Here is a 72,089-nt window from a genome sequence, read left to right on the forward strand (position 1 = left end):
TACTCAAAGGGAGAGAAAACGTGAGTCTTTAAAAAGAAGAGTAATAGTACTAATATAGTAAAGACACACGAACATATACATATGAATGACTCATTGGACAACTAGTGAAATATTTCACATAGAAGAAACGATTGTTAAAACACATACAAAATACATTCAACAAGATAAGTACCAAAGCCACTAAAATAGTTCAATTTCCTTAGTGCAAATGAAAAAAACATACATCATAAACATTTAAAGAATAGTCTTACAATATTTATGACATACACGTGAAAGTGTGTTGGCTCAACGAGCTTCAAAATTAATGAAAAGTTCCAAGATAGATCAATACAGTGAACACCAATAGCTCCAATAATGGAGCATGAGAGCAACCACTATTGATCAGTGGTTGTCATTAATGTCAACCCAAGCAGCACCAGGGGCTACCCTGATCTAGAAAGGGCATTTTGACTTGAAAACTCATATTATTTTGTGTCAAAGATCTTCTTGATGGATTCTACTCATTGAGATGTTTCCATTAATATATGGTACACCTCCTAGTTCTTCACGATTTGAGAGTTAGGGCTGAAAACCTATGGGGTTGTGGCATGGCACTCATAATTGATTGTGGTTATTGTATAGTAAATAATTAATAATATATTTTTTTCTCCTCAATCCCTCCAACTTTCACTTTTTGAGGACACTCTCAACTCAAGGCATTCATATAAATAATGACCCTCATATCTTCCTCTTGTAGGTATTTTGTCGCTTCAAACATGTCATCGTGGAATTTTTGATATAATGTTTTTTCTGCAAAGGTTCAGAAGTTGAAATTAAAATCAATTTGAGTTGAAATCATGATGAACCTCGTGACTAAATTTTAGATCTTGGTTCGCAATATTTTTTGGAGATATGATCTGAGGAAGTTAGGGTTTTTGCAGGCTCTCGAATTCCATGTCAAAGAGGTGATGTTGGGAAAATCATCATAACTTTCTCTTTGAGCATTGGATTCAAATTTCATAAATAGTCACAAAAATAAGACGAACTGTAACTTACTGAGTAGATTTTTCATGACCAAAGGTCCCAACAATGACATGTGGCACATCATACAAGTTCGCTCTACTGAACTAGACTATAATCAGGTCACCACGGGAGATTGGGCATAACGCTTTCCCGAAGAATCCAATCTTGATCTGACCTATTGGGTTGCAAAGAGGACTCAAATTGCTACCACATGATGAAATTTCAAACCCTGGAGATCCTACATGAAATAGACACAATAGATTCAATATTGAGCTCCTAGAAGGCAAGAAAAAACATGCATTAAAGGATCACTATTGTAAGGACCACACATCAACAATAAAAGGTAAGTCTCCTACAACAAGGTATGTATGATTAAGTGTTTACATTTTAATTTTGAGTATTATCTCTGACATATGTTTTTGCACGACAATGTAAGTATATACAAGGTCTCGGTTATATCTTTATGTCTCTATATGTCACAGTTAGTTTTGGTACCACATTCCTGATGTCTTATTCTTGATACTACACCTTTAATGCTACACCAAGTCTGCTAAATCTATATGATGTTGTAAGTTCATGTTAATTTTCTTTTCATAGTTGATAGAATTGTCTCTGTTGTTGTACTTAGAACTTGGTTCATCACAAATCTAGGGTATGTCATCAATTTGTATTGTATATATCTTTAGGTCAGTTTTGGATATAGTCTTGCATAGATTCCAGGCCTATATCAAGAGTGGGATTCTTTTTCTACCGCTGCAACAAGTCAACAACAAAAGTGACAAGAACATTTAAGGTACACATTGTAATTTGTATTTGTATTTATTCATTATTATCCACTTACATGTGTTTTGCAGACAGAGGTAAGTTGAAGGGTATTTTGTTCTTCCTTTTGAGATTGGGTTTCTCTAGGAAAATTTTCATGCAAGTAGAAGAAGATTCAAGTACAGCATCAAGCGAGCATTCAAGAGCTGAAGTATCAAATCAAATGAAGCATTGCAACAAGACATCCTTTAAAGACATGACAACCATCCGTATATTGTGAAGAAGTGTCAAGGCCAAGATTCATCATTGCAAAGTTGTAAAAGAGTCATTTGTAAAAGTGTCATCATTGGAAGAGTCATTATTGTAAAAGAATCAGTCTGCTTAGAGTCGAAAAGGCATTGTTGGGAGGTATAGGAGTCTTTGTTGGGATGATGTCACGGTTGGGTTGCAAGTCATAGTGTGATTAGGTGTTGGGTCAAAATCATTGTAATCATATTGTATCATGGATCATTGTCCTTGGTATGGGAATCCACACTCTTGTCTCATTTCAATCATGATAGGGTGGCAGGGAGGTGCTAGGTAGGTGCTAGGTAGGTGCATGAAGTCGCCTACAGGTTGGAGCCTGTGAACACTTCAACGTGGTAGGTTGGTCTAGGGTGTTGGGGCATACATTCAGTTGATTACTGAAGAAACCAAGAAATTGGGGTGTCCTTCCATTGGGAGCTGGAGAAGAATGCTTTTCTAGAATTTTGGGAAGTTGTTGCTTTCATTTCAGTTGTTATTAGAAAAGAGTTCGATGGTTTTTGACCCAGAGGGGGTTTTCCACCTAAAATTTTTGTGCCTCCTGTGTTCTTTTATTTATTGTTATTATTGCATAAACATTAATAATAATTGAATATTAGCTAATTCTCTGAAAATATTTAAAAGTGCTAATTGCTAAGGAATACTGATTCACCCTCCCCTCAGTATTTTCCAACAATTGGTTTCAGATCTTGGTTCCTTCAATAGCAGTCTAACAACTGGAAGGATATCATGGAGTATACTAAGAATAGAGTATCTTTGTTCAATGGAAATAAATATGCACTTTGGAGTGGAAGAATGCAGGTTCATTTTCTGGTGCAAGGATACGAAGTATGGGAAATCATTGACAAAGGCTTCACACAGACCCAGGGTGAACAAGGTAAGAAAGATATGGTATATGATGCAAAGGCTAAAGATCTTATTATCAATGGGCTTATCGAATATGTTTATAAAGTTAAGGTATTGAGTTTCAAAACTGCTAAAAAGGTATGGGCCGCTTGAAAATATATATGTAGGTGACTCAAAGGTGAAAGAAGGAAAACTTTCAAATTTTCAGGGCAAAATTTGAGCAACTCAAAATGAGGGAAGATGAAGATATTGTTGCATACTTTCAGCGTGTTGATGAAACAAAAAATACATTGGAAGGTTTGGGAGAACCTGTTGAAACGAAATTATTGTCCGAAAGATCCTCAAAAAATTTCCAGCAAGATTTAACCCTAAGGTATCTGTCTTGGAAGATAGATCGAATTTGACCAATTTTAGCATAGATGAATTGCATGGAATTCTTATGGCATATGAAATGAGGATTGAAGAAGTGGATGGCACATCTCACTTAGAAACAAAATTTTCTGAATCCAAGAAGAATATTAAGGACAAGCAGACTACGAAAGAAAAAACCTGCAATTGTAAGGATGAGGAAAAGGAAGAAGATGAAGAAGAATTCTTAGATAAAGAGTTTTCCTATTTCTCGCGGAAAATGAGAACAAGTATGAGAAAATTTAAAGGTATACTTCCATTAATATGTTCTGGTTGTGGTGAGATTGGGCATTTTACAACCAAATGTCCTCAAAAAATGAGGTTGTTACGAAAGAAAATAAAAGTCCTAGGAAGTTTAACAAGAAAGGCAAGAAGAAATGGTTTAAGAAAAGTTTCTTCTCCAAATAATATAGCTCCTCATCCGAAGAAGACAGTGATAATGAAGAAGAATTCAATGGAAGAGTGTTGTTTATGGCCAAGCACAATAAGCAAGAGGCACCTGACGAAGAAGGAGATGAAGAAGAAGAAATGACTGAGGTTGAATTTCAAAATGAAGTGAATGGGGTTATCAAAGAGCTCAAGGTTGACAAGAAGCACGTCAACACTCTAGAAGACGAATTAAAGACATAAAGGGAATAGGTCCTAAAACTTAAAATCAAGGTTGAAGAATACAAATGAATTGAAGAATCGCTTAGGAAAGAATTAAATGAAAGCAACAAGGAAAGAGAAGCATTGGAAGCTGAAATCATTTCTTTACGAAAGGAAGTAAAAAATGGAAAAACTCTTCAAAACTACGCCAACAACTCAAAGAGTTTGGATGAACTCATTAGCAACCAGTGATCATGTAGCGACAACATTGGTCTTGGTTACAAAGAAAAATTTGAAAAGGAATCAATTCCTTCTATGACAACTAAAGAATATGGATATGAAAAATCTACCAAGCAGGTAGATCTCCCAGCTAGATCGAGAGATCAAGGCTCACAGGAAGAACCTTGGAAGACAATTCCTCAAAGAAGATTTCCTCCCAAGTATCGACCTATCTTTTATGGTCATTGTTATTCATGTGGAAGGTTTGGACATAGAGCTTCATAATGTCTTATGTATGTTTGGAATGAATATAATTCTAGGAGATCTCTCAGAAATGAATATTCTAGAACTCAGCAGAATATCAACAGATTCAATCATTTGAGAGATGATGTCCAATGTTACAAATGTAACAATTACTTGACCAAAGATTGTAGACTTGCAAGTTATTCAAAGGAATTCTTGCAAATTCAAAATGAAAAAGTATGGAAAAGGAAGACTGAAAGGTGTGCTCTTGCTCTCAAGGCTCAAAGCAACATAAACATATGGTATGTTAATAGTGGTTGCTCAATGCATATGACTGGAGATAGAAATAACTTCATATCCTTAAAAGAAAATAAGGATGGAACAGTGTCTTTTGGAAATGACGAGTCTTCAAACACCATAGGGCAAGTACGGTCACTCTTGGAAGCAAGGATGCATTAGCAAAGGATGTGTTTCTGGTTGAAAATATGAATCACAATTTGCTCAGTGTTGGATAGATGTGCAATCAAGGACACACGATTTTTTTCAACTCGAAGAAATGTGAAATCAGGAAAGGCAAGTTTGGTAAAATTGTGGCTGCAACAAGCAGAGCTCCAAATGACATATATATTTTGGATGAGACACCTAAAGGGTGTTTCTTGGCAAAAGAAGACGAGAGCCAGCTATGGCACAAATGAATGGGAAATATAAATTTTGACAATTTGGCTAAGATCAGCAAAAAGGAAGTTGTTAGAGAAATGCCGAAAATCTCAAAACCTACCAATACGATATGTGAATCTTGTTGGCACGGAAAACAGAAAAAAGTCGAGTTCAAAAGAAACGAACATTTTGTGTCACGTCCATTGGAATTAATACATACTGATCTATGTGTTCCTATGAGAATAAAAGGTTTAGACAGTGAATTATACTTTATTTTAATGATAGATGATTACACCAAAATGACAACCGTCAGTTTTCTGAAGAAAAAGTCTGAGGTATTTGAATGTTTCAAAATGTACAAGGAATTGGTCGAAAATGAAACTGATTTAAAGACCAAATGTCTAATATCAGATAATGGTGGAGAATTCATGTCCAAATCATTTCAGCAATACTATGATGAACATGGAATAAAAAGGCAATTCTTAGTAGCCGAAACACCACAATATAATGGAGTAGCTAAAATAAAAAACAGAACCGTATAGGAAATGGCTAGAACCATGTTAAAAGACTCAAACTTAGATGATAAATTATGGGTTCAAGAAATTTATACTACCGTATTCATTATAAACAAAGGCATGCTTAGGAACAATTGTAACATGACTCCATACGAACTATGGAAAGGAAGACCAGCTAACGTCAAATACTTCCAAATATTTGGAAGTAAATGATACATCAAAAGAGAAGACCAAAAATTGGGCAACTTTGATTCCCGTGTTGACAAAGGTATTTTCATTGGTTATTCATGCAAAATAAAGGCTTATAGATGCTACAATCTAAGGCAAAAACAAATAGTTGAAAGTATAAATGTTACTTTTGACGAAGACTATGTTCTAGAGGATAACAATGAGATCGTATCTTCAAGAAAATATGAGGGGCTTGAGGTAGAATCTATGAAGGATGAAGAAGAAGCTCCAGAATAATACAAATCAAATAAGGAAACGCCAGTCAACCAAGAAGAAATAAGAAATGATCAGCATGATGTACAAGAAGTTTCTCCAAAGGTTCAAAATAATGGTATCAAAAGAATCATCCGTCAAATCAGATCATCGGCAACATAAATGAAGGAATTGGAACCAAAAGAAGTTGACAGCTTCGTTCATCACAACAAGTCCATCTTGCCCTTTTAGTGACTTTTGAGCCTAGGAATTTTGAGGAAGCTAGTAAAAATGAACACTGGGAAGTAGCTATGAATGAAGAACTGGATCAAATTGAGAGGAACGACACTTGGGAATTGGTTCCATGACTAAACGATAAAAATGTTATTGTAACTAAATGGGTCTTCAGAAACAAATTGAATGAGGACAGACTTGTTACCAAGAATAAAGCAAGATTAGTCTACAAAGGATATGCACAAGTTGAAGGAATCGACTTTAAAGAAATATTTGCTCCCTTTGCCAAAATGAAAGCTATCAGGATTTTTCTCGCTTATGCATGCTCGAGAAAAATCAAGGTCTACCAAATGGATGTTAAGTCAGCCTTTCCAAATGGTAAATTGGAAGAAGAAGTTTACATTGAATAACCCAAAGTTTTTCTGCTCACTGACAAAGAAACCTACGTTTGCAGATTAAATAAGGCACTATATGGTCTCAAGAAAGATCCTAGGGCTTGGTATGATCATATTGATAGGTATCTACATTAGCAGGGATTCAAGAAAGGAAGCACTGATAGCAATCTCTATGTGAAAATGGATCAAGTTAACCTAACGATTATTGAGGTATATGTGGATGATATAATCTTTGTAAGCAATGATGACAGATTAAGTAAAGACTTTACAAGTGAGTTTGAAATGTTTATGCTTGGCAAGTTGACATACTTTTTGGGGCTTCATATTTCTTAGTAGGATAAAGGAATATTCATATATCAAACCAAGTACATCAAGGAAATGCTCAAAAAATTCTAGATGGAAGATTGTAAGCCAATCCTTAACCCCATGATAACAGGTTGCAAGTTAAGCTTAGAATATTCAGCAAAGGATGTGGACCAAAGGTTGTATAGATCCATGATTAGTAGTCTCCTATATGTGACAACCTCCCAACCTGATGTGATGCAAGCAGTTGGACAAGTAGCAAGATTCCAAGCAGCACCAAAAGAATCTCATATTATTGCCATCAAAAGAATTCTTTGATATCTTAAGGGCACATCAAAATATGGTCTATGGTATCCCAAAGGAAATGATCTGGTTATCCAAGATTATACAGATGCAAATCAAGATAGTGTTGATGACCATAAGAGTACCAGTGGAGCAACATTCTATCTAGGTGGTTGTCTTATTTCATGGTTAAGTAAAAAGCAGTCTTTAATCTCGTTATCCAAAACAAAAGTAGAATATATCATGGAAGTAGCTTGTTCTACACAAGTTCTCTGGATGAAGCAAACTTTTCAAGATCTTCAAGTCAAGTTTTATGAGCCTATTCCCATCTTTTGCGATAACACCAACGCCATTAGTATCTCCAAGAATCCTGTGATGCATTTCAAAACGAAGCACATTCTGATTAAATATTATTTCGTTAGAGAGAAGGTTGCCAAAAGGAATATCAATCTTGAATATGTTGGCACAAAGGAACAAATTGTTGACATATTTACCAAACCATTACCTTGTGAAGCATTTGAGTATCTTTGCCAAAAGCTTTGGATTCTCCCATTTTTCATTAGACTCTATCTCTTATCTACTCGAGTAGAAAGGGGGAGTGGAGGTTTGTACAGATCCGAAGGATGGCTATTTATCAGGGGGAGTTACACTTTGCCATTGATGACAAAGGGGGAGAGAAGGCAATAGGAAGAGGTGTCATGATCACATGGGGAGTAATTGTGTTTCCATCAATGCCAAAGGGGGATATTGTCGATCAGTGGTTGTCATTGATGTCAACCCAAGTAGCACCAGGGGCTACCCTGATCTTGGAAGGGAAGTTTGACTTGATAAATCATATTATTTATGTCAAATGTCTTCTCGATGGATTCTACTCGTTGAGATGTTTCCGTTGATATACGGTATGCCTCCCAGTTCTTCACGGTTTGAGAGTTATTTGCATTTGAAGTTAGTAACCTGAGTTAGTGGGCTAAAACCCTATGAGGTTGTGGCATGGCACTCATAATTGGTTGCGGTAATTGAATAGTAAATAATTAATAATATTTTTTTACTCCTAAAATCCCTCCAACTTTCACTTGTTGAGGACCCTCTCAACTCAAGACATTCATATCAATAATGACAATCATATCTTCCTCTTGTAGGGATTTTGTGGCTTCAAATAGGTCATCATGGAATTTTCTCTATAAGCTTTGTTTTGTGAAGCTTAAAAAGCTGACATTAAAACCCATTTGATCCAACATCTTTCTGAACCTCATGACTAAATTTCAGATCTTGGTTCACTATATTTTCAGAGATATGATCTGAGGAAGTTCGGCTCTTTTCAGGCTCCCAAATTCCATGTCCAACATATGACATTGGGAAAATCGTCATAACTTTCTCTCTGAGCATTGGATTCCAATTTCCTAAATAGTCACAGAAAGAGAACAGACTGTAGTTTATTGAGTAGAATTTTCAGGGCCGAAGGTCGCAACAGTGACACGTGGCACATCGTGCACATTCATTCTATGGAACCAGGCTATAATCTAGTCATTGTGGGAGATTGGGCATAACTCTTTCCCGAAGAACCAAATATTGATTAGACCTATGGGGTTGCAACGAGAACTCATAGGGCTACCACATGACGAAATTTTAAACCTTGGAGATCCTAAATGACATAGATACAACATATTCAATATCGAGCTCCTAGAAGGCAAGAAAAATCATGCATTCAAGGATAATTGTCGTAAGGACCACACATCAACAGTCCAGGGTAAGTCTCCTATAGAAAGGTATGTATGATTAAGTGTTTACATTTGAATTTTGAGTATCATCTTTGACATATGTTTTTGCACGAAAATGTAAGTATATACAGTATCTCGATTATATCTCTATGTCTCTATAAGTCACAGTTAGTTTTGATACCACATTTCAGATGTCCTATTCTTGATACTACACATTCGATGCTACACCAAGTCTGCTAAATCTATATGATGTTGTAAGTTCATGTTACTTGTCTTGTCACAGTTGATAGAATGGTCTTTGTTGTTGTACTTAGAACTTGGTTCATCACAAGCCTAGGGTATGTCATCAGTTTCTATTGTATATATCTTTAGGTCAGTTTTGGATATAGTATTGCATAGATTCCAGGCCTATATCAAGAGTGGGATTCTTTGTCTACCGCTGCAACAAGTCAAAAACAAAAGTGACAAGAACATTTAAGGTATCCCTTAGATAGTTCCCAACATAAGACAAGGTTCCTACAAACCATGAGTCCTAAAGAAGCTCATCTAAGGCCCTCCAATCCTACCTAGGGAAAAAGGAACCAGAGGTTTGACCAAAGGTACTAGCCATGGCCAACCAAACACAAGGTCTATGACATCCAATATAATGCCCTACATCATTTTTAAAAGGATTTAACCTGATACTTTGGGCTTACAATGGTCATGAATGCATTGTAACATTATATGTATACCACTATTGACATGAGGGGTAACAACTATCTCCAATTGTGGAACACGTGCTCTACCTGAGAGGGTGTGAGAATCCAAAAAATCTTCCACTTATCACCTTTTTAGTATAGTTTGAAGGTTTCCCATTCATAGGAAGGGGTAGCTTTTCACCATTTAAATGTCCAATGTAGAATGAATTTTCACCTACAATATCAACAATATTTTAAGGACCTAACCATAAAATTTCCAATTTACCATGATTACATGGTTTGTTTCCATTTTTGTTCCATAAAAGTACTGTCTTCGATTTGGAAATTTCACTTGTGAGCCTTTTTTTCAAACTTCTTCTTCATCATCTCCTAGCTCTTGAAAAAATGATCAAAATGTTTTCTCTAGTTCTCATCCAATGCAATTAGCTATGAAAATTTTCCTTACATGGCATTAAAAGTAGTAAAATAATGTTGCAAAATATGATATAAGGGAAGTTTTAAATCAATAGGGAACATCACTTCCACTTCTTACACCAAATCAAATTAACTTTTTTCCAATGAAATCCTTCTTAGTAATTCTATCAACCCACAAATCATACTTAATTTGACTATCCCATTTTTGTTTTTGTTCTTGTTGACTTATATTTTTATTGGTAGACTTGTATAAACCATTTTCTTAGGTTAGTAATTAGGATAATAGGATAAAAAAATGTCATATTCAAAGAATAAATATAATATCCATGTGGAGATAAATGTGTTTCCATTGTTTGTTGTGATTTTGGAAGGAACTCGAAGAGTGATGACCTTATCTTCCTAAAATTTTACCACAATTGTTAAAGAATGTAACTAGTGTCAGTCTTCATAATTGTATTTGAGTCATAATGTAATTGTCAAAAATAAATAAAAAGGAAATTTTGTTATTTTTGGCATGGGTTTCATGCTTATTATAGGTCAATCATCCATTGTAGGTTCCTAGGATTATTCATTTTCATTATTATTACATTCTAGACTTGTCTTTGGATGTTTGTGTCAAGAAAGAAAAAATTATTTTTATGTATATTCTCCTCCTCCACCAAGTCAACTTCCTAATCCTTCAAGTCGGCCTCAAGACAATTGACAAGTTGCCATCATAATGGAGTTTCGAACTACTATATATACAAGTTCATTCCGCCTATTGAAGGAGACATATAAGACACTCGATTTGCAATTAAGAAGAGGATATGAAGTCTGAAGTACTAGAAGAAGAGCCTATCTTATGGATAGAAGAAAAGGAACCAAGCAAAAAGTGTGTTCTGCAATCTATTGTATCTAGAAGAAGGTGTGAATTTCATTAATATAAGAGTAAAGAAAAATGAAGGAATGGAAATAAAATCAAGGATCAAAATATGTGTCTGCTTTGTCACATACACCACAAAATTGCAGGGTCGAAGATATATTGTGAGCTTCATAAGTTACGAAGCATATCGATATCTTTATTGAAGAATAAAATTGTGTTAACATGTGAAAGTGTTATGCAACCAGCTCACAAAATAAAATAAAAGATAGATCAATGACTTAAGAAATAGCCTCTTCGATGGGGAAACCTCCCTTACATTACATAAATGAACAATTATTGGATGATATAAATGAAAATATCTCCTTGGTATATATAGGAGTCTAAGGGGTCACAATATAATCAGAGCCTAGATAACAATAATAATGTAAGGGCACAAAAATAAAAATATGGGGGCTACATGGGCAAAACAATAAAAATAGGGGGATAGACTAAAAACAACAATAAGGGGATTGCACTATTATTATAGGGGCCTAACATGCCCTTCTCCTTCAAAAAAAGTGTTGTCCTTAACGCTTGAGTAGTTATGGATGCTTATGTATAAAAGTATCATCCTCTCATGTGGAATATTTAGAGGGTAAGTTCTTCCACCTAATGAGATACTCTAAAATTGAGATACCTTGTGGTACGTTTAAAAATATTGAGTTCCCTCCTAAGGGGGAGGTGTGAAATTCACAAATAATCTTCTGTTTTAGTTGGGAATTCTTACATAGATATAAGAGATATTTGTATCATAATGAATTTGTTTCTAGATAAATGTAGGAGATAAATTGGGATCTTGTTGTAACTTTTGAATGAGTTTCCACACCTCTTCATCATTACTCATTCATCCCTTGCTTCAATTATCCAATCAGGTTGGATAATAGAAATGGCATAGAGCAATGCTTCCATATCCTCGTCCTTTCTTCAGAGTGCATTTGCAATAGAATTTTTCTTCTCTTTTTTGTATATGATTTCAAAGTCATAACCCAACACCTTTGTGACCCATTTTTTTTGCTCTTCTAAAAATAATCTTTGTTCCAAAAATTATTTAGAACTATTGTGATATTTTTTTACCTTGAAGTGTCTCCCTATTAGGTAAGGTCGCCATTTCTTTAGTGCATGTAGTATTGCCAACATTTCCTTGTCATAAATATGTATGTGTAAATACTTTCCCTTGATTAGACAACTTTCAGAAGTAATAGGTCTTCCTTCTTGCATTAAAACACCACCAATTCCATTTTGTGAGGCATCACATCCCACAATAAAGGTTTTTTTGAAGTGTGGTGTAGCTAAGACCGGTGCTTGGCACAATGCCTCTTTAATATGTTCAAAGGCCTTAGTTTCCTATAGAGTCCAATAAAATGCATATTTCTTCAATAATGGTTTTATAGGCATTGTTATTCTCCCATAATTCTTAAAAAACCTGAGATAATACTTTGTCAACCCGAGAAATCCCCGAATATGCTTTAGGGTTGTGGGGATTTTCCATTCCTTAACACCAAAATGAGATATAATATGACCCAAATATTCCACCCCCTGTACTCCAAAGAATCATTTCAAAGTTTTTTCATATAATTGTTTCTCCTCCAATAGTTTGAGCACCCTGTCCAGATGTTGAACGTGATCTTTCCAAGACTTGTTGTAGATTAGTATATCATCAAAAAATACTAACACAAATTTTCTAAGGAAGAGTTTGAAAATGGAATTATCAAACCTTGAAATATGGAAGGTGCATTAGTAAAGCCAAAAGGCATGACCAAAAATTCATAATGACCTTCATGAGTTCTGAATGTTGTTTTCATAATGTCTTCAATCTTCATTCTAATTTGATGATATCTTGAATGAAGATCTAACTTGGTGAAGTAAATTGCCCCATGTAATTCATCCAACAATTCATCAATGACAGAAATGGGAAACTTATCTTTAATAGTGAGATTTTTAATCTCTCTATCATATGGACACATACGCCATGATCCATCCTTCTTGTGCACAAATATTGTTGGATCATGGAAATAGATTTGACTAGGTCAAATTATACCAGCCATTCGCATTTCTGCAACCATACGTTCAATTTCACTCTTTTGGGCATCGGGATATATGTAAGGCTTGATGTTTGGAGGAACACTTCCTGGAATCAAGTAGATAGCATGATCATAATCATGAATAGGTGGGAGGACTTTAGGAGTGTCAAATACCTTGGAATGATTTTCCAAGACAATTTAGATATCTAGAGAAATAGATCATTTAGATGTTTGAACCTCTAGTGAGCATAATTGTGCAATTACACCTAATTGTTCTTTCTTCAAAATCTTTGTCATGCCATTAGAGTTGATTATCTTCCCTGGTTTCCCTACAGTGCCCCTTAATTTAATTTCATTTCCTTCCCAAAATAAATTCAAGAAAATTTCTTGAAAATTAAAAGTTATGATCCCCAAATATTGTAACCATTGAACTCCTAGTACAACATCACCACCACCCATTGGAATGGAAAGAATTAGACCATTCAATACATATTCCCCCACGGTTAGCTTGCTATTATGACACTTTATAGATAAATTTATAGTTCCTCCATTTGAAACCATCACTTGACACTCTGGTGCTAGATATAGAAATAAATTCAGTTCCTTGGTTATCTTACAATGAATAAAATTATGGGTACTACCTGAATCAATCAACACTATTACATTTTCTTCTTGATATATCCTTCTATCTTGAGAGTTCTACGAGTGGTAATTCCCTCCAATGCATTGAAAGATATGATCGAATTCATTTCTTATTTTTCTTGGGTTCATTACTAGTGTATATACTCTTCTTTTTATGTTTCTTGGTCATTTTATTCCTCCTCTTCACAACTATGTAAAATAACATCTTCTCAACACACTTATGACCTTTAGTGTATTTTCTATTAGAACTGTAGCAAATACCTTTTTCTATTTTTTCCTCCAATTGTTTTTGTGTCAACCTTGTATGTTGTGGAAGGTTAAGAGAAACAACACTACCATATTTATAGTTGTGTATGGTAGACTTCCTTGTTTCCAAAATTTTGCTTTCAACTTTTCTTGTTTTCTTGAATACCTTCTCCAATGAATCAAGTTCCCAAAAGCGAACCTCATGTTTTATGTTGTACTTTAAAGTCCCTATGAAGACATCCATCCTATGCTCCTTGTGAAAATTCCTAAAGCAGAATCCCTACTGCAGCAATTGATGGTATTTCTCCTACTTGTTAGATTTACATGAACAAGTTATTTGCAGTTTCCTATGACAAATATTGAAATACATACATTGCAACCTTCACTTAATTAACTATTATGCAGAAGCAACAGACTGAGAAAGAAATAAAATACAACACAAATGACACTGTTATTTTTTGACAAATGTTCTTGAAAAATCCCAATGCAGGAAAATCGATGCAGAAGATCTGAGGGTTTATTATTATTAAGCAGTAGAAAATTCTGAATACATATATGAATACCTCATGGGTTATTCAGTTACAGAGAGAGAAATACTGGCTGAAATATTTGTGAGATTACCTCACACGATCACTGAGAAAAAACCCGGTTGATCTGGTCACTGGATGAGGTGCCTTAGGCAAGCCTTGCGCTTACTCTGCGCAGTCCTCACATAGTCCTTGTGTCAAGCCCTCTAGGAACTGTGCCACCCATCCAGCTAATCAATTTGTTACACGGATTCACTTCTCTCAGCCTCATTGTCTCACACCCTGACTCTCGGCTTCTAAAACTGACTCTGCTGCAAAATTTTGGAATCTCTCTCACCCTCTACACTGCTTCTGTGTGGCCCTACGTCATCCTCTCTATGAGAGTTTTTGGATCACTCTCTGCCTCTCTCTACTGATGATTCTCCGGCTGAAAAAATCTCTCTCTCTAGATGATATCCCTGCCCCTCAACTGCAAGAAATCTACTCAATCATAAGTTCCTCCTGAGAACTTCTCACTTTAGAAATTCGATCTCTTGATCTCTCTCTGTGCGTTTTCCAAATGACCCTCAAGCTTCCTTAAATAATCTTCTCATTGAGATTCAACGACCCAGATTAAAATCTAATCAATGGCTAATATCATTTTAGCTTGATCCTCATCTTCTTCTAGAAGTTACACCCACAATTAGATTAATACCCATTAATATTTTTAATTTCCTAAGTTTAGACTTAGGGTCCCATTAAAAAATATTAATTATTTTAATAAAATTGTTTTTGGGTGGAATTTCCCAAAACTCTTTATGGGTCTTTGGAATACATGTTCCCAAGCCTCCCTACAAAATTTGAGGCCTATATCACATCTAATTCTACCCCAAATCAAGACTCCCTCTTAGTGAGGAATGTGCTCTAGCAATATACATTGTTGCATACTGCTTTGACTCTGAAGCATCGTCCTCTGCGTTGTTGATGTCTGACATGCTATCCACCAACTACTATGTTGTTTCTGCAATTATACTACTACTGACACTGCCATTTTCAACACTTCATCCGTACTACAACTCCCTCTCAAGTGTTGCATTTGTGTTGTTGCTAGCACTGCCGCTGCACTGCAAACTATTGTTGCTACCCTATCAACAACAGAAAAACATCCAAAATTATTGAACTAACTATGTTCAGTATGATACCATGTGAATGTTGAAGCCTGGATTCTACTTGTCTCTGCACTGACCCTCTGAAACTATTGCATTGTTGATAACCTCTACTTTCTACCATTTGCACTGCTTCCAACTTTGCTTTGCGCTACTCAGACTCTGGATTTTTTCTTTTTTCTTTTAGAAGTGTTCTCAGAAGAAGGAGCACCTCCAAACTTGTTCTGTGAATTCTGAGTTGGGTTGGAAGGTGGAAAAATTTTGTGCAACAATTGCTTCTTAATTTTATGCTTAGAAACATGTCCCTTGCTCCTCGGATTGTAACGATCAATTGGCTTTTTGGGAGGAGCTTCACTTGTTCATCTTTGATAAGAACTGTGTTTATCAGTGTTGTATATGATTCTAAACATATTTACTGAATTTCCAGCACCCAAATTGTCTTCGTTTGCAACAAGTTTTCTTGTTTCTTCATTCTACTCAAGTTATTCATTTGTTAGTAGAGTATCAATTAGACTAGGCATTATACTGTTTATATTGTGGTTCCACTATGGGCATGTCTTTTACGAGTGTTTTTCTTGATGAAAGATGTTGAAATTATCCATGCCTAAGCTTTTGATATTGAAAATTGTGTTAGAAATATGAGCAGACTTGGTCAATTGTGAATTGTTATTTATTTTGAAGAATGATGGCTCAGAAAACTTTTTGCTAGTAGTGGATGCATCGCTTGACCATCTCTTCAATTATGATACTATGTTCGTGAGCAGCTTCAAATATTTGGTCAGCCTTCCATATTGAACGAGTCTTTGTCTTTATTTCTACTGGAATAAGCTTGGGTTTTCTTACCAACTTCTTTGGAGTCTTTGGTATCATCAACATCTACGATAAATCCAATAGATTGCAAATCCTTTTCAACTACAAGAGCTTCTATAAATTTTAAGGCCAATGTTTCCTTCACAACTCTTTAAACACAAATGGAAATGTTAGTGATGTCATCATGATGTTGCAAATCGACGGGGAACTTATTCAACAATCGCATGAATCTATTATTGAAACCTTAAAATTCTTTATTTATCCCCTAGTTTCAAATTCCCAAGTTCTTTCAACAATATGGCGGGAGTCTTATTATCAGCAAGTTTTTCAAGAAAAAACTTCTTAAACTCCCTCCAATTTCGGATTGAATTGGATGGAAGACTATGATACCATACAGACACTCTACCTTCTAAAGTGTACAAAAATAATCTGTAAGCAACATCGTCGAAACATACCTCAAGAATCTGGAAAGGCATGTAGAACTCATCTATATGGTCTTCATCTTTGGTCTTCTTATCTAGAGCGAACTTTGACAACAACCTTTCTAGATGTTTAGGCATTTTGTGAAGATTTTCCTAAAGAGTGAGTGGCCCTTGGGTCATCCAATCCAAATATACGTCAAACGTGTCTTCATGCTTGTCCTCCTCCTCTTCTTCTGAGTTTGAAGAAGCTTCTCCCTCATCGTTTGGATCTACGTTGTAATCAAGATGCTCTTCAAAAAAACTAAAAATCTTCTCCTTCACTATCTAGATTCTCCTTAATAGGTGGAAGTTCACCTCAATTTTGTGTAGGTTCAACCAACTCTTCAAGGGTTGCGATAACCAAATCTTCCACTGATGAAACCAGTAGGCCACTAAGAGTTACTTCTTCCTTTATAGGCTTATTAGGTAGAATCTTAGTGACAAGGAGAAAACTAAGAGCTCTCACAAACTGACGAGTGATGGATCATATAGTCCGGAGTCGATCTTAACAGTTTCTTTATTTTCAGGAGTAGTGGGAGTGGAAATGGAAATGTTTTTGTCTTGCACAGAAGTTTTTTGTTAGGATGTGGTGAGTTTTTAGCCATAGAAAGCTGGTTTCCCTCTTTCGAGTGCCTAAATGTTGATGGTTCCCTATACCTCCAACATACAACGAGGTCTCCCCGATGAAAAGTCCCAATTATAATTCGCACCATTTGGTCTAGGATCCCTTTCGGACATAAGGCCCTATAGCCATATATTCTTAGATATTTTCCTTGGCTACAATGGTCAACACAAGAGAGTAATGAATAGGTACTTACAGATTAACATGTGAGTATTCCTTATGGAATGTTCAGCTTCAGAACATATCAAGGTTATTCTACTCAAAGGGAGAGAAAATGTCAGCCTTTAAAAGAAGAGTAATATTACTAATATAGTAAAGACACGCGAACATATACATATGAATGACTCGTTGGACAACTAGTGAAATATTTCACATAGAAGAAATGATTGTTAAAACACATACAACATACATTCAACAAGATAAGTACCAAAGCCACTAAAATAGTTCAATTTCCTTAGTGCAGATGAAAAAAACATACATCATAAACATTCAAAGAATAGTCTTACAATATTTATGACATACACATGAAAGTGTGTTGGCTCAACGAGCTTCAAAATTAATCAAAATTTCCAAGATAGATCAATACAGTGAACACCAATAGCTCCAATAATGGATCATGAGAGCAACCACTATTGATCAGTGATTGTCATTGATGTCAACCCAAGCAGCACCAAGGGCTCCCACGTTCTAGAAAGGGAATTTTGACTTGAAAACTCATATTATTTTGTGTCAAATATTTTCTTGATGGATTCTACTCATCGATATGTTTCCATTGATATATGGTACACCTCCTAGTTCTTCACCATTTGAGAGTTAGGGCTAAAAACCTATGGGGTTGTGGCATGGCACTCATAATTGATTGTGGTTATTGAATAGTAAATAGTTAATAATATTTTTTTTTCTCCTAAATCCCTCCAACTTTCACTTTTTGAGGACACTCTCAACTCAAGGCATTCATATAAATAATGACCCTCATATCTTCCTCTTGTAGGTATTTTCTGGCTTCAAACAAGTCATCGTGGAATTTTTGATATAACGTTTTTTCTGCAAAGGTTTAGAAGTTGAAATTAAAATCAATTTGAGTTGAAATCATGATGAACCTCGTGACTAAATTTCAGATCTTGGTTCGCAATATTTTTTGGAGATATGATCTGAGGAAGTTAGGGTTTTTGCAGGCTCTCGAATTCCATGTCAAACAAGTGATGTTGGGAAAATCATCATAACTTTCTCTCTGAGAATTGGATTCAAATTTCATAAATAGTCATAGAAAGAGGACGAACTGTAACTTACTGAGTAGATTTTTCAGGACCTAAGGTCCCAACAATGACACGTGGCACACATACAACTTCGCTCTACTGAACTAGGCTATAATCAGGTCACCACGGGAGATTGGGCATAACGCTTTCCCGAAGAATCCAATCTTGATCTGACCTATTGGGTTGCAAACAGGACTCAAAGTGCTACCACATGACGAAATTTCAGGCCCTGGAGATCCTACATGAAATAGACACAATAGATTCAATATTGAGCTCCTAGAAGGCAAGAAAAAACATGCATTAAAGGATCACTGTTGTAAGGACCACACATCAACAATAAAAGGTAAGTCTCCTACAACAAGGTATGTATGCTTAAGTGTTTACATTTTAATTTCGAGTATTATCTCTGACATATGTTTTTGCACGACAATGTAAGTATATACAGGGTCTCGGTTATATCTCTATGTATCTATATGTCACAGTTAGTTTTGGTATCACATTTCTGTTGTCTTATTCTTGATACTACACATTTGATGCTACACCAAGTTTGCTAAATCTATATGATGTTGTAAGTTCATGTTAATTTTCTTTTCATAGTTGATAGAATGGTCTCTGTTGTTGCACTTAGAACTTGGTTCATCACAAGTCTAGGGTATGTCATCAATTTCTATTGTATATATCTTTAGGTCAGTTTTGGATATAGTCTTGCATAGATTCTAGGCCTATATCAAGAGTGGGGTTCTTTTTCTACCACTGCAACAAGTCAACAACAAAAGTGACAAGAACATTTAAGGTACACATTGTAATTTGTATTTGCATTTGTTCATTATTATGCACTTACATGTGTTTTGCAGGCAGAGGTAAGTTGAAGGGTATTTTGTTCTTCCTTTTGAGATTGGGTTTCGTTGGGAAAATTTTCATGCAAGTAGATGAAGATTCAAGGACGGCATCAAGCGAGCATTCAAGAGCTGAAGTATCAAATCAAAGGAAGCATTGCAACAAAACATCCTTTAAAGACATGACAACCATCCGTATATTGTGAAGAAGTGTCAAGGCCAAGAGTCATCATTGCAAAGTTGTAAAAGAGTCATTTGTAAAAGTGTCATCATTGGAAGAGTCATTATTGTAAAAGAATCAGTCTACTTAGAGTCGAAAAGGCATTGTTGGGAGGTATAGGAGTCTTTGTTGGGATGATGTCACGATTGGGTTGCAAGTCATAGTGTGATTAGGTGTTTGGTCAAAATCATTGTAAATCATATTGTATCATGGATCATTTTCCCTGGTATGGGAATCCACACTCTTGTCTCATTTCAATCATTATAGGGTGGCAGGGAGGTGCTAGGTAGGTGCATGAAGTCGCCTACAGGTTGGAGCCTGTGAACACTTCAGGGTGGTAGGTTGGTCTAGGGTGTTGGGGCATCCATTCAGTTGATTACTGAAGAAACCAGGGCATTGGGGTGTCCTTCCAGTGGGAGCTGGAGAAGAATGCTTTTCTAGAATTCTAGGAAGTTGTTGCTTTCATTTCAGTTGGGGCTAAAGATTAAAGAATTTATTAGAAAAGAGTTCGATGGTTTTTGACCCAGAGGGGGTTTTCCACCTAAAATTTTTGTGCCTCTTGTGTTCTTTTATTTATTGTTATTATTGCATAAACATTAATAATAATTGAATATTATCTAATTCTCTGAAAATATTTAAAAGTGCTAATTGCTAAGGAATACTGATTCACCCTCCCCTCAGTATTTTCGAACAATTGGTTTCAGATCTTGGTTCCTTCAATAACAGTCTAACAACTGGAAGGAGATCATGGAGTATACTAAGAATATAGTTCCTTTGTTCAATGGAAATAAATATGCACTTTGGAGTGGAAGAATGCAGGTTCATTTGCTGGTGCAAGGATACGAAGTATGGGAAATCATTGACAAAGGCTTCACATCGACCCAGGATGAACAAGGTAAGAAAAATATGGTATATGATGCAAAGGCTAAAGATCTTATTATCAATGGGCTTATCGAATCTATTTATAAAGTTAAGGTATTGAGTTGCAAAACTGCTAAAAAGGTATGGGCCAAGCTTGAAAATATATATGTAGGTGACTCAAAGGTGAAAGAAGGAAAACTTCAAATTTTCAGGGCAAAATTTGAGCAACTCAAAATGAGGGAAGATGAAAATATTGTTGCATACTTTCAGCGTGTTGATGAAACAAAAAATACATTGGAAGGTTTGGGAGAACCTGTTGAAACAAAAGTTATTGTCCGAAAGATCCTCAAAAAATTGCCAGCAAGATTTAACCCTAAGGTATCAGTCTTGGAAGATAGATCGAATTTGACCAATTTCAGCATAGATGAATTGCATGGAATTATTATGGCATATGAAATGAGGATTGAAGAAGTGGATGGCACATCTCACTTATAAACAAAATTTGTTGCATCCAAGAAGAATATTAAGGACAAGCAGACTCCGAAAGAAAAAACTTGCAATTGTAAGGATGAGGAAAAGGAAGAAGATGAAGAAGAATTCTCAGATAAAGAGTTTTCCTATTTCGCGCAGAAAATGAGAACAAGTATGAGAAAATTTAAAGGTATACTTCCATTAATATGTTTTGATTGTGGTGAGGTTGGGCATTTTGCAACCAAATGTCCTCAAAAAATGAGGTTGTTACGAAAGAAAATAAAAGTCCCAGGAAGTTTAACAAGAAAGGCAAGAAGAAATGGTTTAAGAAAAGTTTCTTCTCCAAATAAGATAGCTCCTCATCCGAAGAATACAGTGATAATGAAGAAGAATTCAATGGAAGAGTTGTTTATGGCCAAGCACAATAAGCAAGAGGCACCTGACGAAGAAGGAGACGAAGAAGAAGAAATGACTGAGGTTGAATTTCAAAATGAAGCGATTGGGGTTATCAAAGAGCTCAAGGCCGAAAAGAAGTACGTCAGAACTCTAGAAGACGAATTAAAGACAGAAAGGGAATAGGTCCTAAATCTTAAAATCAAGGTTGAATAATACAAATGAATTGAAGAATCGCTTAGGAAAGAATTAAAGGAAAGAAACAAGGAAAGAGAAGCATTGGAAGCTGAAATCATTTCTTTACGAAAGGAATTAAAAAATGGAAAAGCTCTTCAAAACTACGCCAACAACTCAAAGAGTTCGGACGAACTCATTAGCAACTAGTGATCATGTAGAAACAACATTGGTCTTGGTTAAAAAGAAAAATTCGAAAAGGAATCAATTCCTTCTATGACAACTAAAGAATATGGATATGAAAAATCTACCAAGTAGGTAGATCTCCTAGCTAGATCGAGAGATCAAGGCTCACAGGAAGAACCTTGGAAGACAATTCCTCAAAGAATATTTCCTCCCAGGTATCAACCTATATTTTATGGTCATTGTTATTCATGTGGAAGGTTTGGACATAGAGCTTCAGAATGTCTCATGTATGTTTGGAATGAATATAATTCTAGGAGATCTCTCAGAAATGGATATTCTAGAACTCAACAGAATATCAATAGATTCGATCATTTGAGAGATGATGTCCAATGTTACAAATGTAACAATTTTGGACACTTGACCAAAGATTGTAGACTTGCAAGTTCTTCAAAGGAATTCTTGCAAATTCAAAATGAAAAAGTATGGAAAAGGAAGACTGAAAGGTGTGCTCTCGCTCTCAAGGCTCAAAGCAACATAAACATATGGTATGTTAACAGTGGTTGCTCAATGCATATGACTAGAGATAGAAATAAGTTCATATCCTTAAAAGAAAATAAGGATGGAACAGTGTCTTTTGGAAATGACGGGTCTTCAAACATCATAGGGCAAGTACGGTCACTCTTGGAAGCAAGGATGCAATAGCAAAGGATGTGCTTCTGGATGAAAATATGAATCACAATCTTCTCAGTGTTGGATAGATGTGTGATCAAGGACACGCAATTTTATTCAACTCGAAGAAATGTCAAATCAAGAAAGGCAAGTTTGGTAAAATTGTGGCTGCAATAAGCAGAGCTCCAAATGACATATGTATTTTGGATGAGACACCTAAAGGGTGTTTCTTGGCAAAAGAAGATGAGAGCTAGCTATGGCACAAATGAATGGGACATATAAACTTTGACAATTTGGCTAAGATCAGAAAAAAGGAAGTTGTTAGAGAAATGCTGAAAATCTCCAAACCTACCAATACGATATGTGAATCTTGTCGACACGGAAAACAAAAAAAAAGTCGAGTTCAAAACAAAGGAACATTTTGTGTCACGTCCATTGGAATTAATACATACTGATCTATGTGTTCCTATGAGAATAAAAGGTTTATACAGTGAATTATACTTTATTTTAATGATAGATGATTACACTAGAATGACAACCGTCAGTTTTCTGAAGAAAAAGTCCGAGGTATTTGAATGTTTCAAAATGTACAAGGAATTGGTCGAAAATGAAACTAATTTGAAGATCAAATGTCTAATATTAGATAATGGTGGAGAATTCATGTCCAAATCATTTTAGCAATACTGTGATGAACGTGGAATAAAAAGGCAATTCTTAGTAGCTGAAACACCACAATAGAATGGAGTAGCTGAAATAAAAAACCGAACCGTATAGGAAATGGCTAGAACCATGTTAAAAGACTCAAACATAGATGATAAATTATGGGTTCAAGAAATTGATACTACCATATTCATTATAAACAAAGGCCTGCTTAGGAACAATTGTAACATGACTCCATATGGACTATGGAAAGGAAGACCAGCTAACGTCAATTACTTCCAAATATTTGGAAGTAAATGATACATCAAAAGAGAAGACCAAATATTGGGCAAGTTTGATTCCCGTGTTGACAAAGGTATTTTCATTGGTTATTCATGCAAAATAAAGGCTTATAGATGCTACAATCTAAGGCAAAAACAAATAGTTGAAAGTATAAATGTTACTTTTGACGAAGACTATGTTCTAGAGGATAACAATGAGATCATCTCTTCAAGAAAATATGAGGGGCTTGAGGTAGAATCTATGAAGGATGAAGAAGAAGCTCCAGAATAATACGAATCAAATAAGGAAACACCAGTCAAACAAGAAGAAATAAGAAATGATCAGCATGATGTACAAGAAGTTTCTCGAAAAGGTTAAAAATAATGGTATCAAAAGAATTATCCATCAAATTAGATCATCGGCAACATAAATGAAGGAATTGGAACCAGAAGAAGTTGACAGCTTCGTTCATCATAGCAAGCCCATCTTGCCCTTTTAGTGACTTTTGAACCTAGAAATTTTGAGGAAGCTAGTAAAAATGAACACTGGGTAGTAGCTATGAATCAAGAACTGGATCAAATTGAGAGGAACGACACTTGGGAATTGGTTCCATGACTAAAGGATAAAAATTTTATTGGAACTAAATGGGTCTTCAGAAACAAATTGAATGAGGATGGACATGTTACCAGGAATAAAGCAAGATTATTCTACAAAGGATATGCACAAGTTGAAGGAATCAACTTTAAAGAAACATTTGCTCCCGTTGCCAAAATGAAAGCTATCAGGATTTTTCTCGCTTATGCATGCTCGAGAAAAATCAAGGTCTACCAAATGGATGTTAAGTCAGCCTTTCTAAATGGTAAATTGGAAGAAGAAGTTTACATTGAATAACCCAAGTTTTTTTGCTCACTGACAAAGAAAACTACGTTTGCACATTAAATAAGGCACTATATGGTCTCAAGAAAGATCATAGGGCTTGTATGATCATATTGATAGGTATCTACATCAACATGGATTCAAGAAAGGAAGCACTAATAGCAATCTGTATGTGAAAGTGGATCAAGTTAACCTAACGATTATCGAGGTATATGTGGATGATATAATCTTTGGAAGCAATGATGACAGATTAAGTAAAGACTTTACAAGTGAGTTTGAAATGTCTATGCTTGGCAAGCTGACATAATTTTTGGGGCTTCATATTTCTTAGTAGGATAAAGGAATATTCATATATCAAACCAAGTACATCAAGGAAATGCTCAAAAAATTATAGATGGAAGATTGTAAGCCAATCCTTACCCCCATGATAACAGGTTGCAAGTTAAGCTTAGAATATTCAGCAAAGGATGTGGACCAAAGGTTGTATAGATCCATGATTGGTAGTCTCCTATATGTGACAACCTCCCGGCCTGATGTGATGCAGGCAGTTGGACAAGTAGCAAGATTCCAAGTAGCACCAAAAGAATCTCATATTATTGCCATCAAAAGAATTCTTTGATATCTTAAGGGCACATCAGAATATGGTCTATGGTATCCCAAAGGAAATGATCTGGTTATCCAAGATTATACAGATGCAGATCAAGATAGTGTTGATGACCGTAAGAGTACCAATGGAGCAACATTCTATCTAGGTGGTTGTCTTATTTCATGGTTAAGTAAAAAGCAATCTTTAATCTCGTTATCCACAACAGAAGTACAATATATCTTGGCAGTAGCTTGTTCTACACAAGTTCTCTGGATGAAGCAAACTTTGCAAGATCTTCAAGTCAAGTTTGATGAGCCTATTCCCATATTTTGTGATAACACCAGCGCCATTAGTATCTCCAAGAATCTTGTGATGCATTTCAAAACGAAGCACATTCCGATTAAATATTATTTCGTTAGAGAGAAGGTTGCCAAAAGGAATATCAAGCTTGAATATGTTGGCACAAAGGAAAAAATTGTTGACATATTTACCAAACCATTACCTTGTGAAGAATTTGAGTATCTTTGCCAAAAGCTTATGATTCTCCCAATTTTTCATTAGACTCTATCTCTTATCTACTCGAGTAGAAAGGGGGAGTGGAGGTTTGTACAGATCCGAAGGATGGCTTTTTATCAGGGGGAGTTACCCTTTGCCATTGATGACAAAGGGGGAGAGAAGGCAATAGGAAGAGGTGTCATGATCACATGGGGAGTACTTGTGTTTCCATCAATGCTAAAGGGGGAGATTGTTGATCAGTGGTTGTCATTGATGTCAACCCAAGTAGCACCAGGGGCTACCTTGATCTTGGAAGGGAAGTTTGACTTGATAAATCATATCATTTACGTCAAATGTCTTCTCGATTCAGTCTACTCGTTGAGATGTTTCCGTTGATATATGGTATGCCTCCCAGTTCTTCACGGTTTGAGAGTTATTTGCATTTGAAGTTAGTAACCCGAGTTAGTGGGCTAAAACCCTGTGAGGTTGTGGCATGGCACTCATAATGGGTTGCGGTAATTGAATAGTAAATAATTAATAATATTTTTTTACTCCTAAAATCCCTCAAACTTTCACTTGTTGAGGACCCTCTCAACTCAAGACATTCATATAAATAATGACAATCATATCTTCCTCTTGTAGGGATTTTGTGGCTTCAAATAGGTCATCTTGGAATTTTCGCTATAACCTTTGTTTTGTGAAGCTTCAGAAGCTGACATTAAAACCCATTTGATCCGACATCTTGCTAAACCTCATGACTAAATTTCAGATCTTGGTTCGCTATATTTTCAGAGATATGATCTGAGGAAGTTAGGCTCTTTTCATGCTCCCAAATTCCATGTCCAGCATATGAAATTGGGAAAATCGTCATAACTTTCTCTCTGAGCATTGGATTCCAATTTCCTAAATAGTCACAGAAAGAGAACAGATTTTAGTTTATTGAGTAGAATTTTCAGGGCCGAAGGTCGCAACAGTGACACGTGGCACATCGTGCACGTTCATTCTATGGAACCAGGCTATAATCTAGTCATCGTGGGAGATTGGGCATAACTCTTTCCCGAAGAACCAAATATTGATTAGACCTATGGGGTTGCAACGAGAACTCATAGGGCTACCACATGACGAAATTTCAAACCCTGGAGATCCTAAATGACATAGATACAACATATTCAATATCGAGCTCCTAGAAGGCAAGAAAAATCATGCATTCAAGGATCATTTCCGTAAGGACCACACATCAACAGTCAAGGGTAAGTCTCCTATAGAAAGGTATGTATGATTAAGTGTTTACATTTGAATTTTGAGTATCATCTTTGACATATGTTTTTGCACGACAATGTAAGTATATACAAGATCTCCATTATATCTTTATGTCTCTATATGTCACAGTTAGTTTCGATACCACATTTCAGATGTCCTATTCTTGATACTACACATTTGATGCTACACCAAGTCTGCTAAATCTATATGATGTTGTAAGTTCATGTTACTTGTCTTGTCACAGTTGATAAAATGGTCTTTGTTGTTGTACTTAGAACTTGGTCCATCACAAGTCTAGGGTATGTCTTCAGTTTCTATTGTATATATCTTTAGGTCAGTTTTGGATATATTATTGCAAGATTCCAGGCCTATATCAATAGTGGGATTCTTTGTCTACCGTTGCAACAAGTCAAAAACAAAAGTGACAAGAACATTTAAGGTATCCCTTAGATAGTTCCCAACATAATACAAGGTTCCTGCAAACCATGAGTCTTAAAGAAGCTCATCTAAGGCCCTCCAATCCTACCTAGGGCAAAAGGAACCAGAGGTTTGACCAAAGGTACTAGCCATGGCCAACCAAACACAAGGTCTATGACATCCAATATAATGCCCTACATCATCTTTAAAAGGATTCAACCTGACACTTTGGGCTTACAATGGTCATGAATGCATTGTAACATTGTATGTATACCACTATTGACATGAGGGGTAACAACTATCTCCAATTGTGGAACACGCGCTCTACCCGAGAGGGTGTGAGAATCTAAAAAATATTCCATTTATCACCTTTTTAGTATAGTTTGAAGGTTTCCCATTCATAGGAATGGGTAGCTTTTCACCATTTAAATGTCTAATATAGAATGAATTTTCACCTACAATATCAACAATATTTTAAGGACCTAACCATAAAATTTCAAATTTACCATGATTACATGGTTTGTTTCCATTTTTGTTCCATAAAAGTACTGTCTTCGATTTGGAAATCTCACTTGTGAGCCTTTTTTTCAAACTTCTTCTTCATCATCTCCTAGCTCTTGAAAAAATGATCAAAATGTTTTCTCTAGTTCTCATCCAATGCAATCAGTTATGAAAATTTTCCTTATATGGCATTAAAATTAGTAAAAGAATGTTGCAAAATATGATATAAAGGAAGTTTTAAATCAATAGGGAACATCACTTCCACTTATTACACCAAATCAAATTAACTTTTTTCCAATGAAATCCTTCTTAGTAATTCTATCAACCCACAAATCATACTTAATGTGACTATCCCATTTTTTTTTGTTCTTGTTGACTTATATTTTTATTGCTAGACTTGTATAAACCATTTTCTTAGGTTAGTAATTAGGATAATGGGATTAAAAAATGTCATATTCAAAGAAGAAATATAATATCCATGTGGAGATAAATGTGTTTCCATTGTCTGTTGTGATTTTGGAAGGAACTCGAAGAGTGATGACCTTATCGTCCTAAAATTTTACCACAATTGTTAAAGAATGTAACTAGTGTCGGTCTTCATAATTGTATTTGAGTCATAATGTAATTGTCAAAAATAAATAAAAAGGAAATTTTGTTATTTTTTGGCATGGGTTTCATGCTTATTATAGGTAAATCATCCATTGTAGGCTTCTAGGATTATTCATTTTCATTATTATTACATTCTAGACTTGTCTTTGGATGTTTGTGTCAAGAAAGAAAAAAAAAAAATTATGTATATTCTCCTCCTCCACCAAGTAAACTTCCTAATCCTTCAAGTCGGCCTCAAGACAATTGACAAGTTGGCATCATAATGGAGTTTTGAACTACTATATATACAAGTTAATTCCGCCTATTGAAGGATACATATAATACACTCGATCTGCAATTAAGAAGAGGATATGAAGTCTGAAGTACTAGAATAAGAGCCTATCTTATGGCTAGAAGAAAAGGAACCAAGCAAAAAGTGTGTTCTGCAATCTATTGTATCTAGAAGAAGGTGTGAATTTCATTAATATAAGAGTAAAGAAAAATGAAGGAATGGAAATAAAATCAAGGATCAAAATATGTGTCTGCTTTGTCATATACACCACAAAATTGTAAGGTCGAAGATATATTGTGAGCTTCATAAGTTACAAAGCAGATCGATATCTTTATTGAAGAATAAAATTGTGTTAACATGCGAAAGTGTTATGCAACCAGCTTACAAAATAAAAGAAAAGATAGATCAATGACTTGAGAAATAGCCTCTTCGATGGGGAAACCTCCCTTACATTACATAAATGAACAATTCTTGGATGATATAAATGAAAATATCTCCTTGGTATATATAGGAGTCTAAGGGGTCACAATATAATCAGAGCCTAGATAACAATAATAATGTAAGGGCACAAAAATAACAATATGGGGGCTACATGGGCACAACAATAAAAATAGGGGGATATACTAAAAACAACAATAAGGGGATTGCACTATTATTATAGGTGCCTAACATGCCCTTCTCCTTCAAAAAAAGTGTTGTCCTTAATGCTTAAGTAGTTATAGATGCTTATGTATAAAATTATCATCCTCTCATGTGGAATATTTAGAGGGTAAGTTATTCCACCTAATGAGATAATCTAAAATTGAGATACCTTGTGGTAAGTTTAAAAATATTGAGTTCCCTCCTAAGGGGGAGGTGTGCAATTCACAAATAATCTTCTGCTTTAGTTGGGAATGCTTACAGAGATATAAGATATATTTGTATCATAATGAATTTGTTTCTAGATAAATGTAGGAGATAAATTGGGATCTTGTTGTAACTTTTGAATGAGTTTCCACACCTCTTCATCATTACTCATTCATCCCTTACTTCAGTTATCCAATCAGGTTGGATAATAGAAATGGCATAGAGCAATGCTTCCATATCCTCGTCCTTTCTTCAAAGTGCATTTGCATCAACATTTTTCTTCTCTTTTTTGTATATGATTTCAAAGTCATAACCCAACACCTTTGTGACCCATTTTTGTTGCTCTTCTAAAAATAATCTTTGTTCCAAAAATTATTTAGAACTATTGTGATATTTTTTTACCTTGAAGTGTCTCCCCATTAGGTAAGGTCGCCATTTCTTTAGTGCATGTAGTATTGCCAACATTTCCTTGTCATAAATATGTATGTGTAAATACTTTCCCTTGATTAGACAACTTTCAGAAGTAATAGGTTTTCCTTCTTGCTTTAAAACACCACCAATTCCATTTTGTGAGGCATCACATCCCACAATAAATGTTTTTTCGAAGTGTGGTGTAGCTAAGATTGGTGCTTGGCACAATGCCTCTTTAATATGTTCAAAGGCCTTAGTTTCTTATACGGCCCAATAAAATGCATATTTCTTAAATAATGGTTTTATAGGCATTGTTATTCTCCCATAATTCTTAAAAAACCCGCGATAATACTTTGTCAACCTGAGAAATCCTCGAATATGCTTTAGGGTTGTGGGGATTTTCCATTCCTTAACACCAAAATGAGATATAATATGACCCAAATATTCCACCCCCTGTACTCCAAAGAAACATTTCAAAGTTTTTTCATATAATTGTTTCTCCTCCAATAGTTTGAGCACCGTGTCCAGATGTTGAACATGATCTTTCCAAGACTTGCTGTAGATTAGTATACCAAAAAATACTAACACAAATTTTCTAAGGAAGAGTTTGAAAATGGAATTATCAAACCTTGAAATATGGAAGGTGCATTAGTAAGGCCAAAAGGCATGAAAAAGAATTCATAATGACCTTCATGAGTTCTGAATGTTGTTTTCATAATGTCTTCAATCTTCATTCTAATTTGATGATATCTTGAATGAAGATCTAACTTGGTGAAGTAAATTGCTCCATGTAATTCATCCAACAATTCATCAATGACAGAAATGGGAAATCTATCTTTAATAGTGAGATTTTTAATCTCTCTATCATATGGACGCATACGCCATGATCCATCCTTCTTGTGCACCAATATTGTTGGATCATGGAAATAGATTTGACTAGGTCGAATTATACCAGCCATTAGCATTTCTGCAACCATATGTTCAATTTCACTCTTTTGGGCATCAGGATATCTGTAAGGCTTGATGTTTGGAGGAACACTTCCTGGAATCAAGTAAATAGCATGATCATAATCATGAATAGGTGGGAGGCCTTTAGGAATCTCAGATACCTTGGAATGATTGTCCAAGATGATTTAGATATCTAGAGAAATAGATAATTTAGATGTTTGAACCTCTAGTGAGCATAATTGTGCAATTACACCTAATTGTTCTTTCTTCAAAATATTTGTGCCCCTTAATTTAATTTCATTTCCTTCCCAAAATAAAATCAAGAAAATTTCTTGAAAATTAAAAGTTATGATCCCCAAATATTGTAACCATTGGACTCCTAGTACAACATCACCACCACCCATTGGAATGGAAAGAATTAGACCATTCAATACATATTCCCCCATAGTTAGCTTGCTATTATGACACTTTCTAGATAAATTTATAGTTCCTCCATTTGAAACCATCACTTGACACTCTAGTGCTAGATATAGAAATAAATTCAGTTCCTTGGTTATCTTACACTTAATAAAATTATGGGTACTACCTGAATCAATCAACAATATTACATTTTTCTTCTTGATATATCCTTCTATCTTGAGAGTTCGAGGAGTGGTAATTCCCTCCAATGCATTGCAAGATATGTTCGAATTCATTTCTTATTTTTCTTGGGTTCATTACTAGTGTATATACTCTTCTTTTTATGTTTCTTGGTCATTTTATTCCTGCTCTTCACAATCTATGTAAAATAACTTCTTCTCAACACACTTATGACCTTTAGTGTATTTTCTATTAGAATTGTAGCAAATCCATTTTTCTCTTTTTTCCTCCAATTGTTTTTGTGTCAACCTTGTATGTTGTGGAAGGTTAAGAGAAACAACACTACCATATTTATAGTTGTGTATGGTAGACTTCCTTGTTTCCAAAATGTTGCTTTCAACTTTTCTTGCTATCTTGAATACCTTCTCCAATGAATCAAGTTCCCAAAAGCAAACCTCATGTTTTATGTTGTACTTTAAAGTCCCTATGAAGACATCCATCCTATGCTCCTTGTGAAAATTCCTAAAGCGGAATCCCTACTGCAGCAACTGATGGTATTTCTCCTACTTGTTAGATTTGCATGAACAAGTTATTTGTAGTTTCCTATGACAAATATTAAAATACATACATTGCAACCTTCACTTAATTAAATATTATGCAGAAGCAAGAGACTGAGAAAGAAATAAAATACAACACAAATGACACTGTTATTTTTTGACAAATGTTCTTGAAAAAACCCATTGCAGGAAAACCGGTGGAACAGATCTGAGGGTTTATTATTATTAAGCAGTAGCAAATTCTGAATACATCTATGAATACCTCATGGTTTATTCAGTTATAGAGAGAGAAATACTGGCTGAAATATTTGTGAGATTGCCTCACACAATCACTGAGAAAAAACCCGATTGATCTAGTCACTGGATGAGGTGCCTTAGGCAGGCCTTGCGCTTCCTCTGTACAGTCCTCACATAGTCCTTGTGTCAACCCCTCTAGGCACTGTTCCACCCATCCAGTTGATCGATTTGTTACACGGAGTCAGTTCTCTCAGCCTCATTGTCTCACACCCTGACTCTCGGCTTCTAAAACTGACTCTGCTGCAAAAACTTTGGAATCTCTCTCACCCTCTGCACTACTTCTGTGTGGCCCTACGTCATCCTCTCTGTGAGATTTGTTGGATCACTCTCTGCCTCTCTCTGCTAATGATTCTCCGGCTGGGAAAATCTCTCTCTCTAGATGATATCCCTACCCCTCAACTGCAAGAAATCTACTCGATCATAAGTTCCTCCTGAGAAATTCTCACTTTAGAAATTTGATCTCTTGATCTCTCTCTGTGTGTTTTCCAAATGACCCTCAGGCTTCCTTAAATAATCTTCTCATTGACATTCAATAACCCAGATTAAAATCTAACCAATGGCTAATATCATTTTAGCTTGATCCTCATCTTCTTCTAGAAGTTACACCCACAATTAGATTAATACCCATTAATATTTTTAATTTCCTAAGTTTAGACTTAGTGTCCCATTAAAAAATATTAATAATTTTAATAAAAAAGAAATTGGGTGGAATTTCCCAAAACTCTTTATGGGTCTTTGGAATACATGTTCCCAAGCCTCCCTACAAAATTTGAGGCCTATAGCACATCTAATGCTACCCCAACTCAAGACTCCCTCTTAGTGAGGAATGTGCTCTAGCAATATACATTGTTGCATACTGCTTTGACTCTAAAGCATCATCCTCCGCGTTGTTGATGTCTGACATGCTATCCACCAACTACTATGTTGTTTCTACAATTATACTACTACTGACACTGCCACTGTCAACACTTCATTGTACTACAACTCCCTCTCAAGTGTTGCATTTGTGTTGTTACTAGCACTGCCACTGCACTGCAAACTATTGTTGCTACTCTATCAACAACGGAAAAACATCGAAAATTATTGAACTAATTGTGCTCAGTATTATACCACGTGAATTTTGAAGCCTGGATTCTACTAGTCTTTGCACTGACCCTCTGAAACTACTGCATTGTTGCTAACCTCTACTTTCTACCATTTGCACTGCTTCTAACTCTGCTTTGCGTTGCTCAGACTCTGGTGCTCCTAGCCACTGCCACTATCTCCCAGCCACTCCTCAACACCATCAAATACTAGTCCATCCTGCTACTTCTGATCTAGGCTCCCATAGCAAGGAAATGATCCTAGAGGTGGACTCCTCAAGGATCATGCCAATATGTAGCTCTTTCGAGCTACAGCTGCAAATCATCCCACCTCCCTCCTAAAGGTATCTTAGTTTTCATGGTGAACTCCTCCTCTTCAGTCTTCACAAGCGCAACCTTTGAATCGTACTTCTCATCCTTTTCCTTCTTCTTGAGAGGACACTCAATAGCATAGTGACCCATCTCACTACACTTGAAACACTTAATCTTTGAGACGTCCTTCTTACATATTTGCTACTCCTTTTGTCCCTTCGATGCAAGCGTTGCATCATCCTCCTCCTCCTTAGGCTTCAACGCACTATTGTTGCTTCCATCAAGTTTAACCTTGACTAAGTCTCTCCTCAGCTCCTCTTGTTTTAGAGCTACCCACATCTCATCCCTATTCGGCAAATTTTCTCTGCCCAGGATACTCTGCACAAACACATTCCACTCATCTCAGAAAGAATTGAGGGCCAGTATAACCAACTCTGAATATTGATGTGTATTCCCCACAGTAGAAAATTCATCACGGGTCTCCTTAAGCTTTGTGAGGAATGGATCCACACGCTACCTCTTCTGAATATGAGCATATCTCAACTTTTGCTCCAAGTACACATTTCGTTACTCAGAAGATCCCTAATATAATGTAGACAAAGCTTCCAACATCGCCTTAGCAGTCTGTATTCTAACGATGTGACAAACCACATGATCCTTTACCCCGTCAAAGATCATTCTTTTTGCCTTGACCATCTCAACTCAGTACTTATTCAACAGATCTGCATCTGCAGGCACAGCCACCACGCTGTCGATATATGTCTTGAGGGCATTCTCATCTAGAAGGAATTACATTATAGCCTTTCAGATGAAATAGTTGGATGCTCCATCCAATCTGTCCTGATCCCTCAAGCCACTGGTTTCCATTTCTGCCACAAATGTCAAAAATCTCCTCTCCTTTGTGCTACTATTGGGCTAGCATATGCACTCCTTGCTGGAGCTAGTAAAAATGTTGCCCCTTGCTGTTGCTCAGCTACAGAGAATCAAATTCCTTGGCTGGGAATTCTCTCAGGAAGAAATTCCTCAATCATGCTTCTCCTCTCTCTTTTGATGATTTTTTGCCCAACTAACTTCCTGTAGAAAAATATGTGTCCCACCAGCTTGTCCTCACACTGAGACTTCAACACTCCTTCCTCTACCCTAACAAAAATTTGATCTGGAAGCCCTTCTCTCTGTTGACTCACAAGGAGAGAGACTACCTCAAAATTCCATCCCTCCAACTAAGAACTACGCAAACCCTTTGGGGTTTCAAACTGCTACCTCCAACATCTTTTCGATCTCCCTCTTCTGCACAGTGTTGGCTTCTCTGGTTCTTCTCTTCTTGTTCCACCAACAGCTCTAACACCATGTGATAATTCCTAAACCAGAATCCCTACTATAGCAGCTGATGATATTTCTCCTACTTGTTATCTTTACATGAAAAAGTTATTTGCAGTTTCCTACAACAAATATTGAAATACAAACACTGCAACCTTCACTTGATTAAATATTATGTGGAAACAAGAGATTGAGCAAGAAATAAAATACAACACAAATAACACCATTATTTTTAGACAAATGTCCCTAGAGAAACCCAATGCAGGAAAATCGGTGCAGCAGATCTGAGGGTTTATTATTATTAAGCAGTAGAAAATTTTGAATATGTATCTGAATACCTCATGGGTTATTCAGTTACAGAGAAAGAAATATTGGCTGAAATATTGGTGAGATTACCTCACACAATCACTAAGAAAAATCTTGATTGATCCGGTCACTAGATGAGGTGCCTCTGGCAGGCCCTGCACTGCCTCTGCGTAGTCCTCACGTAGTCCCTGCGTCAACCCCTCTAGGCACTGTGTCAACCTACCATTTGATTGATTTTTTACCTAGAGTCACTGCTCTCAGCCTCCCGGTCTCATGCCCCAACTCCCGACTTCTAAAACTGACTCTATAGCAAAATTTCAAACGCTTTCTCACCCTCTGTGCTGCCTCTACGTGTCCCTGCATGGCCCTACTTCAACCTCTACATGAGAATTATTGGATCACTCTCTAACTCTCTATGCTGATGATTCTCTGACTGAGAAAATCTCTCTCTCTCTCTAGATGCTATCCCTGCCCTCAACTGCACGAAATCTACTCGATCAGAATTTCCTCCTAAGAACTTCTCACTTTATAAATTTGATCTCTTGATCTCTCTCGGTGTGTTTTCCAAATGACCCTCAAGCTTCCTTAAATAATCTTCTCATTGACATTCAATGGCCCAAATTAAAAGTTAATCAATGTCTAAGCTCATTTTAGCTTTATCCTCATCTTGTTCTAGAAGTTACACCCACAATTAGATTAATACCCATTAGTATTTTTAATTTCCTAAGTTTTGACTTAGGGTCCCATTAAAAATTATTAATTATTTTAATAAAATTGTTTTTTGGCAGAATTTCCCAAAACCCTGTATGGGTTCTTTGGAATACATGTGCCCAAGCCTCCCTGCAAAATTTGAAGCCTACAGCACATCAGATGTTACCCCAAATCAACACTCCTCTCAAAGATAATTTACCTTTATATTCAATCTTTGGAAGTCCTCAATGTGCTACGACATTGAACCCTTTTGTTTGAGATTTATCAATTGGATAAAGAAGGTATTTCTCTTTGTATCCCCATAATGTGCTACTAATTTTTCCACAAAAATTGTCCAAGTGACAATTGATTTACAAGAACAAATCCATTGATGCTAAACAAACTTATTTTGTTCTAAATAGAAAGATACAATGTGTACCTTTTATATGTGAGGCACATCGTGTAGATCAAAGAATTTGCTCCATCTATAGTATCCATGTTACTAGATCCTTGCCATAAAACTTCCTCATATCGATATTTGGAATGTGGTTAGTCTTCAAACCACTATTGGAGTCTCTAAAATCATAATTTGTATTCCTTTTGTCCTCATCATGATTTTCATGGAGTACCTTGTCAACACTAGGAAGCATTTCTTGTAGCAACTTTGTCAAACCTTCCTTCAAAACTTCTAAGTCCCTTTTCATTTATGTTTTTAAACCATCCTTCAAACCTTCCATATTGACATTCATAATTGCTTCCATGTCATATTTTAAACCATTCTTAAAACCATCCATCTTAGCTTCCAGATCATTTTTTGTTACTCTTTGCGAGTGTGAAATTTAATGCATTTGGTTTTGTAATTTTGATATATCATGTGGCATTTCTTCCTCTTCTTCATGAGTCATGGTAAATATTTCTGGTTTCTTACTAGGTGTGTCCATTTTTTTGTTTCGAGACATTTCAAAATAAAACAATGATATATATGCTTCACTATGCCCTTTGAATCACTTCAAACTAATTTTTCAAACAAAAGTTATGTAATTAGAAAAACACACACACACTATTTCTGGGAAAACTAGTGTCTTTTCGATCGACTAACCCTCTAGATTTGGCAGCTACCCTAGAAACAACATTTTAAAGCAATTCACAATTTCTTCTATGCACAATAGATAAGAGAAAGACGAATGGACCAACCTAGAACTTCGCTTAATCCTTTGCTCGATCTTTCTCCCCCTTGACAGAGCTTGCAACTTCTCTCCGTACTTATCCCACTTGAAGAGTACCTATAGAAACACAGTAGCAAAGAACCATCAGAGAATCTTGATCTATTGTAACATAAACACTACAGAATCATATATACAATGAACATAAAATGGCATTCACAAATAATAACATGAAACGAGTGCATAATTATATGGAAGAAAACTTGAAGAACTTTATTAAATAGAAGGGACAATTACAGCCCAGTTTTCTAATCCGACATCATCCTCCTAGCATCAATCCCTCTTCACCTCATGAAGTAGAAAGATCACACCAACAATACAATGCTCTTATCTCAAATAAAAACTATCAGCACTTCTTTGTAATTCACAATATTCCAGCCTCTGGATCTCTTAGATGAGGGATCCATTTATAAATGTGTGCAAGGGTGTGAGTCCTCTCTAGGGTTTTGATTAATGTCATTCCACTTATTTCATTTGGTTCCACTTGGAGATTTCTTGGATATCTTACTCATCCCTGGGCGAATTTAGAGAGGCAAGTGTCATAGGAGAAGTTTCTAGAATATCCCATGAGCGTCCACTTAGCAAACTGTCTCGGACGTTTGTCCATCCTCGCCCATCGCACCCTGCAGAAGGCCTAATCAGTATGCATCACACTTGAGCAGTGTACCACTCAGTATGCATCGCACCTGGCCAGTGTAGCAGTCAGTATGGTTTAGTTTGGCCATTTCTGGATGGTTTTTCAGGTGGATCTTTTTGGAAATGATGTAATCAAATGACCATGTTCCTTTAGAGTGTGAAACAACTCTTTTAGGGGTTGATGAGCCCTAGTTTATCGAAATATAAGATTGGGGTTGAAGTTCCCAAATATGTCTATAACAGTTGCCCCCTAAAGCATGAAGTTCTAAATCTTGATGTCGGGTGAAATGCTTTATCATGAGGATCCGAGGTTTCGAACTGGAAGGTGACCTGTATAAGATACAACACAATACATCATCATAACATAGTTTTTCATGATCTAGCTGAGGCGGGTATTCCCATGCTCAACTTTATAAATTCATTTCATATACATAGATTAGATATTCATCTAATAATTCTTTAGATGTAGAGTCATCATCCTTGGTTCGGGTGACTGTCTGTGCAGCTTCTTGGTACATTTGATGTCTTTTTATCCCTGAATATATCGCAGCCCGGATGGATGAAACTAGATCTGGGGTCTTAAAACTCGTTCAATATTCGCCCAATGTACAAGTCAATCCATGTGAAGAGATGTTCTGAAGTCGAACATGGAAAGACATCACTTGATTACCAGCCAATAATGCGAGTTGTTAACATGTGCGAGAGGAATCACCGATAATGATAATGATCCTCAAGGTACTACAGTACAATTCACGTGGTGTGAATTTATGATCCGATGTCAAACACCACGCAAAATCTTTCGGTCGAAGGCCATTGATGTCAACCTATCGCCGGAAGTGAGAAACTTGCCATTGAGGCATGCAAGCTTCAAAGCACTGAAAGGGGTGTTTCTAAGTCAACTTCTTGGATAAAGAGCTGATGTTGACAAGAAGCAACTCATCGTAGGAGGGCCTTGATGTATCCCACATCTACGACATGAAACGAAGCAAATGATTTCTAGAGGTGAAAACGATCTGACGACACAAGGTTCAGGAATGGCGGTCATGAAAAGATGAAGGTTGGAGGTATTGCAGTGGATGAGGCATTAACTGGATTGTGGTTTCTCAATTGAATGACTTCTCTTGAACATGTTGGCGACACTGAGATGGATTGGTAGCGTTAACCTCAAAATATGGATGGTGTGGAAGACTAATGGTTAGATGACCGGTGAACGAAATAACCCAACCCGACTCAATAATGGTGATGGAGTGAAAGTGTCATGTTCAAGAGTGACCTGCTACCATAAATTTCTTCAAGTTTCTTCCATTTTTCCCCAGTCATTGCTGACCAGTACCTCTTTATTTTTGTCAAGCTTGAGGAGGATAACATATGCTTGTTCTATAATTTTCCCTTCGGGCAAACCTGTCACTATGTTTTAACAAGTCTAGCGACAGTGAAACTCAGTCTTGTCTAGAATGGACAAGTTTGTCGCTATTGTTTTAACGAGTTTAATGACAAGAATAACTCGGTCCTTTTCATGTTTAGAGAGTTTGAAAAGGGACTAAAAAAACTCCAGAAGTTCATTTTCGTAGAATAATCCCTTAAGTCCGAAAAAGGATAAAATAATACAAAAGGGATGACTTTTCGATCACTTTAACGAGCTGAAAAAGACAAGCACTCGAACTTTTTCATGAGATAATCCCTCAGATCTGAAAAAGATTAAAATATATAGGAGGGATGACACTTCCAATCACTTTAACGAGCGGGAAAGTTCAATTTCTCGACAATCTTTTCATATTTAACGAGTCTGAAAAGGGTCTAATGGAGACTCGATTTTGAGGAATGAGTGGTGTCTGGGGTAGCAACTGGTTCCAAGTAATCTTGGAACTTCTCAAAACATGGTGATTTCTGTGAAGAGGTTGGCTAATAGGACCACTCATCGCAGATGTTCCTCAAAAAGGATAAAAAACCAAGTGGAAGCATATGATCGGCCAAAAGAATGGAGGTGGAGAGGTACACAACCAAGGCTCAAAAGGTTGATAGAAAAGGTTAATTACCGAAGGTGGGTTCATTTTTTAACGAGCTTGAACCATGGGGGAACTATGCTCGGTGGTGGGTTTATTTTTTAATGAGCTTAAACCATGGGGAAATTATGCTCGGTGTCAATTTCATTTTTACACAAGCTTCAAATGAAAAAATTATGCTTGAATCGGTGGTCAAAGATGTTCAATTCACTGTTTAGCACATCAGATTCTTTTTTCGGTCGTTCAACCTACTCAATCACTCCATCAAATTGATTAGAAATACATATATATGTACAAAAATTGAACTAAAACTAACATTTTACTTGAAGTACATGAATAATGAATATAAAAAGTAGTTTTACCTTTCACTTTCATCATTTCATTTCAAATTTGTGATTTTGGAGCTCTAGAGTGGTTTTCCCCCTCAAATTTCACCAGACGATTTCGGGAGATCCGGTGGACTATTCTCTATGCCATCAGGACCAGGTAGGAGCTAACCTTGAGCTCTTCATTTTCATTCCATCTTTCCTTGATTTCGAGCAAGTTTTTTCACATTTCTAGGCCTTTCGAGTTTGAAGATTTCATTTCTCAATCATTGCACCTAGCCAGTATCAAAAGGTGTGATTCATACTGAGCTACCAACTGGCCAGTCAGTAAGAATCCCACCTTACTCAAAGGCAGGGTGCGATGGGCGCAAAAGGGCATCTTTACACAGTGATTTTTCATCAAATTTTTTCCTGTTTTTGCTCAAATTTGGATCCTAACTCATCTTTTGTTTACATTTCATATTTTTGTTGGATCAAGATGGTTGTCACATGGCGTGAACGCAAACATCAAGAAGAGGACATGATTGTTTTACATGACCAGGGCATACTTACTGCATTAAGAAACTGTGGTTTGATAAAGTTCTTTCATATATCCAACATGAGGCAACAGATCAGTTTGTTGCAGTATTTTCTCGATGCTTGGGATTTGATTGACCAGGTATTCCAGATCAGAGGTAAATCTATTCCATTGATAGTCGAGGACATCTACTTTCTGACGGGATTGTCGAGGAATGGTGCCCCTCTTTCACTTTCAGGATTCAGTCGTGGGGGTGAATCTATGAAATATTACATTCGTCAGTTCTGTAAGGATGGATCTCAGCCCAGTAGAGATGGTAAGATCAATATCTGGAATGTCACTGATCAACCCTTGAGGACCATTTTATTTACCTTTTCTAGATTGGCTGGCAGCGTGGCCCTTCATTTGGAAAATAGATATTACATGCAGTATGCCTTGGAATCCCTAGAACCAAAGGTGTTCAACTAGTGTGAGGCGATACTTCCTGTCATAAAAGAACAATTATCCAAAGTAAAGAATGGAAGAACTAAGAATTTTGGCTACGGATCCATATTGACTGCTTTTTCTTTAGAGAGAATTCCACTGATGTAGCCTTAGAACATTTCATTGGGATTTCCAGCACTAAGGGAACCACAAATGTAGAGGTGGGTCGATCTTATGGCCAGACATGCCAGTCAGTCACGGTTTTTCTTCTCTGATGCCTTTTTTGAGTGGTTCCACCATCAGGAGATGGTATTTTCGAAGTATCCATATGTGGATATGGACTTCCGAGGCGACCTGAATTTGGCATTACCATCTGATGAGCAGTGGAGTGCCATAGGTAAAATTATTCGACCACATATTTGTTTATCAGTTTTATAATGTTTGTGTTTTTTAATGTTACCAAGGCTAATCAAACTTATATGTGTGTGCAAATATTAGACCAGTGTGACCAGTGGCAAGCCCACGGGTGGCAGATGACACTCCAACAAGAGAGGTTGTAGGGAGGGTCATCCTTCAGGATCTGGACATATCGGAGACCCTAACAGTGCTACAGGATTAGATCGAGGGCCTCACTCTCGTTATTTAGGATGTCAGGACCAATGAGTTACCTTTGAGGTTACAGCACCATACTATTAGCGTGCTGAGTTGATGGACTAGGCTCTTGTGCATGATCACACAAGCAGTGACATGCTATCACCAACATCATTAGTCTAGGATGCTTTTCTGCATTCATTTTGAGTTTCTTGGTCAGATGACCGATTTTTTCTTGGACATAAAACATTTTGTAAAAACTATAAACAACTATATATTTTTTATTTTTCGAAGTTTTATTTTGGTTAAGTTATGCAATATTGATGCAAATGTTGATGTAAAATGCTTTCTTTACAAATGCTACAAATGTCTATCTAACACATAGTTTGCTAATGAATCAGTCAATGTGTTTAAGTTTCTGGAAATGTGTTGATAATGAATGGAATCAAAATGTCTTTCCAAAATCCTCACTCTTAGGAACATGTGATAAATAGCTGGGTTTTGAATGGAATAAATGCCAGTAAGCTGTAGAATGACGAGTTGTGAATCTAGCCTAACAACAAGTCGACGTATGCCACGTGAAATGGAATCAAAGAGAAGTTCAATCAACGCTCTATACTCAGCGATGTTGTTCGTCGATTGACCAATACATATCCCCTGAAACTCACTAACTCGCCGCTTGGATCGAAAATGGCCTAGGCTACAGAAGATAGGTTCTACGTACTATGACTGGCTTTGTCGGCATACCTAACAAATGGTTCTAAAAATTCTGACATCTGCAACAAATTCGAAGTGGATTACCTAACCAAAATGACAACTCTAGAAGAAAAATAAAAATGCAATAAAAGCATATATACAAATCCTACTATACTTAATCAAGCATAGTAACGTTTAAGATACAACCTGTTTCGGGGCTGCGACAATGGAATCTCGTCATAATTGACTAGCTCGTAGGCTCCTTTTGTCAATACTTGTTTAACAATGTAGGGACCCATCCATAATGGTTCGAATTTACCTGCTCCTAATTTGTCAGAGTCCTGATCGTAAAGCAAGACTAGGTCACCTTCTAAGAAGACACGAGGCTTGACATTTTTGTCATATTGCGCCTTGACACATTTCTTATGTGCTTTGTTAGCCAGTGTGGCGTCATGACGGGTTTCATCCAAGTGGATTAGTTCCAAGAAACGAGCCTCTTCTTCTGAAGTTTCGAGAAGCAAATCAATTGCAAGCTTGAGGGATGAGATTTTGCGCTAAATTGGTAAGACAGCTTCCAGACCATACACCAACTGAAAGGGCGTGAATCCGGTCGCATTTCTCATCGAAGTCCTATATGCCCACAGAGCTGAGTACAGGATTAAATGCCAATTTCTTTTGTGGACTCCAATCATTCTCTGCAGCATGCGCTTAAGGACTTTTTTGATTGCTTCAACCTATCCGTTAGCCTGCGGATAATATGGAGTAGAACTATCGTGGGACAGTCCTAATTTAGCAGTCAATTCGATCATCATGTGATTGCGAAAATGCGACCCATGATCTGCGACTATAGCCTGTGGTACACCAAATCTAGAAACTACATGGTTAAAAAAGAAAAGAGCAGCCGTTTCGCCACTATTGTTTAATGTAGGCATCGCCTCAGCCCATTTTGTAAAATATTTGACAGTGACTATAATATACCCCTGCCCCCCAATCAAGGTGGGGTTACATGTCATGAAATCAATTCCCCATTTAGCGAATGGACCAATAGCAACTACTGGATGCAGTGGTGCAGGTGGTAATCTGGTTTTGCAATCAAACATCTGACAAGCATGGTAAATTCTGACTGCAATTACGCAATCTTTGAATATAGTGGGCCAGAAGTAACCAGCTCATAAGATCTTTTGTGCAGTAGCGTAACCAAATAGATGCCCCCCACAAGCACTTGAATGACAATCATTCAAAACATTTTAGGCCTCCTCATGTGTGAGGCACCTTCATAGAATTGTATTGACACCACGACAGTAAAGCGTGTCACCAACGATCAGGTAATCCTTGGCTTGGTAACGAGTACGCCGTTGTTCAGAGCGAGAGGTGTTAGACCTAAAAGTTTGGGTTTGGAGATAGACCAGTATATCCCCATACCACGGATCGCTTGATGATATCAGAAACAAAGTCTCATCCACGATTGATGCTTTGGATGTTAAATCATTGGATGATGAGGGAAGGTCACAAAGTAACTCCGCAATGACGAGAGATTTCTTTGATTTGGATTTGGTGAATTCCAAATCAAACTCCTGCAAAATGGCTATCCATTTGGAATATTTTCCCCCTAGTAATTGACATGATAGAATGTAGGTCATAGGATTGCAATCTGACACAATGGTAGTCTTGCGAAAGAGAACATAGTGTCAAAATCTCTGTACTACTTGAATGGCTGCTAAAGCCAACTTTTTAACATAAGAGTACTTGCTTTCTGTATCATTAAGATTGAGACTTAAATAATATATAGGATGTTCTGTTCCATTAACTTCTTGCACTAAAACTATGGCAATGGTTGTATCTGCAGCGACGAGATACAAGTTAAAGTCTTTTCGATAGTCAGGAGTGTACATTAATGATGCTTTTATCAGGGAATCTTTTAAAGCATCAAAGGAAGCTTACACAACCTGATCCCAGTGGAAGGGTACTCCTTTTTTCAAAAGACGTGTATAACCTTTAGCGAGTTTAGCATAATGTGGAATGAACCTCCTCAAAAAGTTAGCTTTCCCTTAGAGTCTCTGAATCTGAAGTAAATTTGAAGGTGGAGGCATGTCAATGATTTCCTGAACCTTAAATGGGTCGAGTCGAATTCTGTCCTTAGAAACTATGAAACCAAGAAATCGACCAAATCCAACACAAAAAACACCCTTGTGCGGATTGAGTCGTATCTTGTAGTGTCGGCAACATAGAAATATGGCTCTCAAATGTTGCGGATGATCAGTCCGCTTTCATGAATGAGCCGGTAGATCATCAAGATACAGTTTAACGATGTGTTTGATGTCATGGAAGGCGTAGTTCATTGCCCTCTGAAAAGTTGCCCCTGCATTCTTCAAACCAAAAGGTAATTTACGATACGCGAATGTTCCCCATGGACATGTAAATGCAGTCTTCGACTGGTCCTGTGGGTGGATATTAATTTGATTTTATCCGGAAAATCCGTCCATGAATGAAAAGATTTCGCATCCATCACATTCATCAATTATCTAGTCGATGAAGGGTGTAGGGTAGTTGTCCTTTGGATACGCTTGATTTACATCCCTATAATCGACACACACTCTAATTGTTCCTTGTTTTTTCATTACAGGAACAATATTCAATACCTAATCAGTGAGAGGAACAAGGTAAATGAAACCAACATGCAAAAATTTTTCAACTTCTACTTTAATGGCAGCGGCTTTCTTCAGATGGACAGGTCGAAGCCATTGTCATACTATTTTGACATCTGGATACATCTTGATTTCATGTTCAACGATTATCAAGTCAATGCCTGGCATTTCTTCATACGACCATGCAAAGACATCCCTGAATTTGCAAAAGAGAGCGTAGTAAATTTCCAGTTCTGATGGAGAACAAGATTTGCCAATGTGAATATTCTCTACAACATTAGGTTTGGTTGAGATATTAATGGCGATAGTTTCTTCAATATTGGACATATTTCGCTCGAAATCCACTGTATTTATAGTATTTAATAAAAAATCAAAAACCGAAGGATGATTAAGGTCACTTGAATAATCTTCATTGTTATCTTGAAGGTGGGAATGATGGTGGTAATCTTCCCATGGTGTCTCTCCTATCATCATTGTTTGGATGATTCCTTCGTCTGTAGAATGTATACGACATCAAGGATAAGAAGAGGTACCATACTCTAAAGACCTATCGATCCAAACACTCGTTGAGTGCTGATTTGGGTTTTCCGCCTAGGCCCAAAAAATTAGTTGCTACAAAGATTCTATGGGGCTTGGTGGCAACACCTCGCGGTGATCCATACTATCAAAATGATTAGAGTTCTTCCTTATCTCAAATGATGTAGAGGATATCATATGACAGGTTTCCACTGTGGCCACTTCCGCAAGACCAGTTGGAGGCGGGAGAGAAAAAATACCCATTAAGGAAGGGTCTTTTAGGAGACCTACTCTGACATTTTGAAGCGATTGAGAACTTCCATGGATCAATGGAATGCTTCTAGTAGCTTGTGAACTGTTGAGAAAAAAGGTTAGTTGGTCAAAGACTGTGATTCCACCTTGGAAGGGAAATGCAATCTTTCTAAAATATGTTGACACAACAGCAGCCATAGCATAGATCCAGGGCCTTCCCAATAAGATATTGTAATCAGGGTTTCCATTAATAACCTCTACTTCAATTTCTATTATCTTGCCCCCCAATTCAACTTGCAAGTTACTTAAAATCCCATACGGAGTGTATGTTCTTCCATCGAATGCTTTTAATGTCATTGATGATCATGACAAGAGTGGTGATCCAAGATTTTTCCAGCAACTCATTGACATAATACAGGTAGATGCCCCCTCATTAATGATTATTCGATGAACAGTTTTATTGAGGGCTTTTACGTGTATAAGGAAAGAGAGTTGAGCCGGTAACTGAGGTGTATACCCTTTATGATTAAAGGCTACAAGATTGGAATCCGCTGGATCAATCCCACCTATTGCTGATAACAAGGCCTGCTTTTGGGAGGGGCAATTCTGCAGTACCTCAAGTGTCGACATAGCGGATGGCGACTGAGCTAGATCCTCCACTATATTATAATATTTTGTAGCTTGAGCATGAGGATTAAATGTCGATTTAATTACTACTCCCTTTGGCAGCTTTATGGTTTATTCAGGAGTAATGGGTGGAACAACTTCTGGCAAAGTCATTATCGAACTGCTAGGTTGATTTGTAGCCTGGTTGTTTGACGACGATGGATTCCCATAATCTTTATTCCTTGTTGATATCAAAGCATCATTTTGCCATTTTGAGATGGATAAAATAAGCACTTGGGATGTGGAAGCATGATCGATAACAACCAGATTAGTTTCTGGGTTCAAAAACGGATTAGTCGACACCACTGAGGTACTTGAAGTCTTTAAAAATTTCTTAACCTTAGCTTGATGTGGAAAATCTCTCGTATAATGCTCCTCGTTACATATCAAACATGGAAAATGAGGAGGAGGTTTCTTTTGCCCAGTAGGGTTCTCAGAAGCTTTTTTAGGAGTTGGATTCTCCTGTTTCTTCTTATTATTTTTCCTTTTCTTCTTGCCCCCTGGTTGCTTTGGATTCTTGCCTTTGTCAGATGACATGGCATTAATCTCCAAGGCAAAAGGTTTTTCATTTGCATTCTAACTAGAAACTGCAAGAGCTATACTAGATGAAGCCTTTGTGGTTTGTGTGCTTGAGGCACCGATCACGCCGTCACCGGCGTGAGAATCCCTATTTGATTTAGGAGGAGGTGAAACGAAAAATTATGGTCTTGGAGTGTCAGGAATTTTGTCGTAGAGTGTGTCAAACTAAGTATAGATCAATTCTAAATATTGGGCATGAGCAATGACTTGCTCTTTAGTGACAACTCCTCCTTTCGCCACATCCTCAGTGGTAGATGCCAATAAGGACTTAATAAACCACTCAGTTAAAAGCTGATCAGGAACATATGTCTTTACCATTCGTTGACGATGTCACCACTCATGAATATGATCAAATATGTGAGTGGTCATGGTCTGTTTAAAATTGGTAAGGATTTCTGTTTCTGTTTCGTACCTAATGGGTAACTGAAAGTGGGTTAGAAAAGTAGTGGCAAGGGAGCTGAAATTGTCAAACGAAGCTCTAGGCAATTCAATATACCATTTCACTGCTGGACCAGTTAGCGTTCTCTAAAAAAGGCGAAGCCTAATTGAATCATCATTTAGGGTGTTAGAAGAGCACCATAAATGAAAAGTAATTACATGATTCGATGGATCTTCACCTGTATTTCCATTGAATTTAGGAATATCGGAGGGAAGTTTATGAGGAATCGCTGGCCACCAAGGGGTGTATGCAATTAGATCATTTGTCAGCCGATTTAAATCTGGTAATTCTAGAGTTGCTACAAAAGGCAACTGTTGATTCAGGTTAGGTGAAGCATACCAAGGATAAGATGGAATCGCCTGAGCAGTAAGTCTTTGCATACCAGCATAATGTATCTGATGTTGGTAACTTTGATAAGGTTGTTGGACATAACCACTATATTGTGGTTGTTGATAACCATTTTGAAAATGCGGATGTCCATTACTTACAAAGCCTTGCTTAGGTCCTTGGTAGGTTTGATATTGACCAAGCCTAAACTGAGGTTGGGTTTGCTGGAATTGTGGTTGTTGGTATTGTACCAGCCATGGTTGTTGGACCATTTGTTGTTGCCCAATATTGGAAAATTGACCAAGATGCAGAGTGATAATAACTGTTTCAGCCTGAGTCGTTCCAGGTAAGGAAGCACTAACCTGAGGTTGTGATTGAGCCGTGGAGACAAGAGGCAACCTGAGAGACTTGAGGTTGAGACACAACAGGCATTGCTTGTACTTGTGACACAGTCACAATAGCAAGTGTAGTGGTAATATTCGACACAGGTTGGATCGGTTGCATTGAATATACAACCCTTGGTTGTTGTGACAGTATTGGTACCCAACCACTAGATGTAATTCCAATTTGACTTGAATTTTGTTTTAAACTCTCATATGGTTGCTCCCCAGGAGGGAACAATGAAAAAGCATACTACCCTCCATATGGTGGCAGTCTAGTGTTCAAAGTATATATCGATCTTTGAAGACTGGTCTGCCCAAATTGATACTGGCATGTAGGATCAATTCGTTGAGTTTCAACATAAGAAATACCAAATGTGACTCCGGATGAATAAATAGGAGCAAACCATGTTGCTAAAGTAGCCTCTAAGTGGACTCCTGCTAGTGTTTGATAACTAGCTAGAAAAGATGGTACACCAGCAAATATTGTAGGAATGGTAGTAGGAAGTTCTGCCGTAGCTATATCAGTTGACATAGTCCTAGATGTTGATGGTTGCTCAGGCATGTTTAGTCTATCCAAAAGATTTCCTAGCGATTCGATAGGAACTTGTGATGAAGGATGATTAAAAGAACCAAACCTAGGAGAAGAAGGATACAAATGAATCCCAGTTCCCAAATGTAACGGCGTACTGGATGGAGGATCTTCTACTATCTCCTCTATAACAATCAGACCAGGTGGAAGAGGTAGACCATCAGGTCTGTAAAAGATTTCTAGAGCCAAAGAAGGTATAGCTTCTGCAGTGGCAGATACTGGAGGGGTGACACCTTCTGAATTCTGAAACTCAACTTCCAGATGTTCAGGTAAGTGAACTTCAGTCTCTGGATCAACTCTAGATGGATTTGTTTCAGGTATAGAAGTGTCTATCATTACACTAGGATCAGTTCTAATGTCCTCTTGTAACTGTGGAACTTCTCCTCGAAAGTCAAATGTACCAGAAATGATTAGAGTAACTGTAGTCTCTGATGATGTTGAAACAAAAGTTTCAAATAAACCAGATGAATTGGACTCAGTTAAACGAGACCGTCTTTCTTGGAATGGCTTCGTTTCTGGAGTCAAATACTGTTGACTCGGTAGTATTTACGAACGATGGGGTTTTGATTGACTTTCTTCCACGAATGCAGATTACTTGATCAACTCAAAATAAAGGGGAAAATAAAGATGTTATTCCGAATTCAATTAATTTTAATGATGCTTTGACACAACTTTTCTTTTTCAATTTTTAAGAGTCGAGAAAAAGCTAAAGATGACTCTAGTCGCCTTTGATTTTTAATGAGCTTGAAGTGACAAGTGCTCAGTTGGACCTTTTCTTTTAAAGAGTCGAAAAGGAATGAAAGTGACGACTCTAGAAAATCTAGACAGAGGGATTACCAAACCAATCGTGAAACTGCAATATACACCTTGGTGATAAATTAAAGAGAAATTACCAAGGACTTACGTATGTCAGTCAATCTTCTCGAATGCTATGTTCAGTGCATTGCGATCGATAGGGTGGCAGACACGGCTTCTTATGGATAAAGGATATAAGCCTACTGTGGTCTCCCAATATATACGTGACAGTACGGGGAGCACAAATCCGTGCTAGCAACTATCGTACCAAGGTGGAGAAATCACCCAACCTTCGATGAAAACGATAGTTACTAGTTTTTACGACGCCGGAACACATCTCTAGCCTAGACTTCTAGATGTGTTGCGTTAAGTTCCAAAGCGTAGTTAGGTTCATTGAGATTTATTTTAGAGTTGATCTTGTTTAAAGTTTTCCTTTCAATGGTTTACCATGAGATGCTGATTTAAAATTCGTAAAATGCAATCTGCAATGATAAACAATCGTTGTTTATTTTGAGTAATGAAAATCCTAGCTACTAAGGAAAGAAGATTACAATTCTTTCAAATAAAGAGCAAAGAGCACACACTAATGCACTTTCCTAAATCATTTTTCGCACACAAATTAAATGCAAATGCATGTATTTGTTTTTTGTTCCCCTTAATGTGAAAAATGCCAAAAAGGAAAAACAAATGTAGCAAAGATCTGAAATATTTCTTTCAAAATGACATTTCGAGAATTTCTTTTTCAAAATAGAAAGGAAGACTAAACGACACTTTTCAATTTTGAATAAAAAAATGCTTGTGACACTTCGAATAAAAACAAATCAAACCAAATACATAACAAAAATTTCAATCGACTATCTAAGGAAGGAAGAATCCACGACACTTCTCTTTTTTGATACAAAATGACAGTTACGACACTTTTTGTATCAAAGCAAAAATTCGATTTAAGCAACTTTTCGACAAAGGATTGTAAATGATGGACAAATTTATAAAAACATTTATTAATCCTAATCAATGGGGGCTGATATATGTGATGCAAGCAGGCTTCAGTAATGAGGTATTTTTCATAAGCAACAAAAACAACTAAACTAAACTAAAAACAAGGACAAAAACCCCAAATTTCTAGAATGGAAATAGATTCAGTCAGTCATCGCACTTGGGCTTCACAAAAACAGGGATGCATCGCACGTTCTACACTCAGGAAGTGCAATGCATACTGGCTTACAGTGACAGACAATGCGATGGGCCAGGGAGCGCAACTAAAGTGGGTTTTGGCTCAAATTTGCAGTTGATTTCAGTGAGTTAAGCTGAGCTATGATGGACAGCAAATAGAAAAGTACATAGGAAAGTCTTGAGAGGTTACTGAGCTACCAAAAAGGCATCTAGAATTCTTGTAAGCCCAATGTTTAATTCATAAACTAAACTAGAGATTGACTGAAGCAGCATTCATCTACTATGCAATTGCAGAGCAAGAGCAGTTCGAAGGCTACCTGGCTAACTTCAGGCTCTGTCTATAGTTTATAAAATAAACAACAACAACAAACAAACATCTATTCGCTCCCCAGCAGAGTCACCATTTTCTTTCTAGGAAAACTAGTGTCTTTTCAATCAACTAGCCCTCTAGGTTTGTCATCTTCCCTAGAAACAACAGTTTAAAGCAATTCACGATTTCTTATATACACAATAGATAAGAGAAAGACGAGTGGACCAAGCTGGAACTTCCGCTTAATCCTTTGCTCGATGTTTCCCCCCCTTGACAGAGCTTGCAACTCCTCTCCGTACTTATCCCGCTTGAAGAGTTCTTGTAGAAACACAGTAGCAAAGAACCAGCAAAGCATCTTGATCTATTGTAACATAAACACTACAGAATCAGACATATAATGAACATACAATGGCATTCACAAATAATAACATTCACAAGTGCACAATTATATGGAAGAAAACTTGAAGAACTTTATTAAATAAAAGGGAGAATTACAAACCAGTTGTCTGATCCAACATCAATCCCTCTTCACCTCATGAAATTGCAAGATCACACCAACAATACAATGCTCTTATCTCAAATGCAAACTATCAGCACTTCTTTGCAATTCACAATACTCCAGCCTCTGGATCTCTTAGATGAGGGATCCATTTATAGATTTGTGCAAGGGTGTGAGTCATCTCTAGGGTTTTGATTAGTGTCATTCCACTTGTTGCATTTGGTTTTTCTTGGAGATTTCTTGGATCTCTTACTCATCCCTGAGCAAATTCAGAGAGGCAAGTGTCATAGGAGAAGTTTCTAGAAGATCCCATGAGCATCCACTTAGCAAACTGTCTCGGACATTTGTCCATCCTCGCCCATCACACCCTGCAAAAGGCCTAATCAGTATGAATCACACCTGAGCAGTGTACCACTCAGTATGCATCGCACCTAGCCAGTGTAGCAATCAGTATGGTTTAGTTTGGGCCATTTTGGATGGTTTTTCAGGTGGATCTTTTGGGAAATGATGTAATCAAATGACCATGTTCCTTTAGGGTGTGAAACAACTATTTTAGGGGTTGATGAGCCTTAGTTTATCGACATATAAGATTGGGGTTGAAGTGCCCAAATATGTCTATAACACACACACATTTTTTCTTTTTATTTTTAAGGGTTCGATATTGAAATTGTTGTATCTTTGTAAATTTGTCTTGAGGTAGCCCTCTATGTCTTCTTTCCAATGCCACAAGTTTGACCAAGATTGGATTCTTCAATAAAGCATTAGGCCCAATATCCCACAATGACTTGATTATAGACTGGTTCAGTAGATCGAATTTGTATGGAGTGACACATGTCACTGTTTCAACCTTCAACCCTAAAAATGATATATAAAACACTAAAGTTCGTGCAATTTCAGCCACTTTTTACGAAATTCAAATCTGATTTTCAGAGAGAAAGTTGAAAATTTTCCTTAGGTCACCTGTTTGAGATTTAATTATGGAGCCTGAAAAAAAAAATCTTAACTTCTTTGGACCATATATCATAAAAAATAGTGAAACAAGATCTAAAAATTTTACATTAATTTCACCAATATTTCTCCTCCACATGGTCAAAATTTCATCTTTTGAAGCCTCGTATAGAAAAATTTATAGTGAAAATACCAAGATGAAATGTTTGAATTAGAGAAACCCTAGAATCCAAAGTTATGATCTGAAATGTTATGCAACCAACTCACAAAATAGAAGCCTAAAGATAGATCAATGACTTGAGAAATAACCTCTTCAAGGGGTAAACCTCCTTTACATTACATAAATGAACAATTCTTGGATGTTACAAATGAAAAGGCCTCCTTGGTATATATTGGAGCCTAAGGGGTCATAATATAATTAGAGCCTACATAAAAATAATAACGTAAGGGCATAACAATAACAATATGGGGGCTACATGGGAACAACAATAACAATAGGTGGATACACTAACAATAACAATAAGGGGAGACTACACTAGTATTATAGGGATCTAACATAAAGTATGGACTAGAGTTTTGACTTGGAAGTTGACTTGGAACTTTACTTGGTGGAGTGGATGGAAGGATTTTATGTTCTTCGTCCTAGGTCTTCATTTTCTCAATTTGATCTAAATATACTAGTGGAAGAGTTTGATTGGGTTTTCTCCTTCATTGGGGTTTTATCTTGGCTTCAAGCCTATATCTGGTGTCTTTTTTATCTTCTTATTTGGAATTTTTCTTGATGATAAAAATAATATAATAATGATGTTGGAAAAACTAATATAATCACAAGAACTTGTCAAAATTATAAGAGAAATGAAGATAAGAAAATCAATTTATATTATGCCCTATATTTCTCAACATGGTATCAGAGCTTGGTTCATTGGAATAAAGGCAGTTGAAAGGTCACAAAAGTAGTAGAAGGCTTCAAAACAAGAAAGATAAATGAGCTATGGAGGACCAAGCTCCTAGAAAAAAAGAAAATTTGACTTTTCGGCACATCAATTAGCCCTAATCATAGTGATTAGGCTGTAGGCCTGTGCTAGAAGACGTGGGGTTTTGGAAATCGTAGAAAATTTGTTTCATTAGCTTGAAAGGTTAGTACAATAATCCATTTAATACTGATCATTTTGATAAGAAGAATGAATTCTAGTGACTATAAAACAAAGTCTGAAATCATCCTAAAAAAACATGAAATTTGTGATATCTCAATAATCTGAATTTACAAAAGTTTGTGCCTAACCATGGGTAATCACACCACATGTTTTGGAGGCAATTAAAATACTTGGAAAAGATAATTTGTCAATAAACCTAGACACAATGTGTTTTATGTATTATAGGCCTAATAGGTAGGCCTATTATGAAGCTACAATGAAGAACCGAAAACCTGTGCACATATTAGTCTCAAGGATAAGTCATTTTGAATCATCATCTAGCCACCATATTTGGAATAAATTCACAATCCTATACCTTTACTATACAGTGGCATAGAAACTGATAAGATGTGGTGAAAGGATGCAATCTTGATACTTATATACATATACATAATCTGAGCTTGAACAGTGAGATAAGAAGTCGATATCAATAATTGAGAAGGATATATATATATATATATATATATATATATATATATATATATATATATATATATATATATATATATATATATATATATATATATATATATATATATATATATATGTGTGTGTGTGTGTGTGTGTGTGTGTGTGTGTGTGTGCGTGTGTGTGTGTGTGTAGAGAAATCTAGGGTTTGTGACAAAACCTTAACATAGATTGTGTGAAAGTCTAGAACATGAAAGCTCTAACCCTTGTTGATTTTAAACCTAAATAGGTTTAGGTTTTGATATCTAAAGTCTGATTTATTATGACATGCTAACCTTATATTGGTAAATTTGACTTCATGCTCTATATTTATACTTGGTTTAACTTGTTGTTCAAGATTGGCAAGTACAAAATCTTCAAGATGTTGAAGATACTTACCTACCTCATAGTTGATGATAATGTTGAGCATGATGGAAAGAGGAAATTGCAATAATATTGGTAACATTGAAGTATACATTGTTGAAAATCTTGTTTCCAAGTGAGGATATAGGGAATGATGTTCTGGATGGTTGAAGTTCTCTGATGATATGATCATGCAAAAGAAAGAGACTGTGAATAAGATTGGATAAAGAAAGTGTATATATCCCTAGTTGAGAGGGAGATTGGTTGAAGAAAATTAAAAATCCTCCATATTTGAAAACATGATGTGAAGGCCATCAATATATATTTGAGATTGGAAAATAGTTGAAGCACTACAAATGGTTGTTCATGATTAATAAATTTACAAACAAGATTTAGATATTTTGGAAGAAGTGTTGAGGTTGAGTTTCGTGTTGCTGAAGAAGTTGAAGAAGAAAACTTTCATGAAAATATGTTTGATATTGTGATGACCTGAGTAGCATCAGAATGATTGAAGGCCCTGATTTTTTGTGTTAACATATATATATTTGAAAGTTTGTTACTAATTGGGGTTGTGATGGTATATCCAGATCTCTCCATAAGAAGGTTAAACATTTTTTAAGCATACTTGGATTGGTGGATATATCTGATTGGAAAGATGGCGCATTGTGGGTGGCGTGCTTGTATGATGCTTGGGAGGAAATTTGGATGGCATGTGATGATGTCTAGATTCCAAACTAGGGAGGGTATCATTGGTCTTGTATAGCTCCAACCATGGATACGATACCTAGATCCCTTCGTTGGTGTTATAGTTGAAGCCTAATGGTACCTATAGTGGTTAAAGCTTGGAATACACCTCAGTCCCAACTGATTAGATACCTTGGTCAAATATATAATCTGTAGCACTATGTGTGTTGTGACTCTTCATAGAACATATCACTTTGATTTTATCCTTGTACCTATATGAGTGTGTGTGTTTCTGTGTAATTATGAATACCTCCCTAGCTAAGAGGGAGTGCTGAAGAATGTAACTAGTTTCAGTATTCATAATTGTATTTGAGTTATAATGCAATTGTCAAAAAGAAAGAAAAAGGAAAAATTATTTCTTTTGGCATGGGTTTCATGCATATTGTAGGTCAAGCCTCCATTGTAGGCTTCTAGGATTATGTCTTAAGTCATTATCATCATTATTACATTACAGACCCTTCTTGGGATCATTGTCAAGATGTACGTTCTCCTCCACCAAGTTGGCTTCCTAATCCTTCAACTCAACCTCAAAACAATTGACGAGTCGACCTCATAATGGAAATTCGAACTACTATATATACAAGTGAACTTGACCTATTCAAGTATATAGATAAGACACTCAATCTGAAATTAAGAAGATGATATGAAGTCCAAAGTATTAGAAGAAGAGCCTATCTTATGACTAGAAGAAAAGGAACCAAGGAAAAAGTTCATTATGCAATCTATAGTATCTAGAAGAAGGTGTGAAGTTCATTAATATAAGATTCAATACAAGCAAAGGAATAGAAGATAAAATAAAGGATAGAAATATGTGGCAACTCTGTTATATATACCACAAAATTGCAGGGTCAAAGATATATTGCGAGCTTCAAAAGTTACAAAGCAAATCAAGATCTTTATTGAACAACAAAATTGTGTGACTTGTGAAATTATGGACACGAACTTTGACTTGTAATTTGACTTTGTGGAGTGGATGGAAGGAGTCTATGTTCTTGGTCATAGGTCTTCGTTGTCTCAATTTGATCTGAATCCACTAGTGGAAGAGTTTGATTGGGTTTTCCCTTCATAGGGTTTTTTCCCTGGATTAGAACCTAACTCTAGTTTCTTTGTGATGTTCTTGTTTTGCATTTGTCTTCATGATAAAAGGAATATACTATTGATGATATAAAAATAATATAATCACGAGAACATATCAAAAGTATAAGAGAAATCAAGATAAGAAAATCAAATTATATTATGCCCTAGATTTCTCAACAACAACCTCATTGGTTTCCTTCTTGTTGGCATTATGATACAGGTGTTATCCTTGATGGCAACTCACCCAAATGAAAGATCACAGTGCAGCATGTCAACAGCAAAGAATTACAGTTCAGACTACAAAGAATGAAGAAAGAGAGGTATACGCAGATTCACCTTGACCAAGCTGCGTATACACGCAAGTTTACTAAACAAAAAGAGCATATACGTACACACGCACTTTCAAAGAAATAAAAGCGTGTATATCTTGGGAAAACAAAGTTTTTGGTCCAAGGTATTTCTTCGTCCAAGGTATTTGACCCAAGGTAATTGGTCCGAGGTATTTGGTCCAAGGTATTGGTCCTAAGTAGTTTTGGTCCATGGTGTTGAGAAAGGCCTAAAACTATATAAAGATGAGAATATCATTAGCCAAGGTGTGCAAGGGATCTGAATATCTTATGAAGTGTTGAATCATATATGCAGGTTAGTGAGCTTCTGATGGTTTGCTTGATCTGATCGAAGGTTGCACTTATACGGTTGATAAAGGATGATGGATCGGGATCATAAAGGCTTAAGAGTATTATCATTATGTGGTTTGATCTTGAACAGTCTAGATGTGAATATTGACGCATGTTTTATTCTATACATGTGATGATCTGGGTATGACTAAATTCTGGAATAGTTGTAATGTTTAAAGTTATCATTTACAGATCTGTACGCAGGTTCACTTTCGTAAAAGATCATATACATGTTGGTTCAGTAGATCAAAGTAATGTATACTTCATAAATTTGAATTTGCAGATCTATACGTTGGTTCCCTTTGGTAAATGTGTGTATACACGCTAGTTTGGCACATGGAAGTAGTGTATACCTTATGAAGTCTGATGTTTAAAGTTTCAATTGTTTCTGTTTGCTGTTGTAGAGTTTTGGGTTCTGCTTTGTGTTCTGGTGACTGTATTCTGATGACAGTGTTCTGAATGATCAGATTGATTTTGAATTGTTTCAGTGATGATGGCTTGTCAAGTGATTGATTGATTTAGTTGTGGTTGATTCAGAAAGTGATGATTGGGTTTTAGTGATTGGTTGATGCAGATGTATTTGATGGCTGTATTGCAGTTATGATTTTCTGAGTTTCAATGTTGTTGATGGGTCCATTACGAAAATTGGACAAAACGTGGCCATTAGATTGTGGTGTTGTATTCCAAGAGTACCCAATTTGAAAATTCATGAAACGTGGTCCCTGGTGGAAGAGTGGAGTTTTATGTAGGCTAGCACTTATGTACTAGTAAACATATTGGCTAGTACAAGAGCTAAGGGTTGTAGCTCCCTTCCAGTAGTAGCTGGAGAACGAGAGAAGGTTGTAGCCTTCTGCAGGTGGGTGTTTGCATACTAGTATGAGTCTGCACTAGTATAAGATTGTAAACATATTTTCTTATTATTAAAAGGAAGGTACTGGTATAGTCTGCACCAGTACAAGATTGTAAGCATATTTTCTTATTACTAAAAAGAAGACAAAGACGAGGTGGTTTTTACCAACATTGGGTTTCCACCTTATATCTTGGTGTTCATGTGTGTTGCTTATGTGTGATGCTTTATTATGATTTTACTACATTGTCTAATAAATCTCTGATATATTGGTTTAAGCTCAATACATGATAAATTGTCTAAATCAAAAGTTATCTACATATACGTTGGTTGTTTTAAGTACAGTTGCATGTACACGCTAGTTCACTTCACTAAAGTAGCATATATAAATTTTTTTGGGAAATAAAATTATAGATTTGATAATATTGATTCACCCCCCTCTCAGTATTGTTTCCAACAATTGGTATTAGAGCAGGTCCTTCAAAAGAAGCTTGATCACTTGAAGGGAGATTCATCATCATGAGTAATCAAGAAAGCGTGGGATCCATCAGACCACCAATATTTGATGGAGGCAATTTTTTTTATTGGAAAATAAGAACCACAACCTATATACAACCACTTGGAATGGATATTTGGGAAATTGTGGAAGGACGATATACATTTCCAACAACAATTCCTACAGAGATGGCAGGTAAAAAGAAATATGAGACCAATGCGAGAGCAGTCAATACTTTATTAGGAAGTCTGTCATAATCAGAATTTTTCAAAGTCATGCAGCTCAAATAAGCCAAAAAAATATGGGACAAAATTGTTTTGATCTAAGAAGGAGACTCTCAGGTAAAACGTGTTAAGCTTCAAACTCTCAAAATTTAGTATGAAAGTCTTAAGATGCAAAATGATGAAAGTATAGCTAGTTACTTCTTACGTATAGATGAGGTTGTTAATTGAATGAAGAATCTGGGTGAAGAAATAAAGTTACCTTAGTTGAGAAAGTTTTGAGATCCTTATCTGCTAAATTTGAATCAAAAGTGTCTTCCATAGAAGAAAAATAGGATCTGCAGACTATCACTATGACACAGCTTCACGGAATATTAACTGCCTTTGAGATGAGAAAAGGAGGACCAACAAATATGAGGGAAACCACATTTAAAGCTTCAGCAAAAGGAAAGGAAGAACACAATGAATCAGGACATATTTCAGAAGAAGAAGATGAGGTAAACTTTGGCAAGAAGCTTCAACGGGGTTCCAAAAGATTTAGAGGTAAGCTACCCTTCAAATGCTTTTCCTGTGGAAGAGTCGGTCATTATGCTGCCAAATATCCTCATAAAGATAAATATGAAAAAGGGAAGGAATATGCAAAATGGAATAGAAAACCATTTGTAAATAAAAGGAGTTACTATACTCACGAAGATAGTGATGGTTTATCAAATAGTGATGAAGATGAAAACAGTAATGATTATAGACTTCTAATGGTTTATGACAATGATAATTTTTGGGATACTTTAGAAGAGGATGACCTTCATGAAGAAATCTCTAAACTAAAAATCTGTTTAGAAAAAAAGAATATGATTATAGATACCTTGACATACCAACTTGCTGAAAAAGAAAAACACAATGAAGAACTAGAATATGAAATTGTGGGCCTAAGAAAGGATCTTGAGAAAACGAAATCTCTCAATCTTAGATTTGCTAAAGGATCATAAACTTTAAATGAAATTATCAAAGTGCAGCAGTCTCCTCTGTTAAACACAGGTCTTAGATATACTGAAGAGGCATCTCAATCACAGAAGTCGTCAACCTCCACTAAAATCTACCTTGATGCAGCAAAGAACAGTGAACAATATGACAATCGTCAGCAAAGGCATAAAGCATATCACCAGGTAAATTAGACTCAATTTGCTCCAAGGATGAACAAAAGCCACAACCAACCTCAGGTAAATCATACTCAATTTGCTCCAAAGATGAATATCAATAGAAACTACAATCACTAGGTCAATAGATTCAATAGTCGCGAGAACTTCTTTAATGGGCAATATTTTTCATATCATAATTTTGGACACAATGCTGCTCAATGTGTTGCTTACTAAACCATCATAACTAGAGAAGCACGAAATCAAACGAATGTGATAGGGATCAAGAAAAGTTCCTATAATAACTTTTCTCTTCTTGAAAATTAAATAGAATGCTCAATCTGTAACAACTTTGGTCATGAAGAATCTGAATGCAAGAGAAAATTTCGACAAACATCTCAAAAGGAGAAAAATCCATTAAATCCCAAGATATGGATAAGCAAAGAATCTCAAACAAAAATATGTGGTATAGCCTTGTATGCAGAAGGACAAGAAAATCAGTGGTACATCGACAGTGGATGCTCAAAACACATGATAGGTGACAAAGAAAAACTTCACCCATATAATGCCTTAGAGAAGGAAAAGAATGTCTCATTTGGAAATGACATTCCCACTGTCATAAAAGGTAAAGGCTCTGTTTTCTTGAAAGAAAAGGTTAAAGTTGGAAATGTTATGTATGTAGACAGTCTAAAGCATAAGTTGTTGAGTGTCAGTCAAATGTGTGATCAAGGAAATGAAGTGGTGTTTCGATCAAACAAATGTGTTGTTCATGAGCTTGATACAGGAGAGACCGTGATCAAAGGTTCAAGAACTCCAAAAAACTTATACATACTCAAGGGAGGACAACAACAATGCTATCTAAGCAAAAATGACGAAAATTGGTTGTGGCATAGAAGATTAGGACATCTAAGCTTTTCTCAAATAAGAAAAGCATGCAGATTCAAGGTTGTTCGTGATCTTCTAGATATCAGCATCCCTGAAAATACAATATGAAAACCATGTCAAATTGGTAAGCAAACCAGAGCTCACTTCATTGAAAAAGAAGGGTCAGCTAGTAAGCCTCTTGAACTTGTCCATACTGATTTATGTGGACCATCAAGGAAAAAGTCACCTCGTGGAGAAGAATACTTTATTTTGTTCATTGATGATTTTTCCAGAATGTGTTGGATAGGTCTTCTAAAGCATAAATATTAAGCATTTGAAAAGATCCAAGCCTTCAAAGCTTTAGTTGAAAATGAATCAGATCGCAAAATCAAATGCCTCAGATCTGATCGAGGAGGGGAATTTACCTCGGATGAATTCTTTGAATTTTGTGAACAACATTGACTTTTGTGAACAACATGGGATAAAAAGGAAATTCTCCACCGCAAGGACTCCTCGGCAAAATGGAGTGGGAGAAAGAATGAACAGAACTATTCAACAAATGGCTCGAGATATGCTAGATGAATCTGGAACTCCTGCAACCTTTTGGGGTGAAGCTGCATTTGCCACCATAACTATTCTCAACCAAGAAAATGTTCAGGTAAACAACACTCAAACTCCACATGAAATTTGGTATGGTAAGAATCTTACTGTAAAATACTTTAAAGTTTTTGGAAGCAAATGTTATATCAAAAATACTGATGAAAAACTTGGTAAGTTTGAGACCAGAGCAGATGAAGGTATTCTTCTTGGTTACTCTTCCTGAAGTAAAGGATATATGTGTTATAATAAAAGACTTGGGAAAATTGTTGAAAGTATTGATGTTGTAGTTGATGAAGCATGCAAAAATCAAAAACATATAAAAACCAAAGATTATAACAATGAAGAAGATGGGGATTATTTTCCCACATCAAATCACAATGATTCTGAAGAAGAAATGAATGAAGTGCCAGAAGAAGACATAACGGTAGAAGAAAAGACTTCGTCCAAGTATGTTCAGAAAAATCATCCAAAAACTCAAATTTTAGGGGAAAAAGAGGCAAGTGTATAGACAAGAACTATTACAAAAACCTCAAGCTATCTAGCATTACTATCCTCCACCATACCTCAAAATGTAAACGAAACATGCAAAGATGAATGTTGGGTCAAGGCCACGAATGAATAACTTGAGCAAATTGAAAAGAATAATACTTGGGAATTAGTTCCTAGACCTCATGATAAAAATATTATAAGAGCTAAATGGATATTCAAAAACAAGCTGAATAAAAACAGAGAAGTCATTAGAAATAAGGTCAAACTTTTTTGTAAAGAGTATGCTCAACAAGAAGGTATAGATTTTGAAGAAACTTTTGCACCTATTGCTAGAATTGAAGCCTTAAGGATGTTTCTTGCTCTTTCTAGCTTTCAGAAATTCAAAGTATACCAAATGGATGTAAAATTTGCTTTCCTTAATGGATATTTAGAAGAAGAAGTTCATATTGAACAACCAAAAGGATTCATTCTTGGAAATGATGCAAAACTTGTATGCAGACTCAAAAAGGCTCTCTATGGTTTGAAACAAGCTCCAAGGGCCTGGTATTACCACCTTGACAAATATCTACACCAATAGGGTTTTTCAAAAGGGTCAGCAGATAGCAATCTATATAAAAATATTGACATTGATAAATTGCTAATTATTTTTGTTTATGTTGATGATATCATTTTTGGTAGCAATGAAGAATCCATGGGTCAAAATTTTGCTTCAGTAATGTAGCAAGAATTTGAAATGTCCTTGCTTGGTGAACTTACCTATTTTCTTGGTCTACAAGTTCAACAAAATAAAGATGGTATTTTTCTTTCACAAACCAAATATCTCAAACAGATCTTGAAAAGGTATGGCATGGAAGATTCTAAACCTGTATGTACCCCAATGGTAACAGGATGTAGTATCAGCTCAAATGATGAATTAGTAGCAGTACATCAACCAACTTACAAATCCATGATTGGCAGTCTACTTTATCTAACAGGTTACCGACATGACATCATGCATGCAGTAGGAATAGTTGGAAGACTCCAAGCAAATCCAAAGGAATCACACCTTCAGGCAGTCAAAATTTTCAAATATCTTCAAGGAACACAGAACTTTGGTTTATGGTATCCTAGAGATATAGATATTACTCTTCATGAATATACAGATGCAGATTGGGAACGAAGGGTTAATGACAGAAAAAGCACTAGTGGTGGTGCATTCTATATGGGTTCCAAGTTAGTGTCTTGGTTCAGTAAGAAACAAAGTTCAATTGTGTTATCTACAGCTGAAGCAGAATATGTGGTTGTTGCATCTTGCTGCACACAACTACTTTGGATGATGCAAACCTTGCAAGACATTCAGATCACATGTACTCCACCCATCTCCATTCTATGTGATAATACAAGTGCCATCAGTATTTCAAAGAATCCATTCATGCACTCCAAGACCAAGCACATACCCATCAAATACCATTTTCTACATGAACAAGTGCTTGAACAAAAAGTCAAATTGGAGTATGTTCCCTCCAAAGAACAGGTTGTTTATATATTCACTAAACCACTACCCAGAGAAACGTTTGAATATCTCAGACAAAAGCTGGGAGTAGTTGTTGCATCATCCTGTTGTTAAATTCAATTTTTCAGAGAAAGGTTATTATACGTGTGTTTCATGAAGTATAGTCATGTACAAACGCGGGTTTCTATGGGTCAAGGAGCATATATGTTTTTTATACAAGAAAAACAGTGGGGCAAGCTCTGATATGGGTGCTCTGACTGATATTGATGATTAATGTCTATTGATATGCTCTGTTCATTAATTTTATCTGACTGACAAAGATGCCTTGATCATTGACCTATTAACAATGCACAAGTAGCACTGGTTCAGGGGGAGCATTAGCCTTCACGTACATTCAGCATTGTTGGCATTATGGTTGCTGAGTCCAGCTATGGCTTCAGATATTTATACCATTTGTTGCTCAAGTCATGTAAAAGTCTAGGGTGTGATATGTCTTCTCATACATTTGAATGAGTCCTCTTGGACAAATGATGTAATTTGTATCCCCACTTTACATGGGATGGATGATGTAATATTTCTTGTTTTCTTCAAGTATAAAAAATTGGTATATCCCCACTTAGTTGGGTGGATGAGTCAAATTTGGTATATCCCCACTTGGTTGGGAGATGGATGTATGCATGAGACATTGGTGATAGGAAGGTCATCCTCACATTGTTGAGTTATAGAGTCATGTTATTCTTTTAGAAAATCTTTTTGCAGACTTTGCTTGTGCTCAGGGGGAGCATGGATGGTTTCAGTGCATCTCATCATGTACAAAAGGGGAGCTCAATCAGAGAATTTAGCATGTACTCAGGGGGAGCATGAACAACATAATGTATGTCAAAGGGAGAAAATATCTTGGTCCACCCTTTGTCATTGATGTCAAAGGGGGAGAGTGACTTGGTGTTATTGTTGCCATCAAGTCCAAAGGGGGAGATGGTTGGCATTATGATACAGGTGTTGTCCTTGATGGAAACTCACTCAAATGAAATATCACAGTGCAGCATGTCAACAGCAAATAATTACAGTCCAGACTACAAAGAATGAAGAAAGAAAGGTATACGCAGATTCACCTTGACCAAGTTGCGTATACACGCAGATTTACTGAACAAAAAGAGCGTATACGTACACACGCACTTTCATAGAAGGAAAAGTGTGTATATCTTGGGAAAACAAAGTTTTTTTTCCAAGGTATTTGACCCAAGGTAATCATCCCAAGGTATTTGGTCCAAGGTATTGGTCCTAAGTAGTTTTGGTCCATGGTATTGAGAAAGGCCTAAAACTATATAAAGAGGAGAAGATCATTAGGCCAAGGTGTGCAAGGGTTTTGAATATCTTATGAAGTGTTGAATCATATATGCAGGTTAATGAGCTTCTAATGGTTTGCTTAATCTGATCTAAGGATGCACCTATAAGGCTGATAAAGGATGATGGACCAGGATCATAAAGACTTAAGAGTATTATCATTATGTGGTTTGATCTTGAACAGTCTAGATTTGAATATTGACGCATGTTTTATTCTGTATATGTGATGATTTGGGTATGACTGAAGTCTGGAATAGTTGTAATGTTTAAAGTTACCATATATAGATTTGTACCCAGGTTCACTTTCATAAAAGAGTGTATACACAATGGTTCAGCAGATCAAAGTAGCGTATACATCATAAATTTGAATTTGCAAATCTGTACACTGGTTCCCTTTGGTAAAAGTGTGTATACACGCTGGTTCGACACATGGAAATAGCATATACCTTATGAAGTCTGATTTTTAAAGTTTCAGTTGTTTCCATTTGCTGTTGTAGAGTTCTATGTTCTGCTTTATGTTCCAGTGACTGTATTCTGATGATAGTGTTCTGAATGATCAGATTGATTGTGACTTGTTTCAGTGATGATGGGTTGTCAAGTGATTGATTGATTTAGTTGTGGTTGATTCAGAAAGTGATGATTGGGTTTCAGTGATTGGTTGATGCAGATGTATTTGATGGTTGTATTGCAATTATGATTTTCTAAGTTTCAATGTTGTTGATGGGTCCAGTATGAAAATTGGATGAAATGTGGCCTTCAGATTGTGGTGTTGTATTCTAGAAGTATCCAGTCTAAAAATTCATGAAACATGGTCCCTAGTGGAGGAGTGGAGTTTTTTGTAGGCTGGCACCTATCTACTAGTAAACATATTGGCTAGTACAAGAGCTAAGGGGTTGTAGCTCCCTTCCAGTAGTAGCTAGAGAACGAGAGAAGGTTGTAGCCTTCTACCGGTGGGTGCTTGTGTACTAGTATGAGTCTGCACTAGTACAAGATTGTAAGAAAATTTTCTTATTATTAAAAACAAGACAAAGACGATAGCAGCAGGTGATTTTTACCCACATTGGGTTTCCACCTTATATCTTGGTGTTCATGTGTGTTGCTTATGTGTGATGCTTTATTATGCTTTTACTGCACTGTCTAATAAATCTTTGATACACTGGTTTAAGCTCAATACATGATAAATTTTCTAAATCAAAAATTCTCTGCATATATGTTGGTTACTTTAAGTATAGTCACGTGTACACGCTAGTTCACTTCACTAAAGTAGCGTATATAAATCTATTTGGGAAATAAAATTATAGATCTGATAATACTGATTCACCCCCCTCTCAATATTATTTCCAACACTTCTTAATGGGTACAACCTCCACCCACTTGGTGAGATAATTAGTCTTGGTAAAGATCCACATATGATCATTATTTTTTTATCCTTGAACTCTCCAATAAAGTTCATGTTGAGAAATATAGGACAACATATAGTTAGGGTTTTAGCATGATTTCTCCTAAAATTTGACAAGTTCTTGTGACATTTTATTAGTTTTTATTCTATATTATTATATTCTTTCATCATCAAGAAAAATGCCAGACATAGAAGATAAAAAAATCAATAAGAGGACAACAAACATAGGCTCCAATCTAGGGAAAAACCCATAGAACTCCTTCTTATAGAATCTATTCAGAGTAGAATTCCAATACCATAGACCATAGGCCAACACACCAAGACTAGGGTAGTTATCCAACCAAGAGATATGATCCTAAACAAAGTCTACTACTGCCTTCTACAAAGTTCATAATTGTAGAAACCCTAGTCTTCCATAGAAACCTTACATGTGTGGACTGATTTAGAGAAATTTCAAAACTTGACAAATTAGCTTTATGTCTTTCTTTGTTTTTCTCTAGTCCTCTTCTAGGACCCTCAAACTTTTCTCTTAACCATAGAACCACACAAGTGACGTGTGTGTTGAGTGAGTCTTTGAGAAGGTTGAAGTCCTCCTTTTATACCTTCCATTGGGGCTAGATTAGGCCTCTCTAGGTCGACTTGATGAGGACTAGCCGGCCTAGTCTTGGTGACATTCTCGATAATGCTTAACATCAAAAATATTTTTCTCTTCTTGATATATGATCCCTCAAAGGGTTTTTTTACATAATGACTTTTACTTGACTCAATAAAAAACCCCTAGAGCACACAATGGGTGCTTAATCTATTGGCCATTGACCCAAGCATGAAACCCATGCTTTAAGAAGTCTATTTCTTTTACAATAAAACTTATGTTTCTTAAGTATAACAATAATTACATTATGTCATGAGAGAAATACAATTATGAAGACTGAAAGTAGTTACATACTTCAACACTCCCTCTTAACTAGAGAGATATTCATAATTAACCAACCGGTACAAGGACAATACTCACTTTGAAAAGTTTTCATAAGAAGAGTCAGATTGGTAAGCCATCTCATAACCTATATTTTCAGCTTATGGCACTGCATCTCATCAAATCGACCAACATTTTCATATGGCAATGCATTGACTAAAAACTGTATCTCTCCACTAGATTAGAGCACAATGATGGGGAGACAATGATTTATAGACGCCTTCATAATTGTCTCTCAAGGCACATACCCCATTTGAATGTTCACGAGGTATGTCCTTTTAGGACCATTCCTCTCTTGGATTTACACATCCACAAGGAACCTCCTCTTCAGCTACTTGTTATTTTGGATTCCTTACATCATCCTCAAAGAGTATCAGTTCCTGATACTAATTCTATCCTCAAGAAGTATTGGTCTCATATGCTTACCCAATCCTCCATTCTTTCTTCATTTATGCAAACAAAATAATGATGTTTTTATCTCTCCCTCTCAATCAGGGATGATCTATTCATTCCTTTAAAAATGAAAGGAATATATCAAAGCTTTCTCTCAACTAGAGACTTACTTCCAATATTAGTTTTTTATTCTTCCATGGATATCATGGTACTATCAGCTGCTTGTAGGCCTACTTTTCTTTTTTTGCGTCATCAACTTTTATGCACACCATGGAGCCATCTTCTTTCACAACTTCTCGTAGGGACAAGCCATCACTTTCCATATCATCAATATTTATGTACTACATATTCACGAACCAATCACTATGGAGTTTGAATATAGCTCCTTTAGAGCATCAGGAAAGTGATCTACCAAGACATGATTATCAAACCATTTGCAACCTGCTACCTTTCTTGTCAGTGATATATATCGTTTGGACTTATACTGCCAAATTTATCCACTCAATTTCTGCAACTGAATCTCAATCATATCATATTTTTGTATCACTAAATCTTCCTACAGAGAATCTTCTTTCAATAACAAAACTATATTTAACCATCATAGTCATCGGATTATAATAGCTTCTTTTCAACCTGTCATGCCTTGTTTTCATCAATATCTTTATTTAATCATCATGAAGAATTATCCTCACATTAGGTCATCTTGTCAAGGATTTTTTAGCTTCCTCTGAAGTTAACAATCCATATCATCTTGGATGTTGATTACCAACATGTCTTCAACCAGAAGAGCTCAAAAAAATTCAAAACATGTTAATGCAACGAGGAATATTTTTGTATATTTCTCTTCCTGCATACTGAAAACATAAGTTAACTAAATCAAAGAATAATTTCAAAAATATTCATACCTCTTACTTCAGTTGGTTATCTAGCTTTCTTTAAACTACTCACCATCTTGAAGATGGGACTTCATCATGTTGCATTTGTATCAACAAACTTCTAGGAAGCTTGCCCTAAATATGAGAGAGTAGAAAATGTCTCCATGGTACTTCTTTTACTAGGCAAAGAAATATTCCCATGAATACATCTAAGGGAGGATCCTTTAATGACCCTTACCAACCAGTTGCATCATGAACTTCAGCTATAGATGAATAGTGGATTTTCTTAGTATGTTGTGCCAAATCTTTCTTTTCATTAATTGGCTCATAATGACGATCTTCTCAATTGGGTATCCATATGACCTTTCTTTACATGAATCTTACTATATGTATCAGAGTGCCCAATGATCCAACCTTTTTACCAAGTTACCATTTTCAAGTTCCTTATAGTTCCCTCCTTCCATCATGCTTATCAATACATAGAATATATCCATCTTCCTTTTCTTTCTTCATGATACACCTGCAAAGATTATTGACAAAACTACCAAAAAAAACATATAATAATTGAAGCATGATGTCAGCTTGAAAATATAGGGGATCCATGAAATATTAAAGGATGGATTACTAGTTTTACAAATGTCAACCCTAGAACTAGGGACTAGATATCATATACAACTCAACATCCTTGTCCATTCACACTTTTCATATGCCCTAGATTTCTTACAAATCTTAGAGACAAAGGGTTATAATTTCTATGAGGGAACAAATGAATCAAGGTTAGGGTTTTCATATGGCTAGGGTTTTCCATATACCATCCATGTTTACAATCCTAGACATTTGCAAATTTTAAAACAACAAAAACTATGAACCATGGACCATATAACCAACTCAACTAAAAAAATGTTAGATCCTTAACAAAATAATATAAAATTACATAACTTTGTCCTTCATGAACATAGAGGTTGTGACCATGCCTGTCATTGGATGACATGCTCTTCGAACCATTTTTCAAGAGTGAAGACATTTCTACTGCTCTTCAGGATTGCTACTACAAGTCATTAGAAAAACTCATCATTTCTAGTTCAAGAGACTGGATTATTTCCAACTAGAGTTGTTCTTATTCAATTGGATAATGTCATTTTTCCTTTCAATATAGGAGATACTTCAAGTTCTTAGATATACTACTCCTTGTGGATAAAGATGCATAGACTTCTTCTATAGTTGATTTTTTCAAGAATATACAATTATATGTGTTTCACAATTATCTCCTTTTATTTCCTTTTTAACTAGAACACATGTAGATTTATGGTAGACTAAACACTTAGTCTAGGAATTCTTTCCAAGAGATGTAGATATGTTTTAATTTGGCTCACTACAGAGGTATGTTATGTGTTCTCGGAATTCCCAAGAGGCTTCTTATTAATAATTGATACATTCTTCTATTAAATAATCACTTAATTTTCTTTCAAAAGTCGACTTCCTTTGTCACTAAGGAATCTCAGCCTGCTTATATTGTGTCTTATTCACCACTGATCAAAATTCGGACTTCACATAGATGTTGTAACAAAGCCTTCCAAAATTTTGACTAGGGTATTTTTATGTATACAAATATATATAGGTATCCATCCTCTCTCAATGGGACTCTCAACCCCTTATAATAACTTGGCATTAGTCTCTATAATAACTTGGCATTAGTCTCTCTTCAAGAAGACACCTCACAAAATAATTCAATCATCCTTACAGGGCTTGAATCTCTCCGATGACACAAGAATTTCAAACCTTTAAAAAAATTATTTCAATCCCTTGAAATTTATGCCGAGAACTTAACTCTACAAGCACATCGACCTTGGAACTTTTATAACTTTGATATCTCTTACAATGAAAAAATCTAAATTTTGTATCTTCTGAGGTGAAACTAGAATTCAAATACTAATTTTAGTCTACAAGACTTTGATTATAAATTTTTACCTTTAGAACTCCTACAACAAAGCCTCTAAGCTCTCCTAGACCCCTCACATACCTTTCTTAGGCTTGTGGCCTAGTGACTGGAGTAATTACTAATATAATGTGCCTAGAATTATGAGAATTGAATCTCTGAGGTAGCACCAGAGTTTAGACCTGTTTGATGATTTCAAACTAAGCCCAGGACTTCGATCTTAGGCTCAAAGAGTTAGGCCTTCATAGGGCCAATAATATAGCCTTTTCTCCTTATAAAACAGAGTTTTAAAAATCGTTGCTTCCTTTTGTATAATCATGCAGACTTATCACTGTGACTAGGGCTTGTAATTATGCCCAGACCTTGGATTCTTTTTCTTCTAGGAACACAGTCCTAGGAATGCCACATTGTTTTGATGTCTTGAAGTCTGTAGTGACCTCCTTCCTACCCTAATACAAATGAACCTTTCTTTGATACCATGTTGAGAAATCTGGGGTAGCATATAGTTAGGTTTTTAGCTTGATTTCTCTTAAACTTTGACAAGTTCTTACGATATTTTATTAGTTATTCTTCTATATTATTGTGTTCTTTCATCATCAAGAAAAATTTAAAAATAGAAGATCACCAAATAAACAAGAGGAACACCAGAGATAAGCTCCAAGCTAGGGAAAACCCCTCAATAGGGGAAAACCCAGAGAACTATTTCTTATAGAATCAATTTGAAGTAGACTTCCAAGACAATAGACCCTAAACCAACACACCAAGGCTAGGCTTGCTATCAAACCAAGATATTTTCTCCTCAACAAAGTATGTTAATATCTTCTACAAAGTTCATACCTGTAGAAACCTTAGTCTTCCATAGAAACCTCGCACATGTGGACTGATTTAGAGAGAAATTTCAAAAGTTGACAAATTAGTCTTCCTTATTTCTTTGTTGTTCTCTAGTCCTCTTCTAGGACTCTCACACTTCTTTCTTGACCGCAGAACCATACAAGAGATGTGTGTGTTGAGTGAGTCTTTGAGGAGGTCGAAGTTTTTCTTTTATACCTTTCGCTGGGGCTAGATTAGGCCTCTCTAGGCCGACTTGATGAGGACTAGCCGACCTAGTCTTGGTGACATTCTAGATAATGCTTTTACATAAAAAAAAATATTTTTCTCTTCTTGATACATGAGACCTAAAAGGGTTTTTTTTACATCATGACTTTGACTTGACTCAATACAAAACCCCTAGAGCACACAATGGGTGCTTGACCAATTGACCATTTACCCAAGCATGAAACCCATGCTTTAATAAGTCAATTTATTTTAAAATAAAAATTATTTTTCTCAAGTATAACAACAATTACATTATGTCATGAGGAAAATACAATTATGAATATTGAAACTACATACATACTTCAACAGTTCAATCCTCATTATTGAAATGGTTCCTTTGTTACTATTGGTTGTAGACGTAAAGTCACTAACTTGTTCTTTCCCAAGAATAATTAACTTGGATGACACACTAGAAAATTTATGAACATCCATAAAAATGGATGACTAATAATAGCCACTCCTATTGATTTTATGTGTGGTTTTCTAGGCCGCCTGATGGCCACCAAATAATCCCTAATGAAACTCTTTAATCAAGGTTTTGGCTTCCTTCATATTAATTTACCTATTTTGGGATCATCCTCTATTCCTATATTAATTTCTTCATACTTATCAAGGTTGAATGTATCCTTTTGTCCCTTGAAAGCTTCATTTCAACTAAAATTTTATTTTTAATGGAAATATACCCTAGGGGGTCTTCTTAGAGAAAAAATTGTTCTACTAAATACTCCTCACTCAAATCTAGCTCATTACCCTCAAACTCTTCTATATCTTTGAGAAATATGAAACTTTGGTCATCATCCTCAAAACCCTACCAGTTATCTACATTTTCTATAATGGATGTTCTATAAAGGATCTCTATATGGCCACCCTATTCCACTTCCAAGAAAATCTATATGATAAAATTTTTGATTGTTAATGAATAGGTTGTCATATCCATTGATCTTGGCACCTCTTCTAACTAAATGCATCAAATTCATCTATCGTACCAAGGAATTATTGCCATCATCTCTTAAGTATAATTCCTTTATTGCATGCATACAATTCTTGTAGTTGGCATACTACCAAATCAAAGTCCCCAACAACTCTTAACAGATACTTTTCAAATCTCTTACAAAATCTAATCCTAACAAAAATGCTCCACACTCCACTACTTTTTTCAAGGCTTC

This window comes from Pinus tabuliformis, chromosome 2_2 (genome assembly GCF_031772625.1).
Source record: "Pinus tabuliformis cultivar Carrire ecotype Pingquan chromosome 2_2, CPIR1, whole genome shotgun sequence".
In the NCBI taxonomy this organism is placed as follows: Eukaryota; Viridiplantae; Streptophyta; class Pinopsida; order Pinales; family Pinaceae; genus Pinus; species Pinus tabuliformis.